Here is a 60,948-nt window from a genome sequence, read left to right on the forward strand (position 1 = left end):
GTGTCGTCCAGCGGAGCTTTTCCGAGTGGTTCGCGGCCTGTTACATTCTGGGCCAGGGAGAGAGACGGTGGAACCCTCGGTAGCACGCTGTGACAAGTTTGCGCGGCACTTTGAGGATAAAGTTGCTCAGATTCATCATGAATTGGACACCACCATTAATGCAGTTCCATTGGTAGAGGCATTCAGAGCACCGTCTGGTCCAGTTTTATTGGATGAGTTTCAGTTACTGAGGCCTGAGGATGCGGACAAGGTGCTTGGCCAAGTCCGATCGACTACTTGTGTGCTTGACCCTTGCCCTTCATGGCTTATTAAATCAAACAAGGAGGGGTAGTCCGGCTGGGTCCAGGAGGTTGAAAATTCCTCCTTGAGAGAGGGAGTGGTGCCTGCTGCTTTAAAAGAGGCAGTAATTAGACCACTCCTGAAAAAGCCTAACCTGGACCCAGAGGATGTTAACAATTATAGGCCAGTGGCCAACATCCCCTTCCTGGGCAAGGTGCTTGAGCGGGTGGTTGTAGGACAGCTCCAGGCACTAATGAATGAAACGGATTATCTAGATCCATTTCAATTGGGCTTCAGGCCTGGTTTTGGAACGGAAACTGCCTTGGTCGCCCTGTGGGATGACCTCTGCCGGGAGAGGGACAGGGGGAGTGCGACCCTGTTGATTCTCCTGGACCTCTCAGCGGCTTTCGACACCATCGACCATGGTATCCTTCTGGATAGGTTGTCTGGGTTGGGAGTTGGAGGCACTGCACTACAGTGGTTCCGCTCCTACTTGGATGGCCGATTCCAGAAGGTGGTGCTGGGGGATTATTGCTCTGTGCCATGGCAATTGTGCCATGGGGTTCCACAGGGCTCTATTTTATCCCCCATGCTGTTTAACATCTACATGAAACCGCTGGGGGAGGTTATCCGGAGGTGTGGGCTGAGGTGCCATCAATATGCGGATGACACCCAGCTCTACCTCTCTCATCAAAACCAGGTGAGGCAGTGGCTGTTCTGAACCAGTGCCTGGGCACGGTAATGGACTGGATGAGGGCTAATAAACTGAAACTCAATCCAGACAAGACGGAGGTACTGTTAGTAGGTGGTTCGTCTGCCCGGCTAGGTGATATTCAACCTGTTCTGGAGAGGGTTGCACTCCCCCTAAAGGATCAGGTTCGTAGTTTGGGGGTGCTCTTGGATCCAGAACTGTCACTTGAGGCACAGGTGAACTCAGTGGCACGGAGCACTTTTTATCAGCATAGGCTGGTATACCAACTACGCCCTTATCTGGACAGAGATAGCCTAGCTACAGTTATCCATGCTCTGATAACTTCTCGTCTGGATTACTGGAATGCGTTATACGTGGGGCTGCCTTTGAAAACGGTCCGGAAACTTCAGCTGGTCCAAAATAGGGCAGCAAGATTGTTAACAGGGACTGGCCTGCGAGCTCATATTATGCCAGTACTTTTCCAGCTGCACTGGCTGCCAGTCCATTTCCGGGCCTGATTCAAAGTGCTGGTGTTAACATTCAAAGCCCTTAACAGCTTGGGGACAAGTTACCTGAAGGATCGCCTCCTCCCATATGTGCCTGCCCGGACCTTAAGATCATCATCAGCGGCCCTTCTCCGTGAGCCCCTGCCAATGGAAGTGAGGCGGGTGGCTATTAGGAGGAGGGCTTTTTCTGTTGTGGCACCCCCGCTCTGGAATGAGCTCCCTAGTGAGGTTCGCCTGGCGCCTACATTGTACTCCTTTCGGCACCAGGTGAAGACCTTTTTATTTTCCCAGGCATTTTAGCTTTCTAAATTTTTATCTTTGCTGTTTTAAATCTGTATTTTAAACTCCTGTACTGCTGCTAGGTTTTATTGTGGTTGTATTGTTATATTGTGGTTTTAATGTTCTGTATATTTTAAATTGTTTTATTGTGTGTTGTTTGGTTTTAATTTTTGTGAACCGCCCAGAGAGCTTCGGCTATTGGGAGGTATAGAAATGAAATAAATAATAATAATAATAATTATACCCATGCATATATTTTCAAAACACATTTTTAACACTTTTTTAAAAAGTGTTTTCAAAAGTTAATATTAGAATACCTGAAATCTGAGCCCCAGGGAAATAATTCACAAACTGCCACACCTTTACTTTTTGCCATATATTGGATGGAGGTGGGAAATGAGAAAAGGCTAATACTTTTGAAACCATGCATCCACCCACCATATGACCGAATGTTAACAAGGAACACTTTTCTCATAAATGGTGGTTTAATTTCCAGTGAAAGTTTGATGAGAGCAACACTGTAGTTTTAGTTGCACTTAATTATATGTTTACCTCCCACTCTGCCTCCCCAAGATAAAAAAAAGTTACCTTAACTGTGAAGCTCTGCAGTAGTCTATGCCTGTCATTTTTAATCAGGTTGTTGGAGGTAATTTTTGTTATGCTCCCTCATTACTGCCTTGTTTATCAATAGGTGCGCCAAGTGTCACTAGCTTTTCTCATCAAGCCAGGTCTGACAAAGAGCTGCAGCGCATGGGAAAGAGGCAGCTAGGTGAAACTAATGCCATAGATGTTTGATTCATTAGGAGCTTATTGTTAACGGGGATGTCTGATTGTAAAGGCTCAGTCAAGCAAAAGAGTGCAGAGTAATCAGTCGGATTTATAGTTTGCAGGGCTAAAAAAAAAATCAACATAAACCTTTTGGATATAGCAGAAACAGAGGGAGGAAAAATCCCCTTTGGGCAGCCCTAACCTGAGACCTGCCAAATAAGGTCATGCTACATGAAGGTTGCCTGTTAGGTGATGGAAGATATAGGAGGATTAAAGCCATATGGCATAGCCTATCGTACCTTCTGACTTAAGATAACAAAGCCAAGCATTGTGCTTAGCTGTTTTTGACTGACATCATCAATTTTATTTTATGTTGGTCACCTCCGGTAACAGGAAAAAACGGCCCAGGCTTGATAACATGCGCCTTTTTTATTTTTGTATTAAGATGCCTTAAAGCTAGGAGTTTTTTTGGGTGCCTTTTAAAAAAAATATCAAAGAATTAGAGGCTTGTTCTTCTATCAGCCATCCTCCAGCAACTGTCAGCCTCTTTCTCTCTCCTCCCCCTCCCCAATCTCCCTTGTTTTTAGTTTCTACCTTGCAAATGAGAGGCAGACTTATTCAGAACCAGATGTAAGGCTCCTAGAGAATGAGCATAAGCTGTTGTACTTTAAGCCTAATGGGAAGTTTTATATGCAAGGGCCTTGAACTGATTAGTATAATTCCCTCTTTAATACAGCTGTCCCTCCAGATTAAGGTAAACCAAATGTTGCAATCAGAGATTAGTGTACCTTGCCAGTTATTAACATCCCCGGTTGCTCAGTAAGCACGTCAGACACTAATGCTGTGTATTTATTTGCTACTTCCACCCTGTAACTTGAACTTCTGCACCTGTCAAAGCATTCCAGAGTGGAGAGAGAGAGAGAGAGAGAGAAAGAAAGAAAGAAAGAAAGAAAGAAAGAAAGAAAGAAAGAAGAAAGAAAAGCAGGCTGTGTGTTACTGGAAAGTAAAAGTTTTATACCTGTACACCTGTTTTGTTTTGTCAAAGTCTAAGGTTTTTTCTTTTTCTTTTCCCTCTGCCAAAACCACCAGGTGGTTTAATCCGTTGCTCTGCTGCATTTTATGAAGGAAGACTTTGTATGCAAAATTGCATTTGTTACTCTCATATGCCATCCTTCCCCAAAGCAGAGCAATCCCTTTAAAGGGTATTGTTTCCTTCTCTCTCTTTATTTTTAATATAAGGGATTTTTTCCCGCCCAAAGGCTGTGGCTGAGGGCTTAAAGAATCAGCAACTTCTCCTGCTGTGCACTAATCAGTTAGTAGTGCCTCCCTTTACAAGGTGGGTCACACAGTTGTCTTATTACATTTGGCAGGATATCCTCTCTGCCAGCAACACAGATGTCAAAGAGGACAATGTCTTGGCTATTGCAGAAAGATCTTTGCAAATCTGTTTGGGTGGGGGAAGAAGCAGATACCATCAGCAACACCTAAAAAAAAAAGGCTAAGTGGGATGGAACTGTGTGTGTGTGTGTGTACATGCACATGTGCTTGCATGTCTAAAAGCTAGTTACATCTTGAGTATCTCTCCCCTCCCCAGTTCAGTTCATTTGGCAGATCAACTGTTAAAGTGCACCTGACATAGTGGAAACGGCAAGGAGGTCCTGTGTATAGAAGAAAACATTACAGTGGAGTTTTTATGTACGTGTGGCATGAATTATGTGTGTGATCTGAGGGATGCTTATTACAACGGCAACAATAAAAACAGCAGATGACAAATATTAAGAAAATGTGTGCATGTTCTTTCAAAAATCCAGTTGTCATTGTACTATTTAGATAACACTGTAAATGTTATGGTTCCTTCAAATACGACTCTTTGTCTACAGAAATTACACACTGCAGTATTTATTGTACAGCATTCAGTCTTGCAGTATGATCATTAGCATGTTTACTCCAAAGCGAGCCCCATTGAGTTGAATGGGACTTACTCCTTATATGCATTAGGATCATCAGAGCCTCACAGCCTGATCTTATGCACGTTTATGGAGAGGTAAGCTGAGGTTTAAACTCATTTCCTGAGGGGCAAACTCGAAGCTACGTTCAAGGGGGCTTACCCTCAAGCAAATGTAGAGAGGATTGCAGCCTCTGAGTGGCAAAAACTGACACGAGGTCCCAAACGCTATGCCTCCCTGTTCTTGGGCTTTGTAAAGTTTGCTGCCTGCTGTATACAGCCTGCACATTGCAGCTTAATTGCAGATTTTCTGAAAAGACACACAAAAAGTTCATATCTAAGGAATTATGTCTTGCAGCCTACTAAATATGCTAATACAGTCCTAAGCAGGGATAAAGTTCTTGCCATACCACCCAACAGTTGGGTGGGACGTGCTGCCAAGTTATTGTTAATTGTGCAGCAGCAGGCTGTACAATCCATCTTAATTGTCATCCTTACTTCAGGTTTGCTGATAAGGTTCCATGTTCGGTTTAAAATGACAGTGTTGACAAGTCTGCCGGGGGGGTGGGGGAAGGGTGTGGGCCTGAGTTTGTGGTTCTGGAAGGGTGATGCGCTCTGACCTGCCGTACGTTGATATGGACAGTCTATAAGGGGATTTGAGTTGTCACGGGGTCCCCAGGCAGTTGGATAGAGCAGTGTGCCTGTCCTGCTTTTTCCTGTTAGGATCCTGACACGTGGAGCATTGATGAACTCAGCATAACATTGAATAGGAGCTTTTTGGCAGCTGAGACACAAGGGCTAAGCTGCAGGTCACAGATAACACCACTGCAGATCTCCTCATGCACACAGTTACTAGCATGCTGTCTTCCCCCCTGAGCACAGGAAACAGCTCATGCTTAACGCCTTCACTTTTTGTCTCTCCCCCCGCCCCTCGCCCTTTTCCTTTATTCCTTGACAGATTGGGCTGTTCAGAACCCCTTATTTTTTCACCACCTTTGCTTTTTACCTCAACAATACTTTCCAGGAAGCAGGAGTTAATCTTGATAAGGAAATGATAAGGTGATGCTTGGATTCTCTCTTTCTTTCAGGGAAAAGCAGAAGGATATGACTGACTGGTCACTTCTGAGCAACCTAGGCCTCCGTTTTCCCCCTTTTTCTTTTTGTAAAGAAAAGATTTCCCTTTGCTTTTTCCTTTCACATCCCTTAAAGTGGAGACTTGCTGCAGTCTGGCTTGGGAAAGGTGGGGTGGGAGATGCAAAAACAGTTTAAATAGCAACTGGGACAGGAAGGAAGTGTTGGGAAGGTACATTGATAACAATTCCCCTTACTTGTCTCTCCAGCAAGATCAGGTAAATTAAGTTGCTAGCTCGTTTCTTTTTGTTTTAAAAAAGACATTTATATATTCTGGCTGGCACAGACTTGTGTCTTTGAAGTTGTTTCATATTCAGCCAGTTTTTTTTTTTTTTTTTTAAAAAAACACAGTTTCCAAATGCTGAATAACAAAAGTGAGAGTGTGAGCATTGTCTTCTATTAAATGATGTCAAGTCAGCATCCTGTGGTAGTGAAGGCAATGTAAAAACAGCGTTCCCCAACCTGGTGTCCTTCGGATATGTGAGACTACAACTCCCAGAATTCCCAGCCAGCATGGAACATAGGAAGCTGCCTTTTACTGGAGCAGACCATCTAGCTTAGTATTGTTGGCACTGACCTGCTGTGGCTCTCCAGGGTTTCAGGCAGGATTTTTTCCTAATCCTACCTTGGAATGCTGGGGATTGAATCTGGGACCTTCTGCATGCAAAGCAGAGGTTCCGTCACTGAACAATGTTGCACATGTACAATTCCATCCCCCTTCCCACTCCAGGCTTGAAAGAACACAAAATGACAAAAACAACTTAACATGGGTTAGATCCAGACTTAGACCTATTAAAATCGGTGGGACTCCATTGATTTCAGTGGGTCTGCTGTAAGTATGACTAAGTCTGGATCCAGCCCAATGTTGTTACTTGGTAGTCCTTCTTGGAGAGTGAATTTCACAATGACGACACCACCTGTGTTCATTGCTAGAGCACAAATGTTGCATATAGAAAGTCCCAGTTCATTTTTCAGCTAAAAGCATCCTAGACAGCAGGACTGGGAAAGGTCCTGCTGTCAGGGCCTTCTCAGTGGTCGCTCCATGACTGTGGAACTTACTTTATTAGGAGATTTGCCAAGCCGCTTCCTTTTAGGCATGCTCTGAGGACTTTGTTTTGGAAGGATTTTAAACTGCCTTGTTTTAAGTGGCTGTTTCTTATACTGAATTTGTATGGTTTTTAATTGCATTACTTCTACCACTTTAATATGGGGGTTTGTTTTAAAATACAGGGTATAAGTACATAAAATGAGCACTTGGAAAGTAACCCCCTCAGAGTAGAATAGAATAGACTGACAGTATAAGGCAGCTTCATATGTTCTGTTGTGTAACTTCACAACTCTATCAGTATTGTATCCTTCATCCTTTACCTAAAAAACTGTTCCTTTCCTTTCCCTTATTACGTTTCTATACCGCCCAATAGCCAAAGCTCTCTGGGTGGGTTACAAAGATTACAATCCTTAAAAATATAGTATTATGCATAATATAAAAATAAAAAGGTGTCCCCAACCAGTCGTGTCCGACTCTAGGGTGCGGTGCTCATCCTCGTTTCTAAGCCGAAGAGCCAGCGCTGTCCGAAGACGCTTCCATGGTCATGTGGCCGGCATGACTGAACACTGAGGTGCACGGAACGCTGTTACCTTTCCCGCCGAAGCGGTACCTATTTATCTACTTGCAATTTCTTGCTTTCAAACTGCTAGGTTGGCAGGAGCTGGGACTGAAGACGGGAGCTCACTCCGTCACGCGGCACTCGGGTCTCAAACTGCTGTCCTGCCGACCTTCCGGTCTGCAGTTCAGCGTCTTAACCACTAAGCCACCGCGGCCCCTTAATATATATTAATATAAAAATATAAAATAAAATATAAAATATATTTTATAATATAATATTAATATAAAAATAGCCTATTGCAAACCTTGCTGCAATGCTAGAATGCTAATAACTTCATGGAGCTTCCACATGGATGAATGGTAAAAATATGCTTAATACTACTAGGCAACCAGGCACCAAAGATGGATGGGAATTATGAAAACACTGTATGTACCTGCTCTTTCCTGGCTTTTAAATATGCTTTATTGTTTGCCAAAGGATAGGCAGGGTGTTTTTCTCTCTTAAAGGAAAAAGGAATAGGCCTTTGCTTTTTCATCTCTGTGGTTTAAGAGAAAGATGGGTAAAAGTGATTGTGGAACTTTTAACTGCTACTTTTTCATCTCATCTGCCTTTTCTAATTAGTTTGAAGTGCTTCTGTTCTTTTCCTGGGGACAGGGAGGGTGGATGGGCAGGAGTAGCATGGGACACTCTTGTGATTGGTTTGTTCTTAAGGAGAGGAAGTGGTTAAGTGTTAAATGTTCTGTTTAGGCTACTTTGTTTGTAGGAACTTGTTTCCAGTTGCTATTGGACACTTTCATTTCCCCCTCCCTCCTTCAGCAGCTGCAATGGAAGCATTTGTTTAGCTATGTACATCTAAACTGTGAATCCCTTCTGAAACTGAAAGAGCCTAAAGACAGCAGGGACTCCAGTCATAGTACAGTACTGCTGAGCTTATTAGTGTTGGCACCTAGAAAAACCTGGAGAACTTCACAGTATCACGAAAAAAACTCCAGGGTGGTCACTTTCCTTTTCTTTAAGTCTCTTGGAAAAAAGGAGCACCAGACCTCCTCACCCTTTCCTGCCGTTGCTTCCATCATTCCAGCACCTTTGCTTTGTGCAAAGTTATCTGTATCTCATTGGGTTGTGATTCGGCATCCTTACAAGGGAAGGTAGTGAATCATTATAGGAGAAGCTTTCCATTTGTTAGCAGGCACAGTTTCAACTTTTGGGAAGCAGGCCTCCGTTTAGGTGCATTGCCTGAAGCCACCAAGGGTCTCTTGATAGCCCCTCTTGTACTCAACAACACAGAGAGCTGGGAAAAGGTCCATGCTGTCTTTCTAGGACTTCACTTGGCACCTGATATTCTCAATGCTTCTGTGACTGGCCTAGACATCAACTGGTGTTACAGAAGCTCCACCCACACTCCAGTAAGAAATGGAGCTCTGCTTTTACAGAGCCACTTTTTAATGGACAAAGGCACCTTATTTTCAAAGATGCCTAATAGGCATAAATCAACAGACACAAGAGTTCCTCACATGGCGGTAAGGGATGAGGAAAACTTCTCCTGTTACTTTCTGCCTATTATGCAGATATTATGTGTCTTGTTTATAAAAAGTTTGCAACTCCAGGCAGTTCCACAGGCACTGACAGGTAGCTCACCCCTCTGCTGGTCCCCTGTACTTACTTGAAGAAAGACACTATTCATATACAAATTATAACTGAATCATAAACTAAAATGAAAATGAGGTGGTGATCCCAATAATATTCATTATTTAGATGTATAGCTCTATGTAATAAACCAGTATGTCTGCATCTCTACCCTGTGAGGTAGGACAGGCTGCAAGATACTAGGTGAGCTCAAGAGCCCTGCAGCCATTTCTTCCAGCCACGTGGCTGTTCATAGATCTGACGTAGCAGTGGCAAAAGTAAGGGGGTGCACAATGAGGGAAACAGAGCGTGGTTGGCTGCTCCAGAGAGCCCCGCTGGCTGCTTTCTCACTGCCGCAAATACCGCGGTGGGAGAGCGGCTGGTGGGGCTCTCCAGAGCTGGAGGCAGCAGGGCAGTAGTGGCAGGCCCTCCTAGCAGGGACAGGGAAGCAGCGCAGTTTCTCTCTCCTCCCACTCTGCTGCCTGATGTGGGTGCCTCACCCTGCTTTGTGGGAGGGCCAGCCCTGATTCAAATCATAATCCAGAACCTTCATCCATTTCCAAAGGCTTGGATAAAGAAATGCATCTTGACTTGCTGATGAAATGCATACACTGAAGGCATGAGACAAAGCTCATGTCCTGCCTCAGAAATTCCCTTTGCCTTTTCTTTGCCTCCACTCACCCCAAACTTATTTTTCTGGTGCCACCACTGCTTTAATCAAGATGGCAGATTTCTGTGTTCCCAACCCTATGCTGTAGCACACAGTTGGGAGGTGGGTAATTTCTTTCCTACCCATGATACTTCTGTGCTGTACATGGGAAACCATTGAGGCTGCTTGTCTTTTCCCTCTTGGGTCTCTTGAGCCTTTAATTGTTGAGGAACAAGCAGGTGAATTCAACAGGTGAAGCTTTTTCCAGCTGGCAGATGGTAAAAACAAACAAACTACCAGCTGATTTTCCTGCTGCCAGGAAGTTGTTAAAAACATAAAATGCCTTCCAGGGACAAATGGAAACACTAGAACATAACCAGATGGACTGGGTAGACTGCTCAGATCCCTGACAGCTATGTGGACTGGTAGGGCATCAACATGGGTGGAAGCACTTTGATAAGGTTTGGGTTTCCAGGTTCACACCCTATAACTTTAAGTGTCATGCTGCAAACATGCTGTCAGGTGTGGCTTCTGCCATCATGGCATCGCTCTGTGGGGAAAAGACGCATATGGTGACAGTTCTTCAAGGTAGAGAAGCCCTCTTCAGATCTGGACATGGCAAAAAATAGCTTGTATTTGCACAGTGGTGGGGGTTGGTTTTAGTGGAATGGAGCATCTGACCCCAAATTGGAGCCAGGACCAAACCATCTTGCCTAGCAGCCATTTAAGACATCCTTATTTTTAGTAGTACCAGTGAAGCAGTGCAAAATCCAAGAGGTATTGAACCCTTTTTTGCAGCTTTCCATGGGAGCTTGGAGAATGGCTGACTTCTTGGAATGTATAGAGTAGACCAGATTTCCTTAACCTGGTGCTCTCCAGTCAGATGTGTTGGACTCCATGGCCCATGCTGACTGGGAATATAGGAGATGTAGTCCAACACATCTGGAGGGCACCACATTGAGGAAGACTATTTAGCCATGTGGCGCTGCAATGTTTCTTGGCCTGGCACTGATTAGGGCTGCCTGCAAAACATCCAGAGCAGCACCAAATTAATGCTGAGGTGATGTTGACATACTTGAGACTCATCATCTCCTCTACCAGACTAAAAATGCATATTAGATGTTTAATAACAGGTAAACGTTGTCATAAGGGAGTGAGGATTATTCTGAATGTAAAGTAAGGGTGGGCAGTTTGTGGCCCTCCAAATGTTTTGGCCTACAGCTCCCATCAGCCCTAGCCACCATAGCCAATGGTGAGGGATGATGGGAACTGTAGGCCAAACCATTGGAGGGCAACAAGTTGCTCACCCCTGATCTAAAAGAAAACAAAGGTTATAAGACAAGGAGATAATGCAAAGAGGTTGCAAGCTATGCATGTTTGAAAAACGCGATTCATTCTTTATAATGTCATCATAAGAAACTTAATTGCATATGCAGAAAAAGGATTGTTTACTTTTATATAGGCTTCTAAGATGAGAAGCTATTTTGTCTGCTTGTGTGTGGATGCCTCAGTTTCCCCTTCTGCTTGTATACTTTGTCAGAAAGAAACCATACTGTAGAATGGTTTAGCCAGTGACGGCTGGTACAGATAATATATTTTTCCAAGACAGGAAAGCACATTTGTCCTCTTTTTGTATGCATATTAATTATTATTTTCCCCACTGCACGGCTTTCACTGTCAGACCTGATTTTCCGGGCTTCAATAGTGCTTCGGGAGGTACCTGTTAAAACCTCCCTACTGAGCTGCAAGCAGTGCTTCTGTGACAGACTCTAGGGAGGAAACAGGCTCCAGTTTCGTCTGCAGCATCACTGATGACGAAAGACATTTCCTCCTTTCCTTATGCCAGTGCCAGCTGGGAACTATTTAAAAACACACACACGCACGCACGCACGCACGCATGCACGCACGCACGAAGCTGCCTTCTATGAGGCCAGGCTCTTTGCCCATCTTACCCAGTATTATCTAATCCAGCAGTGCAGAACCTCAGGTCCAGGGCCCAAATGCAGCCCTCATGGTCCCAATCCAGTTCTCCAGCATTCCGCAGATGAATATGCCCCCTTTCCCTGGCTCCACCTTCTTCCCCTGGCTCCATTCCCTTTTCCACAATCACCTATCACTACAGCTTTTCTGCAATTTTATCCCCATTCTAAAAGGGTGAGATGCCTCTTGTAAGGCTGAGTTACTGGCAGCTAAAATATGCTGGTATTTTTGGCCCCGCCCTTTTGCCTTTGGCCCCTCCCACCACTGGGATGTGGCCCCCGAGTGCTTCTTTGAAATTGAATTTGGCCCTCAGGCTGAAAGAGTTTTCCCACCCCTGGTCTAATCTGAGCAGCAAGAGCTCTCCAGGATCACAGTGATGAAGAAGTCTTTACCGTTATGTGATATCCTTCTAACTGGAGATGCCAGGGACAGAACCTGGGACCATTTGCCTCTGAAGTGTAAGCTCTACTACAGAGCTAGGGGCCCTGATAATGACAATTTTGTTCAGGAAAATATTAACAGTTACTTACCTGCTCTATGGATGCAAAACCTTTATAGAAAAAAAAAATATAGTGCAAAGTGAACTTTCTCCAGCAATTTCAAAAGCGTTTTTGTATTTTTTGAATGTTATCCCTGGAGGGATGGCACTCCTGTGTTCCTGCATTACAGTATACATATTCTTTTAAAAGGTATCATGTGACTTTTCCCCTGCTGCAAGGCTATCCTCACCACAGCAAGTTTCTCCCCAGTCTTCATTACATTTGTTCCATGGTTTTTCACTGTGGCAGAATTGGGGTTACCACCACCACAGTGCTAAGGGGGCGGGGAGGAAAAAATAAATGATTGCCTTGTTCATTCTCTGTGATAGGCAGGCTTGAAAACCTAATAACACTATTTCTTTTCATCCTTTACAATCTGTGACATAGTAATATCACTCCATCCCTTCTTTTGTGCCTTTTGTAGAGCTCTTCCTGTGTTTGTCTGAGACATCCCAGATCTTGTGTAAACTAGCAGAATATTATGGGGTTTGGGTCCTGAATAAACCAATCCTGCATTGATGTTTTGCACTGATATCCAAAAACACGCTGTGAATTATTTACAGAACAAAAGGTAATGCCTGCCACAGAGGTTGATTCAGACATGACTTCTCAGTCAAGTGCAATAGAAGAGTAGGGAGGGAATGGGATGAGGCAGGACAAAAGTAAGAGGAGCACAGTGCTAGGATTATTATTTCTCCATACACCTTGGTAGTCTGAACAATACAAATAGAATGATTATCCACCCTCAAGGCGAAATGTAAGAGTTGCGTCATTTCTTAGGGGCTGGTGATAGGACAATTTCGTCTTTTGATTATATAATGTTACTGCATATTGCATCCATCACCTAATCTTTGGCAACCAAATTCTGTGTGCTGTTGTGCATTGGCTTTGCTAAATTAACCCTATATGTCTGCATAGTTCAAAGAAGCAGGGAAGGGCATTTAACAGGCAACAAAATCAGAATCAGAACTTAGTTTGACATGCTTCTAAGTATTAAGATGACTATACTGATCTAGAATCAAAGTGGCTGCATTACTTTGAAGGAGTGTTTTTGCATTTATTCTGGGATGCTGAGTGTGGTGGCCACCTCAGGCAGCTGATGACCTTGCATAGCCTTTGGTTTCCAGGTTCAAGTCCTAGTATCTCCACTGAAAAAGAATTCAAGTAGAAGGGAAAGAGCTCTGCTGGAGATGCATGCTGTTGCTGCCTCCTACCACTATTCCATCTAACCCACTGTTGTCTACTCTGTCAGTCTTTCCTGCAAAAACGTTTCCACTCCAAAAGTTTTCTGCTACTTCTGCATGCAAAGCAAATACTCACAGAGGTAATGTGATGTGGTAGTAACCTAAGTCCCATTCATTTCAATGGAGCTACTCTAAGTAGGACTTATGTTGGATTTTAGCCCTGAGTATAAGACTAGGACCTGGGTTCTAAACCCCACTCAGCCACTGAAGCTCATTAGATAACCTTAGGCTAGTCACTATTTCTTCACAGAACCTACTCAAGGTTGTTGTGAGGATAAAATAGGGGGAAACATGTATGCTACACTGAGATCCTTAAAGGAAATGTGGAATAAAATATAAAAAGAGAGCCAGTGTGATGTAATGGTGTGTTGGACTGGGACTGGGAAGGCCTGGGTTTTAATCCCACTCGGCCATGAAGCTCACTAGGTGACTTTGGGCCAGACACTGACTCTCAGCCTAACATATCACATCAGGTTGTTGTAAGGATAAAATGAAGAGGGGAAGAATCTTGTAGGCAACCTTAGGCTCCTTGGAGGAAAAGTGGGAAATGAATTAATAAATAGCAATAACAGTTGGTTGTACTGTTAGTCAATGCTAATGCATCAGTGCAATACAGCACAGTCTATGCCCCTGTCTAATAGGGATGGGCCTATTAGTGGCAGCACCCATGTTTTACATGCAAAAGGTCCCAGGTTCAATCCCTGGCATCTTCAGGTAGGGCTGGGAAAGACTCCCATCTGAAACCCTGGAGATCCACCACCAGTCAGTGTAGAGAAGACTGAGGTAGATGGATGGCCCAGTGAATAGAGATGTCTGGATTTTGTCAAATCTGTACCATGTGTGTTTCATGGATTGTGGGGTATCATTCAATCCATTGTCTGTTCACAAATGAATTTGGAATTTTTTTCCCGTTATGCAGAAAAATACACAAATAATTCCGTAAGAGGGTTCGCAACAATTTATGTAATTTACGTTAGTACGCAACATTTAGCATATTGTCCCCCATTCCATTCAACTTTTCCTCACATATATTTTCCAGGATGGCATATGTCTCAGTAGAAGCCTGCATATTTTCCTATCAATAAAGTTGTGTAAATTTCATGAAATAAATAAAAAAAAAAAGATCCAGAAGTCCACAGACTCCAGGCGACCTGAGGTGGCTGGTCCATAGCAGATTCCGCAGGTCGGGTTCTTAGAAATCCAAACTCATTTTAGTCCATCTCTAATTTCTCCAGCACCCCTACCACTGATCTGGCTAGATATAAGAAACCTTGCTATGTCCTACCACTCAGCTATGGTCCATCCCCATGCTGTTAGGGGTGTACGAAATCCACTTACCGTTCCGATCAGGGCATCAGCTGGGGGGGGGGAGGAAGTGCTCCATCCCTCCCCCCGGAATCCTCGACAGCGGGGGAGGTGATCCGGTCCTGTCCTCCCCCAGAATCCTGGCCGGCCAGCTCTGCTCCATGGTGGCTCCACGGAGAAGCTGGCCAGGGCCGTCCACGGCCGGACTTCTGGCCACGGATGGGCTGCTGCGGACGTAAATGGTGGCCACCATAGTGGCCGCCATTTGCGTCCTTCCAGGCTGCTGTGATAGGCTGTGTAAGTATTTATGTAGCCTATCACGGCATGCCCCAACTCCCCCAAACAATGGCGTACGCAAAAAAAAAAGGGAACCGCAAATAGCGTAGTGAGTGCTATTTGCGTCTCTCTTTTTTTTTTTGCCATAAAAGCCTACGTAAATATTTACATAGGATAAAACGGCGAAAAAAAAGAATGCAAATAGCGCCCACTACGCTATTTGCGGTTCCCTTTTTTCCCCCCGCCGTAATTGCCTACGTAAATATTTACGTAGGCTAGAACAGTGAAAAATAGGGAATGCAAATGGTGGCCACCGTAGCCGCCACCATTTGCGTACGCCGTTTTTTTTGGGGGGGGGGTTGGGGCATGCCGTGATAGGCTACGTAAATACTTATGTAGCCTATCACAGCTCGAAGGATGGCAATGCAAGCACAAGCCCGTCCGCGGCCGGCCAGGAGACCAACCGCCGCTGCCGCCTCCACCCCAGGTAAGTTCCATCCCTGGGGATTCCGTGGGGGGCAGGGGCGGGGAGGGCAGGAGGCCGTTGGAATCCATGGCGGAATTCTCTGCCATCCCTAAATCTGATGGCAGTCAAAGTTTGATGGCAGTCAGTAGCCTGATTCAGTAATAAGATTGCTTCATATGTATGAGAATCTTGAAAGCAGGGGTCAAATTACCAGGAAACCAGTGGGGGAATGGTCCCCTTATTTTTTGTGATCCTTCTCCAGTTAATGATTTAGAAGGCTAAAGGGCAGGTATGATTTGGCTAAAATTGGAAGGTGCGACTTATAGATTTCATTAAGGCCCCCCCTTACAGCGGACACATGGGTAGAAAAACTGATGGAAGACCAGTATGAATTAGATCAATTCAGTATGAATTAATCTATTACTATCTTTGGCCCAAATTACATGTTGCAGGGAGATGGGGTTTGGCAATGCACATGCTTCCCTTTATAACATGCAGTTTGGGCCTGTGGAATTAACTATTACTTTAGAATAAGCTCATTTACACTCCCCTGAAATACTGTCTGTGGCTCTGAAGGCCTCACAGTTAAATGTTCCTGCATGACCCTAAGACTCTGTGGAGTCTGCAGGTTCCTGTAGGCCAGCCAGGGCAAGGCATTATAATGTACAATCCCTGAGGACCAGTCAGAATGGATGCCTATTGTGGGCAAGTTCAAATATAAATAGGGAGGGGCATTTTTCTACTGTAGGTTGTTTAAAGGAAAATCACAATAGGCTAAAAATAATAAATGTAGGTGGCTGGATACCAAATTTCCCCATTCAAGGAGAGTTTCATGCTGACACTGTTATGGCTCAATGCCACATCTTGGCATTTAGGGCACGTTTGCCCCTTTCAAGGTTTAGAAACCACTAACTAGTGAATGCAGTGGTGTCTTGGAACACTTGTCATTTTTGTGTTTAAAAATCATTGTAGCCTTCCCCTCATCTGCCCCCTGCACATCCCGTTTTGCCCTCTCTGAGGCTGGAGCAGCAAGGGCTGTGGAGGTTTCCGTGCTCACAATGGGGACACTTGCGAGGGTGGACCTCCTTCTCCAAGGTCAGTCCTTCCTTTCTGACCTTGGAGAGGGAGATCCTTTCTATCTTATGGCCCTGGGATGCCTTCCCAGGGGCCTTAAGATTTCAGCCTGTGTCAAAGTATATGTTACTGAAAGAATTATATTCCTCCCTTCTATACCCCTTCCTCCCCTTCCTTCTTCTTCCTGTGTAGTCTCTTCAGTGTTGAATTATAGATCATGAACTAATGGGACAGGGACCTTCTTTCTTCTTATTCTCTGTAAAGTGCCATGCTCATTGACAACACATATTATTATATTATATTATATTATATTATATTATTTATTATTATTATTTATTTACAATATTTATATACCACTCCACATCAGAAGATTTTGGAGTGGTGAACAACATGATAAAAGAATAAAACAACAGGTTAAAATAGTTAAAACAGTTTTTAAAAAAAGACAAACCCCAACAAAGTGAAATTTAATATTATTATATTATTATTATACATTATTAACATTATTATTATATTCTGTCAATTTATCTACGTAGTGCCTAAACTTCACTACGACTAAGAAGGGCTATTTTGTTTATTTACAATGATAGGTAAAAGAAATGTTAAAAGCGGCGCGGGGGGGGGGGTCCTTCAACCAAGGAAGTAACAATAAATATGGTCGTGGGGAAATATCTTTCCCTCCCATCTGAAGTATTCTTCAAACTTCAAGTAGACCTTGAAGTATTCTTCCTTTCAAAATACTTTTCTGTGCTGCATTTGTGTACGATGTTAGTTGCCTTGCCAGTCTCAAGCTGGCACTGTGGGTTTTCTGTAATCACTGAGCTGAGAAAAAGGAGAGGGAGAGGCAGTTGCCCTTTATTTTATAATGCTTATCGTTCCTAAGTTGAACAAGACTTCAGTAGTTTCATGCATAACTCTTCTTGCTAGCCAAGCAAGTCGATACCTTAGATACCAGATTTAAAATATGTGACCCCACATCATAATGCTTGTAGCTTCACTCTGTGGGTCACATCATCAAATGTGACAGTTTTCATTCACAGAAAAAAAACTGGCTTTAGGTCTAAAGTACAACCTGCATGTAGATCAGGGGTGGGCAACTTGTGGTCCTCCAGATGTTGGACTGCTACTCCCAGCATCCTTCACCATTGGCAGTGCTGACTACGGCTGATGGGAGTTACAGTCCAACAACTTCTGGAGAGGCACAGGTTGCCCACACCTATGTAGATTATAATGTGTGACAATTATATATGGGTGTGCATTTAACTGAATGTACATGTAAGAAACCATGGCCAACTGCAGCTTCCCTCTGTGTGTACAGAGTGTGTGTACATTCAGCAAAATACATGCATGTGTACAGATGATTGTCAACCATAATAATCTATGTGCAGGTTTCACCCTTTTCCCTAGGTGAAAATGTATAATGTGCGAAGGGGCCCTAGGATATGAAAGCAAAGGTTAGGATAAGGTTTGTGAATGTTTCTCCCTTAAAAACAATCTTTCTTAAAGAAATGGACAAGTTTAGTCTGAACCTTTCCTTCCTTGGAGCTGATAGGAGATTGTTATTTGACATATTATTGTCTATCTGTTTGGACCAAAAAGGTACTTATTTAGTTCAACAACAAGTTGCTACATCTTTAAGAACATAAGAAGAGCCATGCTGGATCAGACCAAGGTCCATCTAGTCCCAAATTCTGTTCACACAGTGCCTAACCAGCTGCCTGTGGTTCTGTTCCATTTACGGTGCAATCCTTTGCATGTCTATGGGGAAGTAAGACCTATGGAATTCAATGGGAATTACTCCTGGATTGCAGCCTTAGGCAAAAAATGCAGTTACTGGGGTTGTTGATATTCACAATTCACCTTAGTCCAGCTTACTACACTATACACTCATAGGGTTGTATCCAGTGGTGCCCTTCTGTGAAAGGGAAGTTTCTTACCGTGAATTCCTGTTCTTGGTATCTTCTGTAGGACATCCCAGACATCTGGGTTAGCCCCTCTCTCTGATTGGCAGGTAGGGTCTAATAGCAATGATCTCCACAGAAAGGGGCTACCCAGTCCTCCCAGACCAAAACTGGAAGAACTGAAGCCACACCGCATTCCCATCATGCCAGTCACTGTCAGTTGCCCTCGATTACTAAGGAATAAATCGTGGAACTAACATTAAACCAACGTGAGAACATGATGGCCTGGTTTGCACGATCACTGCATCTTAAATAACTAAGCCCACATGGCTGCTCTTGTTGATAGAAGCTTGACCCCAAAAGGCAGCTGTAGTGGCCACGCCTCTGAGCGAATGGGTTGTAATTCCTAAAGGAGGCACCTTCCCCAGAGACTGATATGCCAGAACAATGCAGCCCTTCAACCATCTAGAAATAGTTGAAACAGATACCTTTCCCCCCAAATAAGACTTGTGGAAAGAGACAAACAAGGGCTCTGTTTTTCTTATAGAAGCAGTACTATCTACATGGAGTCACGGTGCCTTTTTGACATCTAATCTATACCAGCCCTTTTCCTCTAGATGTATAGGCTTTGGACAAAAAGAAGGCAAAACTGCTTCTTGGACCCTATGGAACACTTGGGGCACAATCCTATGCACGTTTAGAGAGAAAAAGTCCTACAGCTCCCAGCATGCCCCAGCCAGCATTGCTGGCTGGGGCATGCTGGAAGCTTTAGGACTTTTTTTTCTGTCTCAACATGCATAGTATTGTGCCCTTAATTAACTTTGGGTAGAAGGAAGGACTGGTTCTTAACACCACCATATGCTGATGGAACTCAGTGGGACTTACTTCTTTGAAAAGATGCACAGGATGTTCCCCATTCTTTTTAGCCCCTCCTGTCTTCCAAATAGGATGATGATGATGATAATAAACACCTAACCAATATACACTAGGAGCCCATGATACTTGCACAACTACATTCCACACAGTAGTCACAGTGAGTGTAGAATATGGGAGAAGATTTATATTTTGCCAGAGGAAGAAAGCTGTAGTTTAGTGTTAGGAAAAAGTGACTTTTGTGAAACAGGTGTGGACTATGTGCAAATGAAAATAAGTCTCCATTTATTGCGCAATAAACCAATTGAGGAGAAGGTCCCTAGTGCCTCCTTAAAAGGGTACTTACATTACTATGATGTCAAATTACCACGGAGGCCTTTCATCTGGCCATTCTTCTACATTTACTTGTAAATCTTGGAGGGAAGCATGTACACAAGCATTTGCTATTTCTTTTCTGGCTTTGTACACCCTTGACTTATTTCATGGTCTTGGAGGGATGTAATGGTTATCTGTTGCCCCTTTTAAAATTCTGTACACCCAATCCAAAGTGAGATACGTGTAAGGGAAGTGCGCATCTGACTGCACATACATTTGATATAGCTAAAAACAACAACCTGAAAAATGCAAAGAACGGCTCTGTAGTGCTGGGAGGAAAAAGTGTGTATTGCCATAAATCAGCTAGATAATGTGCAAAGCTTACACACACACACAAAAATTGTATAGGAACAATAAGAAATTAGGTATCAGTGACATGCGATAATAAGTTTAGTGTGGAGGGGTGCTAGTGTAGCTACAGCCTTAGAAACATTGTACGACATCAGAAAAAAACATCATACAGAACCCATCCTATATGGAAAAAACAAAAACCATCCTATATGAATTGTGATGGCCTACGTATGTATGTATTTCCAATCTACTGGCGTATAGCAGTAGCCGAGAGAGGGATGTGACCTGTGCATTTACCAGCTTCCCCTGTCAAGAGGAAAGGGAACTATCTGATTTGTGTGGCATACTAGACCCAATGCTGTACCCATGCAGAAAATGCCAGTGGCAAGCACTGTTCAATGACATCATCAGCTCACATCTGTAGGCTGCTAGAAGCCTCTGCCCTCACCTGGGGGAAGTGGGAAGTGGTAGCAGGTGCTCCCATGAACAGGCAGAGCGCTGTCTTTTCCTTATGGGACCTGGAATTTGTTTACAAGTCCCAGGATCCCAGTGGGAACTGATGACATGTATGTCATTCGTTTCTGAACCAGAGGCACTATGTGGACTCCTCTTTATCAAGAATTGATGTATGAAGCATCTTTTACTGGGGATCCTGGGAAAAGATGGTTCTCCACAGAGCATGTTTGCACATTCCAATCCAATGTTACACTAGAATACTCAAGCCCTGAGCATTTTGGGGGCAAATGGGAAAACCGGCACAAATCCTTGAACTCTGAACACAGTGGTTCTTACTTCTGAGTAAATGTCTGTAAGGTTGCACTGTTTATGTTGTAGATAGGACTATTATATTTAGCTCTGGCAATGTGTACTGATACTGGAGCAAGCAAAAGTAAATCCTCACATTATTTAACTAAGGCAAGGATTATATGAACAAGCCCTGCCTATTGTCTGTACACTGAAATATTATTCAGACACAGAAAAATTAAAATAAGAAAGCAGTGTTAACAGAGGTATATAGGGTAAGACACTGTGTTCCATGGAAGATAAGGATCTAAAAGTCAGTGTTGGCCCATGGGTTGTTAACATTTATTTATGTGTGTTTTAGCAGCCAATGTACTTCCATTCTTCAGACACATTCCAGTCACCCTTGGAGATTACATTTCAGTGAACAATAATGACCGCTGCCCTCCAACACGATGTTTTAAAAATAATCGTCTAGCAGTAATATTTATTTTAATAACTGCTATTTTTCCTGCCTTAAACCTACAAGGCGATAGACTTTATTGGCCTAATTTTGTATTTACATGAAGTAATCGCTCAGAGAACTCTCGTGGGTGGAAGAAGTGGTTTTCCTCACAGCAGCTGCATCAGAAGGGGAGTGGGATGGAGAGAAACTATTAGAACACTTTGCCTCACGTTTCCTCTTTGGCACAAAGGTTCACTAAAAAAATTGGCCCCTTGGTATCCAGGTCACATTCCTCAAGTGAGCTCAAATGTGGAAGGAGAAGCTTGGTAAGAAAACACTGTGTCAAAACCCCTTACAGTTCTCCTGGGAAATGTCTCTTCTTGCTGGTAAAAAAAATTGTTTGAAATAATTTTGTGGATCCCTCTAATCTAGCTCTCTGCAATATACTCTACTCTGTAAGTCTCTCTTCCACAGCCTGGCCTGTTTCCTTTCTGCCAGTACCTTAGTATCTGCTTTGCCCAGGAGTCTGCTGATGAAGACTTCCTGTTTGTTTTGAGTCACTGTTGGAGTGATAAATATGCTTTCTCCTCTGAGAGGAAAGAAACCAGCTGCCCTGAACGAAAGACAAAATATGTAGAAATTCCACCAAATAGCTGTCTTATCATGGAGGCTTTATGGAGGCCTAAAGAATAGGCAATAAAAAGCTGTAACAAAGGAAACTATTTATACATTAAAACATCCCTCGACATGCATATGCATTCAGTTGCTTTGCCTTTAATCCTATGGCTGTAATTTTTAAATATTTCTGAGATAAATACATTGGACAAAAAGTCTACAAACTCATGCCATGGTATAATATTTGGCTGGATAAATAAACTATTTTACTTGTGGTTTCTTGATCTGACCACAAGCTTTAAATCCTGTTGGGTTTTATTTGGTTTTGCACGAACCTCTAATGCTTCTGGATAAACTTGTGTTTATGTTGTCAGCAGCATCCAGTGAGGACCTGGGTAATTTTTATTTGTACATTCGATTTCGAGGAGATAGGATAACCCCCCAAAGATTAGAATATTAGATAATTATTAATAAAAAGATAATTCTTTCAAATTGTTCATAGCTCACTTTGTAATTTTGAAAGAATGCAGTAGTATCTTTTATGTTTTTGCCATTATCTTTTTATTATCTCTTTTCCTGGAGACGGAGCCCAAAGCATAATCCTACACCCAATCCCAAGAGCAAGGTTCAGATACAAGTTTCCAGCTCTTAACAATTCAGCTCAGAATTCAAACGTTTATGTCCACAAATACAGAATTTCCCCATGAGGAAAAGTTACACTGTTTGGGGCTCTTTAGCTTAGAAAAAGGGTGAGTAAGGGGTGGGGGGAGACATGATAGAGGTGTATACAATTATGCATGGTGTGGAGAAAGCGAATAGGGAGACATTTTTTCTCCTTTTCTTGTAATTCTAGATCATCCAGTGGGATGAATGGTGGGAAATTCAGGACAGTCAAAAGGAGGTACTCTTCATATGGTGAATGGTTAAGTGGAATTTTCTACTGCAAGCTGCAGTGATGGCTGCTAACTTGGATGTCTTTAAAAGAGGATTAGACAAATTCATGGAGAATCAGGCTATCAGTGGCTGTTAGTCATAATGGTTACATATTATCTCCATGCCTCTCAATACCACTTCATGGGGAACATGAGAGGAACATGCCATTATGCTCATGTCCTGTTGTGGGTTCTCATAGACCTGGGGTGGGGGAGAAACATTTTTGTCCAGAAGCTAGATATTTTTTATTTATTTATTTATTTATTAAATTTATTAATCGCCCATCTGACTGGTCACCCAGCCACTCTGGGCGATGTACAACCCACCATAAAACAATTTAAAACAATAAAATTTTACCATAATTTTTTTTTTTTTAAATACCCTAACCCACCCCAAATGCCTGCCTGAACAACCACGTTTTTAATGCACGACGGAAGCTCATTAAAGAGGGGGCATGACGGAGTTCCCTAGGGAGGGAGTTCCACAGAGTGGGGGCCACCACAGAGAAGGCCCTCTCCCTCGTCCCCACCAGTCTAGCTGTCCTGGCTGATGGGACAGAGAGAAGGCCATCCGAGGCTGATCCTGTTAAGCGGCCTGTCTGGTGTTGCTGGAGGCGCTCCTTAAGATAGGCTGGGCCGGAACCATATAGGGTTTAAAGGTCAAAACCAACACCTTGAATTTGGCCCGGAAAACAACTGGTAACCAGTGCAACTCCTTCAGCACTGGAGTGATGTGATCTCGCCGGCGGCTGCCTTTAATCAGGCGAGCCGCCGCGTTCTGTACCAGCTGCAGTTTCCGAACTGTCTTCAAGGGTAACCCCACGTAGAGCGCATTACAGTAGTCTAAATGAGAGGAGACCAGGGCATGTACTACCGATGGGAGCAGATGGTCGGGAAGGTAGGGGCGCAGCCGCCGTATCAGATGGAGTTGATACAGCGCTGTCCGGCTCACAGCTGACACCTGAGCCTCCATGGACAGCTGGGAGTCCAAAATGACCCCCAGGCTGCGGACCTGGTCTTTCAAGGGTAGCCGTACCCCATTCAACACCAGGTCAACATCCCCCAGCCTCCTCTTGTCTCCCACCAAAAGTACCTCGGTCTTGTCAGGGTTGAGCTTCAGCTTATTCCTCCCCATCCAGCCACTCACCGTCTCCAGACATTTGGACAGGGATTCTACGGCCAACCTTGGTGAAGATTTGAATGAGAGGTAGAGCTGCGTGTCATCCGCATATTGATGACACTGCACCCCAAACCTCCTGATGATAGCCCCCAGTGGCTTCACATAGATGTTAAATAGCATCGGGGAGAGGATGGAACCCTGTGGCACCCCACAAGTAAGTGGCCACGGGTCTGAAACCTCCTCTCCCAGTGCTACCCTCTGGTACCTGCCGGAGAGGAAGGACCGGAACCACCGTAATACAGTGTTTCCAGTGCCCAACCCCTCCAGGCGGTCCAGGAGGATACCGTGGTCAACGGTATCAAAAGCCGCTGAGAGGTCGAGGAGAACAAGGAAGGAGCATTCACCCCTATCCAGAGCCCTCCTCATATCAATTTTCTTGGATCAGTCTAGCAATCCAGATGATGTTGGGGTGGGGGTGGGGGAGCCATCACTGATGTCATCGATCCCAACCTGACTATTTTATTTTTTTTCTGTGCAGAGAAAAGCATGGAGCCGGCTGAGGCATCTTCTGAGTCAGGCATTGCTCCATTTGTAACCCTCCTGTGTTTTCCCACCACTTCTTCCTTATTGTTTCTTAACAGGAAAACAAAAATTGGTGAAGAACAAAAAGATGGAATAGATGCCCAATGCTTTTTGATTGGTAGTGCTAGAAGCCCTCTGTCTGGAAGCTCCTATAAGCCCAGTTCACATGTATTGACAGCTCAGATTTTTTTTTTTTTTAATCCTGGGTTGTCATGAATGAACCATTGTGCTAGTTCACATGGCTTGATCACTCCTGCTAGCAGTGGGACAGCTAAACAGCTCAGGGATGCTCTATCCCTGGGTTGTTTAGCATGATGTCCAGACCCAGAATCCTGCTTGTCTCTCCCTCAGCAAGCCAGAGTTGGAACCCATGGTTAAACCCTGGGTTCCAGTTCTGTGCTGTTGAGACAGAGATAAGCCAGAGTTCTAGATTCAGATGTCACGCTAAACAACCCAGGGACTAAAAGTCCCTGGGTTGTTTTGCACTCCCAATGGCAGGTGGAGCCAAGTGGGAGCACTCAAGCTGTGGTGGTTATCACATTGGTGCATTCATGACAAGCCAGGGTTTAAAAAAACTTGAGTTGTCATTGTGTGCGAACCGAGTCATAGACTTGTACTCATCCCAGAGTGCAGGACACGGAATAATGGGCTCAAGTTACAGGAAGCCAGATTCCGGTTGAATATGAGGAAAAACTTCCTGTTAGAGCAATACGACAATGGAACCAATTCCCTAGGGAGGTGGTGGGCTCTCCCACACTGGAGGCCTTCAAGACGAGGCTGGACAGCCATCTGTCAGGGATGCTCTGACTTGGATTCCTGCATTGAGCAGGGGGTTGGACTCGACAGTCTTATAGGCCCCTTCCAACCCTACTATTCTAATGATTCTATGATTTTTGTAACAGTGGGTGCTTCCAGACAGGGACTATCCATGAATAGGCATTGTATAGCAATTATGTTTTTTTTTTCTTTAACTGATTTTCTGCAACAAGAAAAAAGATGGATGAAACACTGGGAAAACTCAGGACAGTTATGAGTGGAAGATGACATTGTCTGGAGTCTCTGTAAAATTCCTTAATTGAGGCAGGGTGATGGTACCATAAGAGCCTTGTCTGGAAATAGTGACGATATATCTTTTAGAGTGGCTTGGCTATGTCCTTGTCTGTGGTTTACCTCTACTCTACCCTAGTAAAATATAATTTGTTCAACACGTGATAAAAAATAATTACAGCTTTAAAGTGGGATATTTATTTTGGTTAAAAAAGGCCGCTAGTTTAGCTATCTCTCTTAGAAGTTAATTCTGAGTCATAGCAGTTGAAAACATCAGTTTATAGCATTTACTGGGCAGCTATAAAAGTGCATTCCCCGGTGTTACATTAAACACGAGAAACTACACCTCAGTATTTTCATTATTTGGATAACATACATTCATATCTGCTTCTGATTCAGGCATGTAGCTGTATGCAAAACAAATAATTGCTGGGAAACTGAATAATTTCTATATTAAGTGCAAGGGTAGGGGATGGACAAATAACCCAAGGGATGTGCTTTGGGGCGAGGGGAACACCTGTAAAGAATTATAAAGAGCCAGACAAATGTTTGTCCATTTTATTTTTCAGGGTGAAAATAGTGCTTTCAGGGGGTTGCAGTCCTTCCTGAAAAAATCTGTACCTTTAAGTTCATTCATGGCTGTTCGCAGCTGTTCAGGCTAGCCATTGATTACTTTCTCTGTTGCTGTTTTGGTACCATTTCCCCTCCTGCTTTCTTTTTGCATGAATGATCCAGCCAATCACATGTTGTCATCATGATATGATGTAGCCATCCAGATACAGCTAAGTGGTAATAGCATTGAAGGCAAACAAACCCCATCGAAGCTCAACTAAATATGTCCTGCAGTGCTTACTTCCTGCAAGCCCAGTACTTCTTGCCTTCACTCAGAAGGTCTCAATATATCCACCACTTTTGATGCAACCCCTCCCCAACCATCAAAAGCGGGTTGCTTTTCATGATTCTATGTAGCCAAATTGTGCTCACTTACAACTTACCCTCCATGCACACAGACTTTTCCTTGATCTTTCAAGTCCAAACTGATTTGGGAAAGATAGGGTGCCTGGGACTAGCAAGGATGTTTCACGTTGTCCTGGACCTGTATTGCCTTTAGGGATGTCTGTCACTGGGAAATCCAGTTCTTTTTTGGCTTGATGGAGTTCTGCGGCATGTATGACTTGCTTTGAATCCCCGAACCCTGGTAACTCCTTTTGGGATGTGTGTGTGAACGTCTTTTTTGAAGGTTCTACAATTTGCACAAATGTATGTGCAATTTGTGCAAATTATGGCCAAATATGTGCAAAGTTGGCTGTAATTTGCATAAATTTGACTGTAATTTGTGCAAATTGCTCAGAAATTTGTGCAAATTGCAGAATCTCCCCCTGTAAAAGCACAAAATTCCTGGGAAATCTGTGAACTGGCCCGACTTGTTGTAGATCGAGTCGGGCACTGCAATGAGAACCGAAACGAAGTGTGAACTCCATCCTCCAAACAGATTTTTCCAACATCTCTAATTGCCTCATAAAGCATCTGAGCCACGCCTGTTTGTTGTTTGCTGTCCCTATCTGGATTGTCCCTGGTGTGTGCAATTTATATTACAATTCGATCATGTCTTGTCAATGTAAATTGCAGGTATGGCAATTTGCAGGGGCGCAATTTGGATCAGGATCACAGTGGGGAGGAAGAATTAGAGCCCCTTACTCCTCCACACTAGGATCCAGATTCATGTAGTGATGTGTAGCTTGACTCACATAGGTCACATTTCTTAACTAAAGAGCCTCGCACACAGAATTCCCTGAATTCCCTGTGCAAATAAGCCCTATTCAGGTTTTAAAATCACATAGAGGGAGGTGTATTCAGGCCCTCACCTCCTCCACTCCCAGCCTCCTTGTGTTGACTGGGAAGGTCTGTAGTGAGAGTATAAGCATTTTCTACTGAATGTATTTACATTGCTCCATGTAATGGGGGGAACCCAACCTTATCACTAGGTTCTAGTAGGGATGTATGAATCCCTTACTTCCGGGTCTGGCAGGGGGGGTCCGCGGGGTGGGGGAGGTGATCCATCCCTCCCACCCGGAATCCGTCTGGACCGGTTCCACTCTGTGGCAATCCTGCAGAGCCAGCCGCCAGCTCCGCTTTGCTGGTGATACGGCTGGCCGTCATTGCTGTGCCGTATCGCTGGGGTACAGTAAGAGAGTCTCCAGACACAAATGGCATAGTGGGTGCCATTTGCAGCTGTAAAGCTGGTAGATTAGCCTAAATGCAGCCATTGACGGCTGCATTTAGGCTAATTTACCAGCTTTACAGCCGCAAATGGTGTCCACTACACCATTTGTGTCCCTGTTTTTCCCCACGATAGGCTACGCAAATATTTGCGTAGCCTATCATGTGAATAGGGATGCAAATGGTGGAGCGGAGGATCAACACTACGAGGGAGCCGACCCGCACAGATTCCGGGGGGAGGCAGAGGTGAGTGCTTCATTCCGCCACGGGCCCCAGGTCCATGGTGGAATTCTCCCCCATCCCTAGGCTCTAGAGCATGGTCATGATGTAGCCACTTTGCTGAAGCTAAGCCTGTCTGGGTTTGGTCAGTGTCCGGATGGGAGATCATCTGGGAACCACATGTATGTCATGTAGAGTTCCATGATAGAAGAAAGGCAGGATATAAATGTACTAGCAAACTAAATGGCAGCATTTGCAGGATTTTCCTGTACTTATCCCAATGACTAGAAGAGACTCAGTGGTCATGTGAATGGCTATATGTTCTGCATGAATGGAGTATGAGCATGACCATACATTAGGGGCGGGCAGGCAGGCAGGCAGGCATCAGGCTACTTAATTTTTTTACTAGATCACTGAGGTCTATTAACTGGAGCCAGAAACAAAATAGTAGCACAGGAAGTGGGGAATAGAGTCTAAGAATTAAGGAAATAGGGTGCCTCTGAGCACATACTTAGCCCAGGAATTTATTTTCAGGACTAGAACTGTTTATATAAAAATTCTCCCCTTCAAAATTTTCTTCCATCTCAACAGCCTAATTTAGAAGGGTGGAAACACTTTTTGTTTGTTTGTTACATTTATATCCCACCTTTCCTCCAAGAAGCCCAAGGTGGCATACATGATCCTCCCCTTCTCCATTTCATCCTTGCAACAACCCTGTGAGGTAGGTTTAGTTGAGAGTCAGTGACAGGCCCAAAGTCACCCAGTGAGCTTCATGGCCGAGTGAGGGCTAGAACCTGGGTCTTCCCAGTCCAACACTCTAACTACTATACCACACTTTTCGTTGCTGTTGTTGGGAGTCAGAGATCTTTGCCAATCTACTGAAAATCACTCAGAGATCTACCAGGAGAATCCACATTACCTTTTGCCATGCTATGGATTTTGTACAGTGGGGATAATAAGTGTGGAAACAGGGTCAAAACAGAAATCCTGTAAAATCTCAGTGTTTCCCTTAGCGAGCAGGATTTACTTTTCTCAATTAGTCACACATTTTAGGTTCTCTCTTCTTGTTCTTTTCTTTTGTAGAGACGTATGTGCGTGATGTTCTTTTCATACTTTCCAGTGTAGCAAACTGTTGGCTCTAACTAACAAACTAACTAGGCAGTGGGTCACTGGGTGCTGGTTTAGGTTTGCTCTGGTGGTCGGTCGAGCCGGAGGGTGGGGAGGAGGGGTCAGGTTGCTGACACAGCTAAAATGAGACAAAACATTCTGGCTTTGTACTTCTCAAATGCCTGTTTTAGAAAATTGCTCAAGTTGTTCTTAACATCACCACCCACCTTCCCATTCTGGTTCTGACGTTGTGTAATAATAGATAATGTTGACATATGCTCCCTGCTGGACAGAAATACTATACTTCTGTGAAAGGTAACGTTTTCAAGAAATGACAAAATGTATTTTGCTTGGACAAGACATTAGTTATTTGACTAATCTCACAATGTGGGATATGGGGGTAAAAGGTTTACTGTTATAGTTGTGGGAGAAAGTTTGCTGGGACAGTAAAAGCAGCGGCCCCGGGTGTGTTTAGTTTTTGCCAGTTCTAAGGTCCTGGCTTGGTATCAAAACTTGTGTGTCCTCAGGAATTTAAAAGAAACATTTGCAGTATGTATGAAGAACAGCTGTCTCTGGCAGGAGTGAGAGCAACTTTTCAAAATGACTGTTTGAATATTTTCTCAAGGAGGGATCACAGAACATAACTATTGGGTTCCTCCCCCCCACCCCGGCTATTTTTATAGATTAGCATTACATTTTGGTAGCTTTAAAAAAGAGAGAGAAAAGGAAATTTATACATATTTCCCATTAGACAAATATATCCAAAAATAAAAAGAGGAAGAGGCAGCTAAATCATGCTATGCAAATATGGTTTGAAGAAGCAACTGGGCGGTCGAATGGGAAGAGTCAATAAAGAGCAGTAAAGGTTTGCACAAAGGTTTGCCATGTCCTGATTCTGGAAGGGGTCCTGTGATTTTAACAGTTGAATAGCTGGGGATTTTTATTATTATTTTTTTTACGATATGCAGCTTCTCCCCTCACTGTGGCACTGTGCTGGGCAAACCTGCAGCCAGTGGGAATATTTTATTTATTTGTTTGAGTTATACCCTGCTTTTCTATCAAGTAAATGGTGCTCAAGACAGCTATATTCCCTTTCTTTCAACAGCAGAAGAAAGAGAACCTTGCTAGAAAGAGTGGGCATTCTGCATCTTTTCCCCTGGAGTTGTTGGCGGTAGAAAAATGAGGGGGGGGGGAGATTTCTGTGCGATACTTCCAGGGTACTTGACTGATGTTGTGGTGATAGTTGTTTTGAGTTGCTCAGTGTTTCACCCTGCCTCCCTCCCATGATCTGATATGCTTCTATTTCGAGATGCCTGGCCTGAAAAGAAATGGTTTTCTGGGCAGCTGGTATTGGTTCTTTCCTTTGCAAAGAAAAATGCTCAGGGGCACTTTATTGTTACATATTTCAGGTCATACCCTAGCTTGCAAAGAGATGTGTGGCTGACACACAATGAACCATGTCGGGCTGGGGTCAAGAGCATGGTGGGGCATCTACCAAGGGCCCACACCCCAACAGGGTCCTACTGACAAGAACTCCTTGCATTTGCTCCTCCTCTTCACCATTGCAACCTGCTTGTTCACCTGCTTCTCGCCCTGGCCCAGACAACGGTGGTGGTGAGAAGGTGGAGCAGTAGGTGTCACAGCCTGTCGAGCAAGCAAGTGGTAGCAATGATGAGAAAAAGGATGAAGAGCGAGAGCACCTGCTGACAATGGGTGGGAAGGTGGACTCACTGAGGGAGGGGGCCCATTGAGGCTGTCTTGCCCAAGGGCCCTCAGAAACCTGAAGCTGGTACTGAGACATGTTTCAGGAATACCATGCTGCATAGCATGAAAAGGCCTCTGATATCATGGGTGATATATCGCTGCCACAAACCTGTTTCCTGACTCTTGTCTCTTTAGTAATGTCCCTTAACAGACGACATATAACACTACATCATCTTGTGGAGGGTTGCCCTCGCCTGCAGCATTTCACTGGCTAGTGCTTTTGCGGTGGAACTGTGAGCACAATGATGTCAAACCATGATGATAGCACGACGCGTTACTGGGGAAATGCAGGTGGCAGAAGCTTGTATCCCCCATGAAGTCTTGTTCAGGTCTGAATACTTGGAGTGCTAGATATATGTGAAGAGACACAAATTAGGACCAGGGCCAGCCCAAGACATCTTGCTACCTGAGGCAGAGCAGCACATGGTGCCCCCCACCCCTCCGGCCCAGTCAAAGTTCACAGTACCCAAAGCCAACTAAGTTATTTTGGCACCTGAGGTAGAAAATCCCACACCGTCCTCCCTGGCAGTAATTTTTTTTTGATAAATTAAGTAACTAACAATTTGCTGCCCTTTCATGACACCCCAAAGCACCTCCTCTGCCTAATGGTAGGGCTGGCCTAGGACCAAGAATGATTTGTTAGGCATGCCCTGTGTACTAAGGAAATTAGGAAAGGAAACCTGAGCAAGCTAATGCATTTATCCTGACAAGAACCAAATACTCAGGTTTCTACCAACAGTACTTTGACCGATAGAGGTCTTTAAGCTGGCACATATGGGGGTAGGTGGAGGAAGAAGGGTAACTTTGGAATGATTTCTGACACTGAGTGGGCAAACTCACTAGAGCTTGAGGCTGTTCTAGCTGACACAAGGTGGAGTCTCCCATTTGTAGCTTTACAACTCACCCTTTGCTGGTAAGCAGATTTTCACTTTGCTAAGTAGGCAGAGGATGTTTGGAAAAAGGCAGCTTTTCTACCCCCATCCCAAACCCTCAGTACAACTGTGCCCTCAGCAGTACCTGAACATCCAGGGCAGGTGTTTGGCCTTGTCAGAACGAGAGTCAGGGATCTGCATCAGTTGGCTGGCATGTTATAATAGGCTGTTAGAACAGTTGGCAGGAGACTGCATGTATGTCTTATGCTACGCAGCATTGCTGTGACTCTTGCCTGAGGGAACAAGCCTGGATGAAATAAGTTTCTCTTGCACATGAAGTGGAAGAAGCAATAATGATGATGATAATATTAATAATAGGATGAAGATGATGACAATGTCTTGATGCCTCCAAATTTTGAAGAAGCAGGGGAGAGCTAAGGGTTGTGGAGGAAGAGCAATGGCTACCCATAAGTATTACTTTAAATCCATTGTTATTTCTCAAGTGCAGCTTGGTGGTAAGAATCATTTTTGTGGGCTCGCTGATTTTACAATTAATGTCTGTAATGCCATTTCTCCTTCATGGATCATTGTCTTGTTGTGGAGAAGGGGCTTGCGTAACTTAGTGAAGCCATAAGCTATGCCGTTCAGGGCCACCCAAGATGGACAGGTCATGGTGGAGAGTTCTGACAAAATGTGGTCCACTGGAGAAGGAAATGGCAACCCAATCCAGTATTCCTGCCAAGAAAACCCCATGGAATGTATCACAAGGCTAAAAGAGATGACGCTGGAAGATGAGCCCCTCAGGTCGGAAGGTGTCCAATATACTACTGGGGAAGAGCAGAGGGAATTTCCAAGTAGCGCCAGAAAGAGTGAAGCGGCTGGGCCAAAGCCGAAAGGACACTCAGCTGTGGATGTGTTTGGTGGTGAAAAGAAAATTCGATGCTGTAAAGAACAATATTGTTTAGGAACCTGGAATGTAAGGTCAATGAATCAAGGTAAGCTGGAGGTGGTCAAACATGAGATGGCAAGATTGAACATCGACATCTTGAGAATCAGCGAACTAAAATGGACAAGCATGGGCGAATTTAATTCAGGTGACCATGATATCTACTACTGTGGGCAAGAATCCCTTAGAAGAAATGCAATAGCACTCATAGTCAACGAAAGGGTGGGAAAAGCAGTACTGCGGTACAATCTCAAAAACGATAGAATGATCTCAGTACGAATCCAAGGCAAACCATTCAACATCACAGTAATTCAAGTCTATGCCCCAACCACTGAGGCCGAAGAAGCTGAGGTTGATCGGTTCTATGAAGACCTACAACACCTTCTAGAACTAACACCAAAAAAGGATGTCCTTTTCAACATAGGGAATTGGAATGCTAAAGTAGGAAGAAATAACCGGGATAACAGGCAAGCATGGCCTTGGTGTACAAAATGAAGCAGGACAAAGGCTAATAGAGTTTTGCCAAGAGAACACACTGATCATAGCAAACACTCTTTTCCAACAGCACAAGAGGCGACTCTACACATGGACATCACCAGATGGTCAATATTGAAATCAGATTGATTATGTCCTTTGCAGCCAAAGATGGAGAAGCTCTATACAGTCAGTAAAAACAAGACCTGGAGCTGACTGTGGCTCAGATCATGAGCTTCTTATCGCAAAATTTAGGCTTAAATTGAAGAACATAGGGGAAACCACTAAACCATTCAGGTATGACCTAAATCATATCCCTTATGAATATACAGTGGAGGTGAGGAATAGATTTCAGGGATTAGACCTGATAGACAGAGTGCCTGAGGAACTATGGACAGAGGTCCGTAACATTGTTCAGGAGGCAGCAACGAAATCCATCCCAAAGAAAAAGAATGCAAGAAAGCAAAGTAGCTGTCTGATGAGGCTTTACAAGTAGCTGAGGAAAGAAGGGAAGCGAAAAGCAAGGGAGAAAGGGGAAGATATATCCAACTGAATGCCGATTTCCAGAGAATAGCAAGGAGAGACAAGAAGGCCTTCTTAAATGAACACTGCAAAGAAATCGAGGAAAAGAATAGAATGGGAAAGACTAGAGAAAATCAGAGATCTCAAGGGAACGTTTTGTACAAAGACGGGCATGATAAAGGACAAAGAAGACAGGGACCTAACAGAAGCAGATGAGATTAAGAAGAGGTGGAAAGAATACACAGAAGAACTATACGGGGAAGATCTTAATATCCCTGATAGCCATGATAGTGCGGTCACTGAACTTCAGCCGGACATCCTAGAGAGTGAAGTCAAGTGGGCCTTAGGAAGCATTACTAACAACAAAGCTAGCGGAGATGACAGTATTCCAGCTGAGCTATTTAAAATCCTAAAAGACGATGATGTTAAAGTGCTGCACTCAATATGCCAACCAATTTGGAACACTCAACAGTGGCCACAAGACTAGAAAAGGTCAGTTTACATTCCAATTCCAAAGAAGGGCAATGCCAAAGAGTGTTCAAACTACCGTACAATTGCGCTCATTTCACATGCCAGCAAGGTTATGCTCAAAATCCTACAAGCTAGGCTTCAGCAGTATGTGAACCGAGAACTACTGGAAGTACAAGCTGGGTTTCGAAGAGGCAGAGGAACTAGAGATCAAATCGCCAACATTCGCTGGATCATGGAGAAAGCAAGAGAATTCCAGAAAAACATCTATTTCTGCTTCATTGACTACGCTAAAGCCTTTGATTGTGTGGATCACAACAAACTCTGGCAAATTCTTAAAGAGATGGGAGTACCAGATCATTTTACCTGTCTCCTGAGAAACCTGTACGAGGGTCAAGAAGCAACAGTAAGAACCAGACATGGAACAACCAATTGGTTCAAAATTGGGGAAGGAGTACGACAAGGCTGTATATTGTCGCCCTGCTTATTTAACTTATATGCAGAGTACATCATGAGAAACGCCAGGTTGAATGAATCACAGGTCGTGAATCACTGGGAGAATTATCAACAACCTCAGATACACAGACGATACCACCCTAATGGCAGAAAGCGAAGAGAATCTAAAGAGCCTCTTGTTGATGGTGAGAGTGGAGAGTGCAAAAGCTAGTTTGAAACTCAACATTAAAAAAACTAAGATCATGGCATCTGGCCCCACCACTTCCTGGCATATAGAAGGGGAAGAAATGGAAGCAGTGACAGATTTTATTTTCTTGGGCTCCAAGATCACAGCAGACGGTGACTGTAGCCATGAAATTAAAAGACGCTTGCTCCTTGGGAGGAAAGCTATGGCAAACCTAGTAAGAAGCAGAGACATCACCTTGCTGATAAAGGTTTGTATAATCAAAGCTATGGTTTTCCCAGTAGTAATGTATGGCTTGCGAAGACAAAACTCTCTGGAAAAGACCCTGATGCTGGGAAAGATTGAAGGCAAAAGGAGAAGGGGACGGCAGAAGATGAGATGGCTAGATAGCATCACTGATGCAATGAATAAGGACTTGAGCATGCTCCGGGAGAGAGCGCAGGACAGGAAGGCCTGGCGTGCTATGGTCCATGGGGTCACGAAGAGTCGGACACGACTTATCGACTGAACAACAACAATGCCATTTACGGTCAAGTTCGGTTCAGGTTTGAATATTTAGAATAACCCTAGAGAGTACCAGCGGTAGAATAGAAGCTGAGCATTCTGGGATTCAAAATGAGGAAAAATCTGCTTCATAAAAATGTGTCCCCCCAAGTTTCTCATGGCCAGGTATGCTACTTTACAGGCAGTCCTCTGTTCTGGAGAGCTGGCAGAGGGCAGTCCTCTATTTGAAGTAGTACTGTGCTGAATCCTTCCTCCTATTTTCGGGATGTTTTCCTCTCCCTCCCAAAGAGGCATTGTTTTTTCTGCCTCTTTTGCCAGGAGGGGGAGCATTTTCTCCTTGGGGAGGGGGACAGGGTTTCCACATACCTTTTTAAGTTTGGGAGGTATTTGTTGCTGATTTCTAAAACTCTAAAATCCCCGATTGCTAAAGTACAGCCTTTCCTGAATGCCTGTTGGAGAGGGAAAGGTCATGTGGTCTCCTGGGAATTCAGAAAGAGCTGCTGGGGTGGAGAAGACTCCTGGGGTCCTGCAAGGGTTGGGAGTGTTTTGGTTTTTTTTTAATAAATAAAGAATAGAAAGAAGACCTCTCAGCCACTGCCTACACTTAAAGAAGTAAGCTGAAATCCTGTCCTCCTCCCCAAGGAGAAAGTGAATCAAAATTTTCCCCCTCCCAGCCTCTTTCACCAGAGCTTTTATTTCATCCCCACCCCCAGGAATGCCAAAAATGGAAGAATCGAAATTTTCAGCACTGCACTAATTTGAAGGCATCCTATATTTGATGGGCTGTCTAGTCTAAGTCTCCTTCAAAGAACCATAAGGAGGGAGAGCAAGGGCCTTGAAGTTTCCCATTAACAGCACCTGGTCAGCAGACGGACGAGGACCACACTGTATTTTTATTTAGATTATACTTATGATTTCTATATTTGCAACTGTGCATATAAACTATATTTGAATATGCAAATACTAGGCAAAGTGTCTCTTTTGTTCTTTGTTGAATGATGCAATTCCTCTTTTTTGGCAATGCGTAAGTAGCCACCCTACTACTGTGTATAGTGAAGTCATTGACCAGGTTTGCACAATCACTGAGTCCCACCATGTTTTTTTAAGCCACAGTGGGCTGTGGCATGTGCCAGTCACCCTTTGGAATATTCAGAATGGTGGCAGGTGATCTCCGTGACTTATTGTGTCATGAAAACCCTCGCATAACCCAGAAACAGCCTGTGCAAGCCATGTCTTGGGTTGTTTAACCCTCGCATAAACCACCCTCACTGGGTTCATACGACACGATAAGCCACGGTGAAGGCCTGCTACAGCTTGAATATTCAAAATGGCCACCAGCATGTGCTGCAACCCACCGTGGCTTAATTAAGCCATGGTGGGCTGCTACAATCATGCAAAATGGCCCTCATGCAAAAATTCTCTTAAAAAAAAAATTGTTGCCAATATTTTATGCACCACTACTGACCAAATATCATAAATCTTAGGGGATACAGACATGATGTGAAGGGCCCATAGGGCTGCATGGGCTAGCCACTGCCTCTGATGTTCCCACCAATATTGCCTGTGCCAGCCATGTGTTTGGTGAGTGTGAGAAGGGGCCCTACACATGTACCAATGTATACGCCTAGAGTTCTTCCATGCAAAGTGTGAGGGAGATCTTGACTGGCCCAGGATTCTCCCTCACATGAAGGAGCTCTATGTGAGTACATTGGTGTGTGCATAGGCCCCTTCTCATACCCACCAAATGCATGTGGAGGCAATGTGCCTGGGAGGTTCAATCCCGCTACCCCATTCAACGCATGAAGAATTTTTGTTTAACACCACTCATATGTGGCATGGTCAAAGAACTCAAAACTTGAAAAATAAGACAGAAGAACCTGAAAAATAAATGGACCATATAAGAGTGATAAAGAACCTACACAACTTTGCCCTCTATGCTGTACTGGGGAGGAAGGGGGTTGGTGCTGAGGAAGGAAGAACCCTTGGGCCTTATGTTATGATGCAGTGGGCCTGTATTACCTGAAGTCTCATGTGGTTTGAGATTCGTCTCTGCTTACGTGACACTTTAGGGAAAATGGAGGAATGAGTTATACATGCTCCCTGTTGCCACCTAAAGCAGCAGCCAGGGCGAGAGGTGCTGCACTACTAGGGGAAGGGGCTAGCTGGACTGGAGTGTGGCGGATGACCTTGTTTCTGCTCATTTCAGGCTTGCCCCTGAAGTGCTACATCACAGCGGCGGGATGGGGGCTTACTCCGAAGCGGCCCACCAGCAGTAGGGGCTGTGTGCACACTGGGACCAGCGGGGCTAGCCACATGTAGAAGGTCCCCATTGGATCCTGCCCTTTGTAACATCAACATGTATAGCACTTATGGAGGAGATAAACCATGCATCCATGTGCTTCTATATTTTATCACCCTGGAAAACAGGACAACCAGCGGTGTAGTGGTGGCGGATTGCGCCGGGGCATTGCTCTGGCACTTTTATTGAAGCCAGCCCCCAGCCGGGTCACAGTCTGCTAGGGAAGGAGGAGGGAGCAGAGAGGGTGTGGGTGGCTGCCTCTTGGCTGCTGGCCAGACAAAGGGAGCAAGCGAGCGAGAGAGGGAGCCTGAGGGAACTCTGCAGCCTCCTCTCGCCCTCCTTCTCCTCCTCAGCTCTTGGTTTATCCACCTGTCCCTGCTCCGTGCCTGTGCGCCAGGTGCTGCCCTTGTCTCCTGCAACACCAGCCATCCATTCAGGGCTGCTGCTGACCATGGCAGCAGCAGGAGAGTGGGGTGTGGGGGGTGTTGCCACCATTGTTTACTTATGGGGCAGGGCAGGCGGCTGGTTTGTGCTAGTTTTTAGGATTTATCACACAATCCTATGCATGTTTACTCAGAAGTCAGTCCCACTATGTTCAGTTGCCAACTGGGCTTTCTCCCAGGTAAGTGTGCGTAGGACTGCAGCCTTAGCTGCCTTCCCAAGATCTCTGTAAATTGAATTCGAAATAAACACCCACTGGATTGCACTGTTAATTCTTGAACATTAATATCTACAGTAAGCAGAATTACCAAATGCAACCTGCTGTGTCAGCTACCATTTTTGGTACAAGGTTAGCATGTACCTGGGCAAACAAACCCGGGTGGAGGGAAGGGAAACAGAAAAAAAATCAGTTGCTGGGAGGGGAGAAAGAAGGTAGGTATGTGTGTTTGTATTTCAATCCAGCTGGGTGTGTGGACGTTTCTGTTGCAGGATGGGAGAGTTATAATGAAGGAGCTTAGGGAAGGTTAATGGGTAATGTTGGGGCACTAAGGGAGTGTGCAAGGGGGCTGTTTAAATGAGAAGGGATCTGTCCATGAGGGCTGAGTTGAGAGAGTGAAGCTTCCATAGAATATCATATTTTGAAAACCTAAAATGTTTGTGAGAGAGTGAGTTAGTGAAAAAGATTAACACCCCTGAATTTTTTCCCGTCATCCAATTGAAATACCCCTGCCTTACTCTCAGCTGCACTGTTTTTGGATCCCAGTTGAAGGCTGTATATCTTACAAGGAGACAATCTACATTACAACTCTAAACTGGTTTCAAACCGGTTTATCTAAAGGGATCCTGCAATTTCATGAGGGTACTGAGAATTCTTTGCTAGAGACCCCTGTCCTCTGCCCAAGTGGCCCCTCTTCCTAGAGCTACAATTCCCAGAATTCCTGTATTTGGTAGCCGTAATCACTAAAAACAGGTTTGAAACCAGTTTAAAGTTGTCATGTAGATTGCCCCCTTAGGTTGTACAATCTTAGAAGGGGTGTGTCTGTGACTGTCTCGAAGGGACCCTGCACTACTGAATTTGCCACTATGCTACTGAGGACAACTTTGACTAAACTTTCAGAAGAAGTAATTATATTCTTTCAAATTGCATCTATAATGGAAACACTGTTTTTGCAGGGAAGGGTGAGGAAGCAAAAAGTTTTTTTTGTTTAAATAGCTCACTCTTCTGATCAGTTTCTTCTCCCAAAATCAATTTCACACATCAGGGCAACAGAGAAGGCCCTGACAAATGAATACACAGGCATTTATTAGGAGTCTTTTGATATATATATATATATATATATATATATATATATATGAAATTGTACATCATGAATTCTTCTTAGTGAGAAGCTCTCTTCATGTTTCCATTAAAAAAATAGACTTAAGAGTTTACTTTGAAGAAAGACTTTGAAAACTTGCCAAGCTGTCTTTGTATTTTGAAAAACTATATCAAGAAAGTAAATAGTCACTGAGGGTAGGAAAAAGGAAACTATTAGCATTGTTTTCTTTGAAAGATAAAGAAGAAAAAATACAGTGCAAAACGTCATAATCTACGAAATGGGTATTTGCTATTTGAATTCATTTAAAATAATTGTCACTAGTAAGTTCATGGTAGCTTACCTTCTGAATAGTTTAAAATACCTCTATATTAGCTAGCTTCATATACTTAGAAACTTGAAGATTTTTAAAAATGTTAAATATTTCTGTTAAATGGCTGAGTTAGAAATCACACGAAGGCTTTGATGGGGTTTGGAAAAACCAACAACTATTCACCTTGGTTTGTTTTTAATGTAAGGACATCGATTACCATAGATTTGCATACAACATCACGTCTTCAACATCTGTGTTCTAGAGGGTCTGCTTGTGTTTCCTGTAATATGCTAAGATGAGATAGCATGACTGCTTCTCCACATTTATAGAGAGACATAATGGATAAGAATCTTTCCAATGGCAATAAATGAAATTGCCTTACTGTGCACCAGCTGAGAGACTGTTACCCTGAAAGTTGCCATGAATGTGACTGCTTAATTTGTGTAAAAACATGCTGAAATACTTTTAATGCAAAAATGCTCAAGTGGGCACCCAGGAGATTAGTGGTGCATTTAGAAGGAAGTAGCAAAAAGTTATACCAATGTACTGCTGATAAGGTAGAAGTTTTTCTGACTTCAGTGCTGGATACAGGACCTTTAATACTGTGTAATTATATGTGATCGAGTCGTTAACTTGCTTTTTACTCTTTATAATGCAGGTTGTACTTATGCATATATTAATCACAATGCCATTAAGCTGTCCCATGTGTAGGGTAGTAGGATGAGTGAGCTGCTTGTTCACTTTAAGTTTAATAAGTTCAGTACGTGTTCAGCTGAAAGGGAATCTATGCTGTATGCAATGTGAAATATTCAGTGGGATGTTATCCACCATGCAAAATGGCTATTTTGATACTGTCGTGAAGTATGGAATTCAGGCACTAAAAAAGCAAATGGTTCACTGTGTCTCCAGTGCTAATGCAAAATTCCTGTGGTTCTAATCTAGAGACTGGTCGGGTCATGATGGATTCTTCTGTGGGGGTGCAGAAGTGTAGATCTCCAGAAAGGTTATAGCAACCATGTTGTCTCAAAGGTTATAGCAACCATGCTGTCACCGTTTATCTTAATGGGGAATTATGGCTTTGGCATATGTAGCACTCTGCATATAGATGAATTTTGTACAAAAGCCCATGCTGAATGCTCACCTGTTCCCCCCATGATCAAGGCAATAATAAGAAAAGCACACCATAGTCTTGCTTGGTGTTTCATCTAGCCCGCTTTGAGCTAGTTTGCTCATCAGGATATCATGGGGCACTTTGTCGAAAGCTTTGCTGAAGTCGAGGTATATGATGTCCACATTCCACAATGTGGAAAGTCCACAGTCCACAAGGGAGGTTACCTGATCAAAAAATGAGATCAGATTCGTCTGGCAGGATTTGTTCTTGACAAATCCATCTTGGCTTCAAGTAATCACTGGTGTTTACAGATGGATTGCTTTATAATCTGCTCCAGAATTTTCCCAGGGATTGATGTCGGACTGACTGGTCTGTAGTTCCCAAGTTCCTCCTTTTTACCCTTTTTTGAAGATAGGGACAACATTAGCCCTCCTCCAGTCATCTGGCACTTCACCCATCCTCCATGATTTCTCAAAGATAATAGACAATGGTTTTGAGAGTTCTTCTGCCAGTTCCTTTATTACTCTAGGATGCAGTTCATCTGGCCCTGGAGATTTGAACTCATTCAAATTAATTAGGTGTTCCTTGACCATATGCCTATCGATCTCAAGCTGCAATCCTGCCCCTTCAGCCTGTACTTCACCTTTAGCAGGGGGTTCATAGACCCTCTTTTGGGAGAAGACTGAGCCAAAGTAGGAATTGAGCACCTCTGCCTTTTCTTTGTCATCTCTTATCATTTTGCCATCCTTATTTAATAGCTGAACCACCATTTCTTTCCTCCATTTTTTACTATGCACGTAGCTAAAGAAAGCGTTTTTGTTGCTTTTAGCATCCCTCGCTAACCTTAGCTCGTTCTTCTCAGCTTTAGCCTTCCTGACACCATCCATGCAATTCTGTGCTACCTGCCTGTACTCTTCCTTGTTGCTTGGCCTTCCTTCCACTTTCTATATGTGTACTTTTTTTATTTTCAGGTCATCTCTAAGCTTTTTGTGAAGCCACATTGGCTTCTTCTGTTGTCTTCTACCTTTTTTCTTGTTGGAATTGTTTGTAATTGTGCCTTGAGAATTTCCTTTTTAAAAAACTCCCACCCATCTTGGACTTCTTTTCTCGGTAGAGTCGCTTGCCATGGGACCTTAGTTATCATTGTTCTGAGTTTATTAAAATCAGCTTTCCTAAAATCCAGGATACGCGTCTGGCTACACTCGGCTTTTGCTTCCTTTAGAACCATGAACTCAATTATAACAATCACTTTCCCCCAGAGTTCCTGTAACTGCTACTTTATCCACTAAGTCATCTCTGTTGGTTAGGATCAAGTCAAGGATAGCCAAACCTCTAGTTCCTTCCTCTACTTTCTGTAGGAGGAAGTTATCAGCAACATGAGTCAGGAATATCTTTGAGGGGCCATGTTTTGCAGAATTTGTCTCCCAACAAATATCGGGGAAATTGAAGTCCCACATTACTACTACATCATGCTTCCTTGAAACATTGGCTTTTTGCTTTCCAAAAGTTTAATCCTCGTCTTCTCCTTGATTGGGTGGCTGGTAGTAGACTCCAACCACCATGTTCCTTTTATTTTTTGCTCCATTTATTTTAACCCAGATGCTCTCGATGGAGCTATCAAGCTCATCCTCCTGTATTTCTGTGCAGAGATATGTATTTTTAATGTATAATGCAACCCCACTCCCTTTCTGTTCCCTCTGTCTTTTTGAACAAGTTATATCCTTCAATTGCTGTATTCCAGTCATGAGAGTCATCCCACCAAGTCTCAGTTATACCTATCAAGTCATAATTTCCCTCCTGTATTAAGAGTTCAAATTCATTCTGTTTGTTTCTCATACTCTGGGCATTAGTATATAGACATCGAAGACCATGTGCTTCATGGTCTGGCTTTCTTCCTACATGTTTGTGAAGACTATTACTGGGTGCTATTAGAGCTGTTCTGTCTGTTGTGGTGCATGAGCCTTCATCCATTGTTGCCCCCAACTTATGTCTCCCTCCCCCGTAGGAGTCAGTTTAAAGCCCTCCTGATGAAGTTCTTCATGCTGTGTCCACATTCTTCCCAGCCTTTGTGAGGTGCAACCCATCCCTTGCCAACAGTCCATCTTGGAGGAAGTACAGCCTATGGTCCTAGAATCCAAATCTCTCGTGCCGGCACCACCTTTGTAGCCAGTCATTCACCCGGAGTATTTTTCTTTCCCTTTCTATCCCTCTTCTAACTACTGGAAGGATGGATGCAAAAACTATCTGGGCCCCAAAGTTCTAGGGTTTCCTTCCCAAAGCTTCAAAGTCTGACATGATTTCTTCGTAGCTCTGCTTGGCGCTATCATTTGTTCCCACATTGATGAGAAGAAGGGGATACCTGTCAGTGGGTTTTATGAGTGCCGGCAACCCTTCAGTCGCGTCTCTAAACCGTCCTCCTGGGAGACAGCATACCTGGTGAGTCCACGGGTCTTCACGACATACTTGGGTTTCGATCTCATGCAGCAAGGAGTCTCCCACTACTACTACTCTTCTCTTCTTGTTGTTGTATACCTTGGTTTCATCATCTTCACTTGGCTGACCTACAGCCTCTTGCTCACTCTCATGCAGGTTCCCCTGTAATTCTTCCTCTGCAGGCTGTACTCCAGTCTCATCCTCAAGTACCTGGAAATGGTTCCCTAGTTACACTACCTCCACTGGTGCCGAGTGTCTTCTAGTTCTTCTGCTCCTAACTGTCACCCTCACCTCAGCAGTTTCCTCTTCTGCCTCAGCTTGCTGTTGCTCTTCTAGCTCCTGTACTTCGCTTTGCTGCTGTAGTTCCACCGTTCTGTCCAAGAACTCTTTGTCTTCTCTTTTTCCCTGGAGGGTCGACACGCGCTGCTCCAGTCCTCTTATATGTCACTAATTTAATTTATATCATATTTGTAGCATTTGCATTTAGTTGCTACATTGCACACATCTAGCAAAATGGCTGCCGGGTGATGTTATCTCCAGTGTCTTTGGGCATCTCTACACCAGCCTAAAATCCTGCATTTAAAATGGGGCTTTCTGCTTCCATTTTAAATGCAGGATCACAGCGACTCCCTTTTTCACCCGCTTTCTTTCCCCCCTCCCCTTTCCACCTCCTTCTCCCTGTATCTGAGTCTTCCATTATCTTTCATTGATCTTGCTCCATTATCTGCAATGTATTTAAAAATGGAACAAAGGGCATTTAGTGCAGGAGATGCCCTGGAGGGTCACAGCATCATGTAAAGAGCCCACAAACTTCTATGAAGGAGCAATCTCAATCGCAGGATAAAAGCTCCGTGTGAAGAAAGCCTTTGTGGCACAAACATATCCACCTGTCTATTATTTTGTTGGTCTTGATCTACACATTCAGCAAAACCACACGGTAGAGACCGTCCTAGACTGTATCACATCAGACTAGGAATGGGAGGCCATATTTTTTAATGTTACGTCACATGACACCTGTCCCCCAACCCTCACGTTGAACTTTGTCTCCAATATGGCACCCTCAAGTTTTCTATACTCAAGTAGCTTTTTAAAAGCATAACACTTTAAAAATCCTCCCCTTGCAAGATGAAGTGGAATAGGAAGGATTCTATTGTGTGATTTTGCTGAACAGGTAGCTTAGTTAGAACAGGTAGTGCCTGGGTCTTGTGAAAATATATAGCATGAAATTGAGCTTTCTTAAGTGAAAGGGATGCAACAAGCTTAAAATCATAGAGCTGAAAAGGACTGAAAGCTTATAAAGACCAATCCTCTGCCGAGATTCCAGGAGGATCGCAATAAAAATGATCAAAAATCAAGCCCTTGGCTGCCCTAAAGTAATGCATGTGAAAAATGTGTCAGATGAGGGTGAAATGCAGATAATAGGGGTTTGATGAGCATTAAAACAAGAAATCTGAAACGAATTTCTCCTCCAAATTTTCCTTTTGTGAATGCTAACATTAAATGCTTTCTAGATATTTACCCATCTTTGAAATGATATTTGATTTCAGTATCTCATCTCTGAGAATATTTGACAGTTGATGTGTAAGGGTATGTGATAATTGGCAGTATTTAGAGACTATATGCAATGGTGTGTCATAGTAGTCTCCAAATTCTCTACCCTCAGAAAACACTCTTCACATCAGCCTGTCTGCTAAGGGGCCCCTGTTTTATTCTCCAGGGAATCCCTGCTCACTGCAGAGGATTCTGGAGGCACTTCTAGGGTTTGCACTCAACTCCTGCAGGGCGCCGTTTGGCCTTCCAAGCACCCATTGTAAACTAAGAGTGTGCCCTAGAACACACTCAATGTTACTGTGTGGTCACACATGGCAGAGGAAGATGAGTCGTTGTGGTCAAGCTGTCTTGGGGAAGCTTGTCTGCCAATACTGATCTTCTCATTAGGACCCCCTTGTTCAAATTGCAAACAGTCTGTGGTTCCCTAGAAAACAGTTCCCCAGTATCTGATTGGTCATATGTAATGGTATTTTTAAACAGTATTTGGCAAGTATAAATCATTAGTATTTGACAGTCTACACTTCTGAGTTTTCATAAATGCTGCCCAAAAATATACGTCAACATGTCCACAGTATTTGCCACTGAATTCTGAGGATGTTTTAAATCAATCAATCAATCAATCAATCTCACATACATATTAGGAATTCAGTGTTTCTTAATCAAAACTGGGTTGGTTAACTTGAAACAGTCACAACATTTGGGGTAGTTGTCTTTGGCTCCACACTGGCTCCAAACCTACAGCTTGGGCTAGTACAGCCTTGGCTGTACAAGCAGTGTTTCAGGAGCTACAAATCCCTCTTCTCTTCTGCCTCTTGTCTTCCATTTACCCACTGTCACCAAACAGTCACTGAAACATGATGTAAAAAAGATTATTTAATGTGCACAGCGACAAGAGTCCACCCCTGTCCCTCCTTTCCTAAAGGCATTTTCCAATAAAATCCCTGTACAGTCGAATGACTCATAGTAGACGACATTCCAGAAAGAAAAAGAATTATGCCATAGCTGGAATTGATATAATGGTGTTTTTCAGGATGCTTTAATAGACATGAGTGATGTTTTGGCAGGCAATTGCAATAACTCTAGATATCTGATTGCATTACTGACTACTAGCAAAGGGTGTCTCACGGGAGGGAGCATTACTTAAGGTACTTCATATTTTTAACTTGCTGTAGCTATTTTATAACCTAACATAATGATGTTTTCTAAGAGGCACATATTAGAATGGAAAATGTACATGAAGTGAACTCAAATCATAGGCATTGTTTCATAGATAAGCAGTGGGAAGTACTTTGAGAATTCTGATGGTTACAAGCTCCTTAGAATAACATTTAGACAAAAATGGCTGCTGCTGGACAGAGTAGAATATATTGTAATCACGGTCGAGTCTTAAGAAAATGTTTACTTTTAATATTTTACATTTAATTTTGAATTTTACATGTACTAACTTCATTTGGTTTAGTTAGCTTTGGCTACAGTCCAGTTCTTGTTCACAAACAAGGCCTTATTATTAGAAGTCAGTGGCAAACTTCCCATTTACTTTAATGGTTCTGGGTCACACATATTGCATTTAGCGATAACTCAAACAACTAGGAGGGTTGGTGGGATGGGGAACCCAAAGAGTTTTGCTTCTACTTCCCATGCTTGATTACCAAGACTGAGATGGAGTCCTCACATGTCTGCCATGGAGATGGGTTTGGACCCCCTTATGATAAGGAGTCACATGCAGAATTTGCAATGTGATGTCCATGAACTGGATGCCTCATAAGCGTGAATGGAGATCATCCATTTTCATGAATTCCGAGCCTTTTCCATTGGGTTACCCCTTAATGACATGGCTGCAAGAACTGGATATTTTAAGCAAAGAACATCAAATACCAGAGGCGGCGATAACGCTTGTTAGTATGTGGTGTTTTCCTCACACTGTCCAAGAGAGGCTATTCCTGCTGCTGTTCCCCATTTGTGCCTTTTGGGGAGAACCATGAAACACTGTTTAAAATTACTTAGCTGGGTACAGCAGAGGGAAGGAAAACAGCTACACCTGCTTCTGAGGTTTAATAAATATTTGCACCTGGCACAGGCAGGACAAAGGGCAAAACTGGCTAAGGTAATGATATATGTAAGGGCACATCTATGAGAAGTCAAGCCATTTTCAGAGAAAATTGCAAGAGAACTATAGAGCTTACGAAAATGTACTCCAAAGAAAGGATAGAACATGCCCCACACAATTGGTTGTGAGAATATGCAGGAATATGAGAGGGCAATCTCTCACCAACTATGCAATTTGTGCCTCGATAGTGGATCTTTTTGGACACAAATTGAGCTCCATAACAGACTGGAGACAGCGATTCATACATTTCTGGCTTCCCACAATCCTCTGTCAGCTCTGCATGCTCTTACAGGTGGGCACATGGAGGCTGCTGAGCACATGAGCCAGTGTGTATTTTAACACCCTTCTCATCAACATGCTGTTCTTTGATTAATCGGACTGAATCACACTATTACCTGATTTAATGTCTTTGCTGCCTCCTGGATATTGCCCTACATGATTCTAAGGTTTGAAAACAGTGAGGTATAAGACGTCTCTGCCCCTGGTTTTTATTCCTCAAAGCCCAGCAAATCACTTCAGGTAAATAAGGCCTTTCCCATGGTTTGGCACATTGATAGGCCTTCACACTTGGCCAGGCCTGAGGTGCGTTTGTGCAAAGCCAGATTGTTTTAGTTAACATAATAAGTGAACTTGCTGTTCTACCTGCATGTCTGGGAGAATTGCCAGGAGACTTCCCAACATTTCAATCAGAGGCACGGAGTTATAAAGCTGTCAGCTTCCTTGTAGGTTAATTTGCCTTTCCCTTGGATGTAACATTTTGTTCATTTACAGCAGCCTTCTCCAACCTGGTGCCCCTCAGATGGGTTGGCCGACAACTCTAATTATCCCCAGTCGATATAGCCAAACCAGATTGAGGAACACTGATTTACAGGAAATCCACCCAGGTCTTTGGGGGTAATTTTTTTTTTTTTTTTTTTGCTGACTTACATGTGAAGACTTCCTTTCCTCCTTTTCCTTACTTTTCTCTCTGGGATAGCGTAACTGAGGAACTAAACACAGATCAGAGATGGGGGTTTGCCATTTCATCATTACTATATGCAATATTGATGCCATTCTTGTAGATAATCTGACTGCGTTTATTTAAGTTGACTTTCCCCAATCAGAAACAGCACTGATGTTCTATGGTTACAGAACAGTATGCTTTTAATTAAATGCCCTCAAATAAATATCTTATGGGTTGTATCCAATGGCTGCACAAGTGGGAGGCAGCTTGTGCAACCAATTGTTCTCTTCCCCTGCTCTTCCTTTCTTCTGAGGCTCCGTATAATGAATGCTTCATTGCCTCCAAACATGTGAGACCAGGGCCGGCCCTACCATTAGGCAGAGTAAGGCTTTTGCCTCAGGTGGCAGATGTTGGGTGTTGTGAAGGGGTCAGTGTGAAGGCCTCTTGGCATTTCCCTCTGTTATAAGATAGAGCTGTGAGTTCCAGGCAGCCTGTGAGTTCCAGGCAGCCCACACACCCTAAGCAGTCTGCTGCCCTCAGGTGCAGTGGAGAATGCTGTGCCATCGCAAGGGTCAAAATAAGATTTAGCTGCCAGTCCATTTGGGCTTCTATAAGTGGAATGGGAGGTGGGCACCACCTTGTCCTTTGCCTCAGGCAGCAAAATGTCTTGGGCAGCCTCTGTGTGGGAAAACAGTCTATTCTGTTTTATTTATTTATTACATTTCTATACCGCCCAATAGCCAAAGCTCTGATCTTTCATCCACCCTCTTTGCCTTGCCCCCTGAAAACCTTTTCCAGAGGGCTAGGGCCCTCCTGAACAGTGGAGTCTGGGTTCTACAGGGCTGCTGCTGCTGCTGTTGCTGCTTCTCTCTCTCTCTCTCTCTCTCTCTCTCTCTCTCTGTGTGTGTGTGTGTGTGTGTGTGTGTGTAGCCTGAAAATGTATGGGTATAAGACCCCACTACCTAATTTGGGAGATTCCCATCTCCTGCTGTAGTCCTGTATAAAACTGACTCTGCTGTTCTGGAGGGTCTCCTCAACCTTCTGGAGAGGTTTTTCAGGGCATACAGGGTGCTGCAGGGAGTCAGAGGGGAAAAGAAAAATTGGATGTGCACCCACTTGATACAACCTCATGTCTTCACTGGAAAATTGTAATACTGACTTGAAATGTGTTTTGCCATTGATTGTGACAGAACAGCCCCCATACAGTTGTCAGTGAGGAAGAAGTTTAATCAACAGGACATCTCACACTAGTTCATTTTTAAAATTCCTTTTATACATTCCTTATTATGTGAACATGGCTGCTGCCAATACTCAGCAATCTAGAAGCCAGGAATCAGCAGGTGGTACCCAAGTTTGCCTCTGGATGTTTGAAAGCAAGTCCTGTATCTGGTGCAAGCCTTAATCCATCCTCCTTTCTCTTCTCCCAGTGCCCAGGAGAGCAGCAAGGATTCTGGAACCTGACCCATGGCCCATCTTAAACTACATCTTCTGTCTCTGACATTTGGATCCTTGTCTGCCTGGGCTGGAAATGGACTTCTAGTCAGCCCTGGATGCTGCAACCTAAGCTCGGTTGAGGCCTGACATCTGCCCCATCTGTTAGGATCTAGCAAAATCACCCTAACCCAAGCCTCTTCAACTGAGAAATAGCAACAGCTGTGGAAAGAAGCAGGTCCTTGTCCATGATTGCCCCAAAGGAATGGAGCTTCCTGCCAAGATGTGCAAGCATATTCCATTGTTGGGTTTTTGGAGAACATTGCAATGCTCCCTTTTTTAAGCAAAGTTTTTAAGGGGTTTGATGAAGCCAGCACTATTATATTATTATGGTCTTAATTGCTGGGTTTTATGGTGGTTGTTTACTGTGCTGCTTTATTGTGGGTTTTTTATTTATTGTTTGTGTGTGTGTGGCTTTATTGATCCTTCAGAGTGTTTTTACATCATTGGCAGCTGCCTTTAACATAGCGAGAGCATGGTACACACACACACACACACGCACACATACAGAATGCTTCGCTGCTTCCAAGCAAGTGGTTCTATCTGTGTGAGAGAATGCTATATTCCAGCATATGAAAAGAATGGTCTCTTCTAGCATGATCTTTCACCCACCTTCTTTGCTGCTCTCCTAGTGCTTGGTTTAGACTCTAAACTTTAGAGAAACAAGTAAGCAGCATGCTTTCACACAGGCAAGGGCAGTTCCCTTATCTCTCACTTTTGTTGCTTGGGATGGTGGACAAACATCTGGAGCTGGTCTTCTACATTAGTCACCCCCCCAAACCCCTATATCTACATATCTATATGCAGTGCTTTCAGTCTTGCAACAGCAGTAAGTAAATCTCTTCTTAAATGAATAAATGGGGCTTTGCAGGTCAAATGTTCAGAAAGGTATTGGTTTGAGTAGTAATTACAAATCAGTGATATATTAAATTACCTAAGAATAATTTATTTCCCTAGCAAAATATACCTACAAGTTTATGGGTTGTGGGGTCATTGTCTCACACCCTGCTTCCACTTTCTATAATAAATTCTGGTGAAAAATCTACTGCTAGGATGGAATTTGAAAGTAATCTTCCTGGACATTCCACACTCACTGTTTTCACTTGGCTATTTCAATTATTGGTGGGCCTCCTTCACACAGTGAAACATAGAACCCATGCCTTTTTGATATTTTCATATTTCCCACTGCAAGTTTTCAGCATTCATTTTCTTGGTTGCTTTATTTCCAGAGTATTGTTCTGCTTGATAACGGAACAGCCTTTGCTGTGTGCTTCTTTTAAGAGTTGGTCATGGTAATAAAAAAGAAAAGAAAAAGGGAAATAGTTCAACACATTGTTCAGCGATCTTTTAGATTTCACTGAACAGATGACATGAGTGACAGAAATTGAGAGAATGCAGCGTATGCAGGCCTAGCGTACAGCAAGCCTGCAGGAATAGGTAAGCAAAGCTATCAAACACATTTTGTATAAGTGCTTCTCTGGTTGGAATGATTTCTGAAGTTTTTCAGGCCTGCAGGTTAATGTCCCAGGAACATGTCGATGCGGCTGAGAGGCAAGACCATGAACCTGGGAGATAGAGACAGACAGGTTCTCTGGGGAGCAGAGATGAAACTAAACACGTTAAGAGCTTCACCTGTCACAGATGAACTACCTCCACAAGAAAGCAGATGTTGAAAAAAGACAGGATCCACTGGCAAGAACTTCGAAATGTGTTGGGTAAACAAAACAGAATGGGAGGGCAGGAGCAGGCCAAGGAGGGAAAGTCTAGTCTGTAACGCAAGTAGAAAATATTCCCCATAAATAGCAGCTCTCTTGTAGCAAGACAGTGTTAAGGCTTGACAAATTCACCTGTCTAGGGCCTCACGCACGGCTGATTTATATGACTGGGCAGGTGGAAAAGTGCTGAGCCCTTTGTGCAATCATTAGTGGAGCAACGCAGAACAAACACCAAGATGCTGAGACTGAGAGTGAGGGTTGAAAGAGTCCTACAAATTAGTATTCCCAGATTATGACATTAAAGTCGCCTAATGCAGAAATCTTGTCCTCTAGCTAACATACACAACATGGCCATGATGCATTTGGTTTATTTAGGTCTTCACTGTTTTTAACAACATTTTCTTCTCTTGCAGCATTTCTGGGATACCCTTAATATGGAGGTGGGGACTGATGTAATGATAATACTATGGTGCTGAGGGATTTCTTCCTTCTCCTCTCCCATTATCCTGCAATCAGCCACCAGGGTTCCACAGTGATTGTCAATGTATATAACAAGGGGAAAAAGAAGGGATGATCAGTTACGGCAGGCCTGCCCAACTTGTGACAAACAAAGCCACCTACTAGGTGGCCCGACTGCTGCTAGGCAGGTAACAAAAACAAAAAGTTATTTTAAGACTGCTGTACAAGATTCTTAGATTGAACTATGTAGAAATGTGTGTGTGTGTGTATGTGTGTGTGAAGGATCTCTTCTCATGGCCTCACCCTCCTAAAACTCTCCTGCACTTTCTGCAGTGGGGATAACAAGGAAAGTGAGGTTGATAGGAAATTTCCATGGGAACCTGAAGATGAGAAATTTATCCTCTCATTCCTTACTCATTCTTAATAAGGTAACGCCTGTCTGGAATGGCAATCATCTGACTTGACCACACTGTAACATACCATGTTGAACCGAGTGACCTGAGTTGCATTTTATAATTTTTGCCTAAGTGATACTGTTTAGATAAGCAAGCAAGGTTGTGTAAATCAGTGCTTTGTTTTTTTTTTAAAAAAACTGTGTGTTTTACCTGCAAATGAGAGGGCCAACAGAGGGTAAAGTGATTTTACATTTGAGTCATACAAAGAAACTGGCATGTGGGCAAACAGAAAATTATTTTGTCGCAGTGAGAGCAATACTGAATGATTGCCAATGTCTTGTCAGTGTCAGATCGATACGGAAAGATGATCAACTTCAGTTTAGGTAGTCTGGTCTTGGAGACCGTATCTATTGAGACATATAGCCTGACCAATCTGAAAGGCTTGGGGTGAGTAAAAAAGCAAGAAACTAAAAAGCCCTCCATAATACCTATAATGTCACATTAATTTATCCTTAATATATCTCCATCTTTTGCTAACTTTTTATTTACCTCTTGATTACATTTTCTTTCATTTCTAACAAACATATTTCCTGGGTCAGAACAGGGAGAACACCAAAACTGGCACCCAAGGCCTCTGTTTTTGGAATGATAAGTTTGGGGTGAAGGAAGACAGAGTAGCTCCTTTGATGTTTCCAAGCTTTCTTGGAAATTCCCTAAGCTCAGAAAACCCAAGCTAATTATGAAGTGAGTTGGGGAAAGCTTGCCCATCACTAGTCAGGACTTCCTGTTTTGCTAACTCTTGAGTCCTGCCCAAATAGATATATTTGACTACACTTCCCCAAAGTACTCGAGCTTGGAATTTGATGACTTTGCAGTGTGAAACATTTCATCACTCTGGGTGTGTGTTTTGTGGGGAAAACCACTGAGAAAGCCTGTCTGTGCTCTTGTTGTATGAATTTGGACCAACTATAGGGTTATAGTTAGACCCACTGAAATGAATGGGTCTTAAACTAGATTAACATTGGATACAAACAATTGCCATGATCTGAATAATGGAAAATATGCTAAGGGAAGAGAGTTTCTCCATGTTCTTTCCAGCTACAGCTGAGAGGAACATGGTCAGAACCATGAAGAACTAAAGTTGATTTTACCATTTTTTTGCATCCCGCTATCTCCCCTCCCCCATATTTCTTTCTTATAGGTCTACAGAGTTTGTCCCTGTGGTTTGCATAAATTTGTGGTATTTTTCTGCTGAAGGCATAGCTGTAGCTGAATGACTTTGTAAAGAATGGTCAGTTACCCATCATCCTATTTAACGGAATCATTCAACAGCATTAAAATGCTAAAGGCGTTTAGCTGGCTATCATGAAAACTGTTATGGATATGTTGCTTTTCATGGGCAACCTTTGTGATCTTGCTAGCTGCAAGCCCCATAGTGGATTGTTTACAGGGCCACTTTTGAGGGAAATTTATTTTACAAGTAAAAGATGTCTGACACAGACTGACTCCATAATTAAATGGAACGTTCTTTCTTTCCCCATTCCGTATGTGTTTCATCAGATTACATTAGCTGGCTCTGGGGGAAAAAATCAATGCAACGTAAATTTCACAAAGTTTGGAAAGATATGCTTAGTTTTTGCAGTAACCATGACAAAGGATGTTGCAAGGAGCTGCAAGGGAGACATTTCCTAGAATCTGACCTTGTTCATGTCAGTGGGGTAAATGGATTGGCTGGTGTGCCAGAGGATCAGTAAATATGCAACTATAGCTAGACTGTTAACAATTTTACAAAGGATCATTAACTACCTTTGTAGGACACTTTTTTCAACAATGGTGCTATATTAATTAGCTATCTATGGTCTTAAAACACACACATGAGCATATTAAATGCCTCTAATGCAGAACTGGAGGGGAGGGGAACTGGAGACCCTCCAGATTTGTTAAACTCCCCAGCCAGTGTGGCTAATGGTCAGGGATAATGGGATTTGGAGTCCAACAATTTTCATGGGGCTATAAGTCTCCCACTCCTGCTCTAATGGAACACATGGAGGACTCCCCCCTCCCCCCGCTGTGCATAACTTATATATCTTGAAGATCTAAGGCTACAAAGCAGTACCCTACATGCTGGTCTTAAGCATATTGGAAGAATCTAGAGTAGGGGTGCAAAACCATTACTTGCTGGGGGGCTGGATGATATTAGATCTCATTGCTCTGCCCCCTGTCCATTTTGCCTTTCTCCATGCTGGGAGAGGCATTGAGTTCCATGCCTCACTCAGCTTGGAGAAAGGGACTCGGCTGGCACGGGGAGCATCAGCCACTCCTCCCAGCGCCTGCCAAGCCCCCAGCATTATGCATCATGTTGTCTGCATGGGGGCACCATGCACCATGCAAAAGGACTTCACCGCTGCTCTGTAGAACAGATGTTCCTCCCAGCACTGGCCACTACTCCTGCCACCTGCATCCTCGCTATTATCTCCAATAAGCGCCTCCCTATGAAGAAACCCAAGAAGGCTCTGCGGGCTTGATGCAGAACCTCCGTAGGCCAGATTAGCTCTGTGGGTTCCACACTCCTGATCTAGAGAAAAGGAGGCTGAAGCACCACTTACCAATGGGATTTGAATGCTTAAGTTCCATTGATTTTAATGGGTTGGGTTTGGTTCTTGTGCGCTTAGCTTTCTGTGGAATGCACTCATTATAGGGTAGGAAGTTCAGTTGATTTAAATAGTCATGAGCACATCTTAATCTGTCAGTCTTCGATGCAGATTGAAAAAAAACCCCAGGAGGTTCAAAATGGCCACATGCTCTCCTTCCAGCATCTCAAAGAAAACAATATGACATAGGAAGTAGCCTTATCCTGAATCAGAACATTGATCTATCTAGCCCAGTACTATCTCCTCTATATGGTAGTGGATATCCTTCTGTATGGAAAACGCATACCCTGTCATTGAAGTATGGGCCATATGAGAGCCTTGAAGACCAGGAGCTGCCTGATTATTTCAAATCCATATATGTGGATTCCAGCCTGCCTTAGTTCTGCAGTTCCTGGATGTATGCACTTCTCCTCTCTGCTCATTCTTTCAGACTCTAGCCTTCTCTTCTTCTCATTGCACTGGACCACTCTCTTCCACCTAAATGAGACATACCTTGGCCTGCTGCCTTCAAGTGTCTTCCTGTTCTAGGCCCTCTTCTTCTGGCCCCACATTCCTGAAGGCCTTCTTCCTGCCCTGCTGGCTGCTGCCTGTCTAGGAGCTGACCAGCTCAGTCAATGGCAGAATGGCGAAGGTAGAATGGAGACACCTGCCTTACCACATTGTGAGACTGTAGCAGTACAGCCAATACAGACATCACTATAAAATCCCTTATTGCAGAGGAGGGCAAGTACTTTTGGTCTGGGGGCCGAATTACTACCCCCACCAAGACCAGGCTGGTGGGCCAGATGATGGACCCCACCCCAAACCCCTCCCTTCTCATGGCATTGTCCGCCCAGCACATTTTACAAAATAATAATTCCTCTGTGCAGAGAGAGAGAGCGTGTCATGCAGCTCTGTGCCTCTCACTGCCTGGAGAAAGGGGCTCAGCTGCAGCTTGCAGGAGCCAGATCCTGCAAGCTCTGGTCGAGTGGTGTGGAGGGTTCCCCATATTATCTCTGATTGAATATAACATGTGGTTTCCTCTCCCCCCCCAAGGAGGGGCAGGGCTTGGGAAGGGCAGGCCGGATTGGGCCCTCGCATGGGCCAGATTAGACTCATGGGCTGCAGGTTGCTTTCCCCTGCCTTTTTGCATTACAATATAGATTTCTGCAGTCCCCCTCCCTCAAATGCACATACTGATGTCATTTAATAAAGTGACAGAAGGTTTTCTTCCTGTGCCACTGTAGAACTATGAAAGGGAAGAGAGAAAATATGGACACATGTACTAATGAGTGAAATCCCAGACTACCTAGAATTTGACCCTAACTAGGCTAGAAATGTTTGGCTTCATGTTGTTGTTGTTTATTCGGTCGGTCGCCTCCGACTCTTCGTGACCTCATGGACCAGCCCATGCCAGAGCTTCCTGTCGGCCGTCGCCACCCCCAGCTCCCCCAAGGTCGAGTCTGTCACCTCCAGAATATCATCCACCCATCTTGCCCTTGGTCGGCCCCTCTTCCTTTTGCCTTCCACTTTCCCTAGCATCAGCATCTTCTCCAGGGTATCCTGTCTTCTCATTATGTGGCCAAAGTACTTCAATTTTGCCTTTAATATCATTCCCTCAAGCGAACAGTCTGGCTTTATTTCCTGGAGTATGGACTGGTTTGATCTTCTTGCAGTCCAAGGGACTTATCTGTACAGTACATATATCTCCAAGTGAACAATTAGTTTCTGTACGTATGTGTGTAATATGGGAAGAGAGAAGGACTATGTATGTGGGTGGGTGGCCTCGTGGGACAATGCATGCCATAACAGTCCAGAATGACATTAACGCCACAGATCTCATCCATGGGTCATCCAAGGTGTCTGCTCATCCTTCATTAGGGACAAAAGAACACCCTGACACTCACAAGAAGTATGAGTGGAATTTTGGACTTGTTTGAAAAATAAAAAAGAAGATGCATAAGGAAGTTCATGTAGATACAAAGTAAGAATGTAAGCCCTTGGGGTGGTGAGCTGCACTGCTACCTGGCAGAGTGAAAAAGCCAGTTCAAAGTTCGGTAAGTGGGTAAAGGTGCAGTCCTATATATGGCTGGCTGGCTGGGGCATGCTGGGAATTGTAGGCCTTTTTTCTGTCTGAACATGCATAGGATTGCACCCTAGACTGTATCTGAGGGGCTACAGGTTTGTTCAGAGTCCCCCCCTGCAAGGCTGGAGGTAGCGTTCCAACCTCAGAAGGGCGAGTCAGAGATCTGTCCCCACCCTGCCCCTCAGAGCTGGCACAGAAAGAACTGCACCAGCTGTTCTCCAAGGTCGGAAAATCGACCTCGGAAGGGGGAAAAGGACGCAGGGGGTATTCAGTCGGTGGGGACGGGAAGAGACTAAAGAGGCCCGGATATAAGCTATCCTGAAGCCTCTCCACTCTCCTTCCCTCTCAATTTGAAGCACTATTGGTAGATGGGCAAAAAAGTAGGGCTGTGCAGGGCCCCCTCAACCTCCTCTGGAGGCCGATTCGAAGCTTCTGAATTAGCCCCGACCTGCCTCAGGCTGATCCAGAGCTAAGCCAACCTGCTTTGGCCTCTGACTATCTAGATTGTGCTTCAGATCCAAAGTGCCCCCCCCAATGCAACCCTTGCTTCTCCTTACCTGGACCCATGGGGAGCACCCACAGCTGCTGCCATCTTGAAGGGAGTCTCCATTTTCTTTTAAATTGGCCACTCTTCTTCTTCCCATAAGTAAATGGTGCATAGATTGCAGCTGTGAAGAGGCCATCTATGCACTGTTAGAGGTGTAAATGGCCCATTTATCCCCGTAATATTGTGTAGGTGGCCCCTTTGTGGCTGCAATCTATGCACCATTTACTTACTGGAAGGCAAAGAGTCACCATGGCAATTCTCTCCAAGATGGCAACACCTGTGGGAACTAGGGATTACCTGTTCGTGGATTATGTTGATGGTGGGGGGGAGGAGTTCCGTCCCTCCCCCCAGAATCCTGGCCAGCCGGCTCCGCTCCACAGGGATTCTGCGGAGCCGCTGGCTGGCTCCGCCAGCAGCCGGACATCCGGCTGCTGGCTAGCAGGGACACAAATGGCGGTGGCTGTAGCCGCCGCCGTTTGCGTCCCTGCAGTCAGCCGTGATAGGCTATGTAAATGTTTACATAGCCTATCACGTCTGACTTAAACAACAACAACAACAACGCACGTACGCAAATGGTGGCGGCCACGGACGCTACGCTATTTGTGTTCCCCTTATTTTCGCCGTCTTGGTCTACGTAAATCTTGATGTAGACTAAGACGTGCCAAAATAAGGAACGCAAATGGCGGCGGCCATAGCCGCCGCCATTTGCATATGCGCATTTTTTTTTTTAAAAGTCAGACGTGATAGGCTACGTAAACATTTACGTAGCCTATCACGTCTTTTTTTTTTTTTAACTGGAAATGGCGGCGATGGCAGCCGGTCGGAAGACCGGCCGCCACAGCTGCTGCTGCCGAACTGCCGCCGGAGCCGCCGCCGCCGCCGCCCGGAAGATCCGCCTCAGGTAAGTCTCGTCCCGGGGGGGCGGGGGGGGGGTGGCAGGCCGTTCCGCCACTGATTTCGGGGGGCCAAATGCACTGGCATTCAGCCTCCCCAAGATCCGTGGCAGAATTCTCTGACATCCCTAGTGGGAACTCCCCGTGGGTATAGCTAAAGAGCAGGGGGCTTGCGCTGCTGGGTGGGTGGCTGCCAGGATGGGGCTGAAGCAGCCCGAAGCACTTCAGGAGCAGTCCAACCTGCTTCGGGTTGCTCACAACCCACTCCGGAACCAGACTGCTTTGGCCTGAATCACCCCAATCTGCTTCACAGTTTGGGCCGAAGGAGTGCACAGCCCTACAAAAAAGCCCATCTAGTGAAAAATGCAGGACGGGAGGACAGGGAGGCCAAGAGTGCCTGCACCACTCCATAGGATGATGATAAGCCTCTGCATAGGATGATCGTAAGCCTCTGGGTTTGGGGGCTTATGATAGTCAAACCGAGCCTACTTGGTTTTGCCTGCCCTCTGCCCTGCCCAAGGGGAGAAGGCATGGGGCAGGTGAAGCTGCCCTGGCCAATGTGCTGGGTGGATAATGTACCCGGCAGCTTGGTTCATTTGCTCAAACAGAAGGAGGAGTGGGAGTGGCAAAGCTGCCCCAGCTAATGTGGTGGATGGATCTCCAAGTGGGGGCAGCTTTCAGGTCACTTTGAGATTTTTTTCTTCTTCAAAAGTTCTCATGAAAATCCATACACACTTTTGTGTCCCTTTCTCCTAATACATATGTTTTTGTGCACAGTTTTACCATATATATAAAGAGCTCTTAAGGAGCGCCTCCAGCAACACCAGGCAGGCCACTTAACAAGATCAGCCTCAGATGGCCTTCTCTCTGTCCCATCAGCCAGGACAGCTAGACTGGTGGGGACGAGGGAGAGGGCCTTCTCTGTGGTGGCCCCCACTCTGTGGAACTCCCTCCCTAGGGAACTCCATCATGCCCCCTCTTTAATGAGCTTCCGTCGTGCATTAAAAACGTGGTTGTTCAGGCAGGCATTTGGGGTGGGTTAGGGTATTTAAAAAAAAAATTATGGTAAAATTTTATTGTTTTAAATTGTTTTATGGTGGGTTGTACATCGCCCAGAGTCAGATGGGCAATTAATAAATTTAATAAATAAATAAATAAATAAATAAATAAATATGGTAATATATATATTTGTTGCAAGTAATGTTCCTAATATAATGTATTTTTGAACATTAAAGGTAAAGGTAAAGATGTCCCCAACCAGTCGTGTCCTACTCTAGGGTGTGGTGCTCATCTCCATTTCTAAGCCGAAGAGCCAGCGCTGTCCGAAGACGCTTCCGTGGTCATGTGGCCGGCATGACTGAACACCGAAGTGCACGGAACGCTGTTACCTTTCCTGCCGAGGTGGTACCAGAGAGCTTCGGCTATTGGGCGGTATAGAAATGAAATGAATGAATGAATAAATAAATAAATATTTATCTACTTGCAATTTTTTGCTTTCGAACTGCTAGGTTGGCAGAAGCTGGGACGGAAGACGGGAGCTCACTCCGTCACGCAGCACTCGGGTCTCGAACTGCTGTCCTGCTGACCTTCCGGTCTGCAATTAGCGTCTTAACCACTAAGCCACCACGGCCCCAATATTTTTGAACATTACTTTCACTAATATATGCATTTGTGTGTGCATTTTCTCCTATTGTACACATTTTTGCACACATTTTTTGATTGGAGAACCCCATTGCAAAATTCAGAGAAGTGCAAATTTCAAAGGGTAACATTTCATGCCAATACGAAAACGTGTTCATGTATTGGTATGAAATGGCAAAATTAGACAAATTCACATTAAAATTAGAACAGGACAACTTTCTTCCCCATCCCTACTCTTAAGGCCTTTGCCAGTGGCTCCAGAGAGATGGCAATAGGGATCGCGGGAAAAATCTGTCATGGACTCCAATGAGTCCGTGGCAAGAACGGACTCCCCCCCCCGAAATCCTCCCCAGATGGACCCTACCTGCTGCCGGCTGGTCCGGGTCCATCCGCTGCTGCCATCCATCCGCTGCCCCGGACTGCGGCCACGATTTGCATCCCTGCTCTTGTTGGTGATAGGCTACCTAAATATTTCTGTAGCCTATCACGGCAAAGAGCAGGGACACAAGTGGTGTCCCCTACACCAGATGCCATTTGCGGCTGCAGCCTGGCAGTGGACGGAAGTTCAGCTGCGGTCAGGCAGGATTCTGGGGGGAGGGACGGATCACCTCTCCCCCACCGCAGATGCCCCAACCAGAACGCAGATGCCCCCAACTGGAACGGGTGGGTTTCGTACACCCCTAGATGACAAGCAGAAGCGGGGAAATAAGCCAGCTTTGTTTAGTGCCTCTGTATAATTTGATGTTTAGGTAATCATGGCATTTGCCTTGATTGCAGCATTACAAACCCGATATAGTTCAGATCTGGGGTAGTATCCAGTGTTAGTACTACTTAAAGTAGACCCATTGAAATAAATAGGTCTTCAGTTAGTCATGACTAACTAAAGTGGCATTCATTTCAATGGTTCTACTCTAAGTAGGACTAACATTGGCTACTACCCCATGGTTTATAGAAGGCTCTCCCCTGCCTTGCATTTTCTTAAGTAGCCTAATTAAAAAAGTCCACTCCAAATGATCAAATGCCTTGCAGGCATCTTATAGCGGCTAGAGTGTTGGACTGGGAGCTCAGAGATCCGGGTTCTAGTCCTCACTCAGCCATGGAAGCTCACTGGGTGACTTTGGGCCAGTCACAGACTCTCAGCCCAACCTACCTCACAGGGTTGTTGTTGTGAGGATAAAAGGGAGAGGAGGAGGATCATGTAAGCCACCTTGGGTTCCTTGCAAGAGGAAAAAAGGCGGGATATAAATGCAACAAACAAACAAACAAATAAATAAATAATGTCAAAATTGTGAGTGGCTGTTAGGTAGTTTTACTGATGTGGAGTGCATTTAAGAGCCACCTTAGTGGGTCTCCTAATTGCCTGCATGGCCTATATCCTGCTTGGTCTGATTCTATATATGATGTTATAAATGTGTTTAGTCTGGCTGCTAATACAGCTGTCAAAGTTTCAAGTCTTGATTAAGCAGCGCAATTGGCCTGTAAGACTGCCTTATTTTGGAGTGGGCTTTTCCAGGCTTCGTCACTACCATAATTTGGGATTCCCTCCACGTACTG

At 44.2% G+C, this 60,948-nt stretch overlaps 1 long non-coding RNA gene across 1 annotated transcript; it reads left to right on the plus strand.

The window, feature by feature from the left end:
* The first annotated feature begins 7,136 nt into the window (after positions 1–7,136).
* Positions 7,137–59,237, plus strand: LOC146358396 (uncharacterized). The gene is made up of 4 exons (XR_014784324.1): positions 7,137–7,253; positions 48,965–50,465; positions 51,157–51,390; positions 58,989–59,237. It is a non-coding gene; the product is annotated as an uncharacterized LOC146358396 (long non-coding RNA).
* Positions 59,238–60,948: the final 1,711 nt, after the last annotated feature.

This window comes from Heloderma suspectum, chromosome 1 (assembly GCF_057233095.1).
Source record: "Heloderma suspectum isolate Gila_16-S chromosome 1, 16-S_ref, whole genome shotgun sequence".
In the NCBI taxonomy this organism is placed as follows: domain Eukaryota; kingdom Metazoa; phylum Chordata; class Lepidosauria; order Squamata; family Helodermatidae; genus Heloderma; species Heloderma suspectum.